This window comes from Triticum aestivum, chromosome 6B (genome assembly GCF_018294505.1).
Source record: "Triticum aestivum cultivar Chinese Spring chromosome 6B, IWGSC CS RefSeq v2.1, whole genome shotgun sequence".
NCBI lineage: Eukaryota > Viridiplantae > Streptophyta > Magnoliopsida > Poales > Poaceae > Triticum > Triticum aestivum.
The window spans coordinates 5,307,010-5,379,098 of NC_057810.1; the positions used below are offsets into that span (position 1 = coordinate 5,307,010).

General features: G+C 46.3%; 1 long non-coding RNA gene and 2 pseudogenes across 1 annotated transcript in view; 2 read left to right on the forward strand and 1 right to left on the reverse strand.

Annotated features, from left to right (window-relative positions):
- Positions 1–13,088: 13,088 nt before the first annotated feature.
- Positions 13,089–15,522, reverse strand: LOC123138557 (uncharacterized; annotated as a pseudogene).
- Positions 15,523–25,437: 9,915 nt separating this feature from the next.
- LOC123138558 (cysteine-rich receptor-like protein kinase 6) lies at positions 25,438–28,137 on the forward strand (annotated as a pseudogene).
- A 43,937-nt stretch (positions 28,138–72,074) lies between these two features.
- Positions 72,075–72,089, forward strand: part of LOC123133054 (uncharacterized) — a 15,727-nt gene continuing 15,712 nt past the window's right edge. The window contains exon 1 of the long non-coding RNA XR_006465144.1: positions 72,075–72,089. This exon is cut by the window's right edge and continues 177 nt beyond it. This is a non-coding gene — a long non-coding RNA (uncharacterized lncRNA).

Genomic DNA, 72,089 nt, shown 5'->3' on the forward strand with positions numbered 1-72,089 from the left:
GAACTTCCATCGTACTACATTATGAAAAGATGGAAGAAATGGTGCAAAAGGTATACAAAATTTATGCAATTGATATTCTAATTGAAAACCAAATGGCTGACATTATATAATTTTATTTACAGGGAGAATGTGTATGATGAGCATGGGAATTTAATAGAAGAGAAGGCAACCGATTCGTTGAATGAAGCTACGAGGAAGAAGATTTCAGTTGTACGCAACAAGTTGGAAGATCTAATTCAGAAGGCCAAGCACTCGGATGAAGGCATGGATTTTCTAACGTCAAGTGTATTAAATATTGAAGCACCTTTGGATGAAATGGTTCCTACATCAGGTGTGAAGCACACTAGACAAGATGAGTATGAGGCTTTTATTGGTTGCAATATTCCTACTGAAATTGACATACACCCACCAACTGATGTTCGCACGGTGGGGAGATGCAAAAGAATAAAGAGAGGAAAGGAAATAAGTGAGGAGGAACAGAAAAAGAAGAAGAAGGAAGCCAAGGTAAAGGTTGCACGCTTGTGCAAGACTTGCAAACAAATAGTTTTTCATGATAGTCGCAATTGTCCTAGCAAAAAAGAAGGCAAAGGGGCGGAGATTGTGCAGCAGATGAAGCCAAGTGGTGTTCCGTGATGGGCTGATGGCCCTCAGTCTGTTGAAAAACATGAATTTATATTACTGTTACTAATGTATTGAATTCTTGTGATGGATGGAAATTTGAGTTTCTTGAACTATCTTCCTCTTATTTTCTCTGAATTGGTGCATATCGAATATAGTATATGAAGCAGCAGGGCCACCATGTCACATTATGTTCACATAAACATTAAGCATGCTCTGTTTGTTTTGTACAAAGATACATCTACCATATAGGAGAATACATTTTACAAGAATCTTTGTCAGCCTGTGAGCCATCATTCCTTTATTTACTTCGATAACAGTATGACCACTGTGCTTTGTTTACTTCGGGTGTAATATTTTGCCAGTAGTATCCAGGGAACAACTCAGCTTGCAAACCCACATCAGCCTCAACAATATTATTCACGAACAGAAATTAAACAGTGCTTTGTTTGTAAGCTTGCAGTAGCAACATCTTATTTATGAATATCTGAATATGTCAAAGAGACGGAATGCAGAATCACCAGGAATTCCCAAGCACCAAGCATCAGCTGTATTACATCATGTATTGCAGAATACCTCAAATCACCGGGGCCAAGCTAAATTCACTTGTCTCTGAAAAACAATACTCAACTATAATGTACAATTCACATTATGATGTCTGGAGCTACATGCACATTTAACAAAGAATAATTTGATGGATGAGCTCGGAATTTACAATCTGCACATAGCCAAGTACTAGATACATTCAACATGAACAAGAAAAATCTAGGAACTTGGTCCTTGTTCCGGCCACTCGATCGAGTCTCTTGTTGCAGGTGGAAAACATCATCAGGCAGAGGAGCAACGCTGCATGCGGTCGCAGTGTACTGGATGGTGCGCAGGTTGCGGCCGTTGGCGAACTTGGCGTCGGGAACCCACAAGAAGGCGGGCGAGCGCGGAGGTAGTCCAGACATGGCGGATCTCACCGCGGCCGTCGTAAGGATCACCAGGGCCGTCGAGCGATTTGAGGCGAACGGACGCGGACGCAGGTGAAGCGCGAACAACATGGAAGCGATCAGCAGGGCCTTGGAGCCGTTCGAGGCGGACGGACCAAGTGCGGCTGCCGTGGAAGGATTCACCTGAGCCGCTGTAATCGAGTGATTGGAGGAGACGATCCAGATTGAGAGGGAGAAGAAACAGAAAATAGGGATTTAGGATGTGTGATTAGGGGAGGGGGTTATTAGCAAGTTAGTAGACTGAACTAGGAGCAGCGGCGGGCGTGTTTCTGCAAAATTATGTCGCTTTTGATTCCATGCGTTAGATGTGGATCGGCTGGCTGAGAACTCGAGGATACACGGATGCACGACCTATCCCGGATGCACTAGATATGACGCCTTACTTAAACCTCTCAGTTCTTCACAGAACTATTTATTAACATATTTGAACCGGTGCAGTAAATTTCCTACTATTTGTGCTTATTTATTTGCCTTAGTCTATGAGTAACTTTAAATGTAATAGCATCTTACGCTCAATTTCATTGCCGCCGACCTGGTGTGGCATTGAAGACGCGACGCTATCTTTTGGGAGCCTGCACTTCCAAGCAGACAACTTTGGCCCATAGTGCCTCCAGGATCTGGTTCCCTGCCAGTTGTGTTTCGGCCCATATGATGGCGAGGCTGCTTCCCAGCGTGTCAGCATGATAGTCTCTCATGTCCATTCCGGATGCCGAATCCGACGAGCACAAGAGTGCACACAATTGTGCCTCCGCTTACCCAACAGGAAGGATAATTTTCAACAGTTTACTATATGTAACATTAAACAAGTACGTATTTGGCGTTTCATGTCTCGCATCTCGTATTCCCACTCAAAACTGGACAAAGAGGTGGTGGATTAGTGGCAGGAGGTGCATGATAATTATTTCTTCCAAAAAATAACCTTGTTCAAAAAGACAGAGAGAAAGAGGAAGTCTCCAGTCATGCTTTTCAAAGTTTGCATAATATGCAGCGACATTTGGCTAATTGCTTGTTGCTAGTTGTGGACGAACACCACCAGTATACTGTATACATACAGATCACAACGATAATTTTTATTGTTGTTGTATTAGATGTGAATAGATGGAGCGATAGAAAAAAAGTACATGTCACGTACGTGTTTGTACCTAGCTCGTAGCGGTGTTCATGAGGCAAGTTTATAGTAGACTCTTGAACATGTATGTGCGCCAAACTCAATCATAGCGGGCTGCAGAGCCGAGTGCTACGCACGTCCGAGGCCGTCGATTCTTCCCGGGCTGCCATGCAGTGATGGAATGGCAGCTCCTCTTGTTTCCCATGTAAGTATGTAACGATGCAACTATAAAACTGGATGTCCTTGCACTATGGGCCTGTTTGGTTGCAGTAGTGAAGAGTACAGCCATGCATGTTTTGGGATGTTGCATGACCATTTCTTTTGAGAATACAGCCATGCATGTTTTTTTTTGCATGCATCCATATATCAAACAAAGAATGAATGCATGCATATAAAAAAGGCATCAGGCCACATCACGCTGGCTTTATTTGGAAGAGACCTAGCCTAGCAAAGAAAGAATGCATGCATATATAGTGACGCTAGCTTTCTTTGGATATAGAAGGAAACGTACACACCAACATGCCCACGTCCCGCTAGTTATTTTTTAGAGAAGTCCTACACTAGCTTTGTATATATCTATTAATTCGGTAATTTGAATGAAAGATTTCCCCTTATAATGGCACTGGTGGGTAATTTTCCACTTAAATCAAATCTAATGGCTGTAAAACTATTCGTATATTAAATAAATGGTAGGATATTTTTGTTTTTGTTGGATTTTCTAGCTTATTTAGGATACCTTCAATTTCGTGGAATTTTCTAGCTTATTAACCTTTTTTTCTAGTGAGCCCGTCAAGCACTTTTTATATATAATAGTAGATAGATGTTCTGTTCCGATTCTCTATTAAGAGGAACACCTTAATTACCCTTAGTTTTCAATAGGACCTCACTGCCACCGGAGGGTGGGGGGTTGGTGGTAGGACAAAAGATGTTATGCACGTTCTAGGTTGATGAGTTGGAACTATTGTGTATCGCTCTAGGTTGTGACTCTTACATATTGAATCTCATCTTAATATCCATCGCTACTCCATTCCTATGCTTTAATACCATTTCCTTTGCTAAAGTTACTATTAGTCTAAATTTTACAAATTTGCTACTACTTCTGCTATTGTTAATGTTGTTCTGCTATAACTACTATCATATTATTGTGCTACTAATAAATTGTTGCAAGAAAGTGTTTCTCAGGTGTCGTTGAATTCACAACTCAATTTCTAAGGCTTATAAATATTCTTTTGGCTCCCCTTGCGTCGAGTCGATAAATTTGGGTAAAATATTACCCTGAAGACAGTTGCGATCCCGTATACTTGTGGGTCATCGCGAAGCTAGAGAATGAGCTGCAACACATGCATGGAAGTTCCAGGAGAAGGAGCGGGAGGTGTCGTGGAGGTTCGACACCGCCAAACCTGTCTCCCACCATAAGGATGAGCCGTGGTTTCGTTACAACCAAACAACCGATGACGGATATACGTGTACGTGGTCCCTCGGTGGTTTCGCTCCATCCCAACCATTGTCATGTTATTGCTTTTCTCACAATAGCCATATAGAGTCACAAAACAAATATGAGAGAAGGAACGGTCGAAGGACCAAGAAATCTGGAGGGAGAAGAAGGATGTTCGTTGGATCTTAATCTAATGGCCCAAAAAAATTATTTACAAAAAGTAAATTGTGTGATTTATGTATAGCCGGTCCTAAATTTGTACACCCTTGCAGCGTACTTTGCACAAGAATGAATGAATCTCAGCAAAAGAAACACTGAAATCATCAGGCTCTTAGTGTGATTACATATTCTTGCTTCACTACTAGGAAAAAACCCTATAGATAGACACTTAACAGTGGCTCGGTGTATGTAGGTCGTGCTACTGTAGCGTGTGGCAAAGCTTAGCGCTGCAGGTGAATATTACTAGTAGTGTGGGTTTGCCACCCCCACGGTACTACTAAGTGGTCCCCACCATGCCCCAAGGGCTGGCCATAGTATTAGAGCCGGGTCACAAGCCCGCGCTAGTGCTACGCTTGTTAGCTGTAGCGCAACCTCCTATACCCGCATTGCTACTGTGGATACATGGGCCCAGCTACCCGGCCCCGCCTAGGAGCATCTTGTGTTATTTAGCCCGATCTACAACTAATGGGCACAAAAGTAGCGCGGGCCCTTTTCACGCCCTGCTGCTAAACCACCCTTATCCTCTCTCTATCGCGCGCGTCGGCCCTCACTCTCCCTCTCCACTATCTCTCCCCCACCACCGGCCCTCCCCACGCACGTTGGCCCGCCCTACCCTGCAGTGCTTCGACCTCGATGGCACTTTGCCCTGCTTGACAGCTAGGTATCCAAGCTGTCGTGGTGCGCCTTGTAGGTCGAGCCCTTCACCTCCCCTCTGCCAGTGCATCCTTGGAGCAGACACTCCACCCAGCAACACCACAGGCAATAGGTAGCTGCCACTCCTTCGCCCCCTCCCTCCTTCCTATTGCATCCTCTGTCTGCTAAAAAAAAAATCCCATGGTTTCTTCATTGGATGAGCACATACTGTAGATCAGATATCGTGATAATGCTTGCAAGGGAAAATGCGTACAAATTGCATTTTGAATTTGATTTCAGATGAGCAAGAATTGGTTTAAATACTCAGTAATGTACTCCACTGCATTGGTTGATGATGGATGATGGATAATGATGTGCTATTTCTCTAGGGTTTATAGAATGATTCTGCATCTCTCATGTCAAAGTCAAGGCTTCTTTAATCAAGTGCCTAGTATACTTTGTATCAATGAAGAAAATGAGAAATAAAGTAGGTCAGAGGAACATGATTGTTTCTTCTGATACATAGGACAACAAAAAGTTAGAAATTATAATTGATTTGATAATTTTAGAATATAAATTGGACTAGACTCACTTGTCTGTGAATCAATAAGTTTCGATGTTGGATTCTTGGAGTCAAATGATCATTAGAATCTAGTATAGCTTGATGTGAGAAGTAGGACAAAAAATACTAAGTCCTTTTCCCTTATTATGAACATGTTAACTGAATGTCATATTTGAATGTGTTAACTGAATTTACTATAGTTAATACTAGTAAGCCAGATTTGGACAAACCATAAACTGAACACATTGGTCTATGTTGTTTTGAACCAGAGAAACTAGGGTGAAGCAGGTAGATCACCGACGTGTTGGAAATATGCCCTAGAGGCAATAATAAAATGGTTATTATTGTATTTCCTTGTTCATGATAATTGTCTATTATTCATGCTATAATTGTATTGACCGGAAACCGCAATACATGTGTGAATACATAGACCACAACATGTCCCTAGTGATCCTCTAGTTGACTAGCTCGTTGATCAACAGATGGTCATGGTTTCCTGACCATGGACATTGGATGTCATTGATAACGGGATCACATCATTAGGAGAATGATGTGATGGACAAGACCCAATCCTAAGCCTAGCACAAGATCGTGTAGTTCCTATGCTAAAGCTTTTCTAAATGTCAAGTATCTTTTCCTTAGACCATGAGATTGTGTAACTCCGGATACCGTAGGAATGCTTTGGGTGTACCAAACGTCACAATTAACTGGGTGGCTATAGAGGTGCACTACAGGTATCTCCGAAAGTGTCTGTTGGGTTGGCACGAATCAAGACTGGGATTTGTCACTCCGTGTGACGGAGAGGTATCTCTGGGCCCACTCGGTAGGACATCATCATAATGTGCACAATGTGATCAAGGAGTTGATCACGGGATAATGTGTTATGGAACGAGTAAAGAGACTTGCCGGTAACGAGATTGAACAAGGTATCGGGATACCGACGATCGAATCTCGGGCAAGTACTATACCGCTAGACAAAGAGAATTATATACGAGATTGATTGAATCCTTGACATCGTGGTTCATCCGATGAGATCATCGTGGAACATGTGGGAGCCAACATGGGTATCCAAATCCCGCTGTTGGTTATTGTCTGGAGAGTTGTCTCGGTCATGTCTGCATGGTTCCCGAACCCGTAGGGTCTACACACTTAAGGTTTGATGATGCTAGGGTTATAGGGAATAGATATACATGGTTACCGAATGTTGTTCGGAGTCCTGGATGAGATCCCGGACGTCACAAGGAGTTCCGGAATGGTCCGGAGGTAAAGATTTATATATGGGAAGTCCTGTTTTGGTCACCGGAAAAGTTTCGGGTGCTATCGGTAACGTACCGGGACCACCGGGAGGGTCCCGGGAGTCCACCAGGTGGGGCCAACGGCCCCAGAGGGCTGCGTAGGCCAAGTGTGGGAGGGGACCAGCCCCAGGTGGGCTGGTGCGCCCCCCCATCAAGGCCCAAAGTGCAGGGAGAGTGGGAGGGGGCAAACCCTAGGTCCAGATGGGCCTTAAGGCCCACCCTAGGGCGCCCCCCTCTCTTCCCCACCTTGGACGCACCCTAGATGGGTTTTTGGGGGCTGTCGCCACCCCTAGGGAGGGAACCCTAGATGGGGGCGCAGCCCCTCCCCTTCCCCTATATATACTTGAGGTATTGGGGGCTGCAAAACACACGAGATGAACTCTCCCAAGGCGCAGCCCTACCTCTCTCCCTCCTCGTCTCTTGCGGTGCTTGGCGATGCCCTGCTGGAATGCCACGCTCCTCCATCACCACCATGCCATTGTGCTGCTGCTGGATGGAGTCTTCCCCGACCTCTCCCTCTCTCAACGTGAGACATCATCGGGCTGCACGTGTGTTGAACGCGGAGGTGCCGTCCGTTCGGCACTAGGATCTTCGGTGATTTGGATCACAACGAATATGACTCCCTCAACCCCGTTCTCTTGAACTCTTCCGCTTAGCGATCTACAAGGGTATGTAGATGCACTCCCCTCTCTCTCGTTGCTAGTCTCTCCATAGATAGATCTTGGTGACTCGTAGGAAAATTTTGAATTTCTGCTACGATCCCCAACAGTGGCATCATGAGCTAGGTCTATGCGTAGATTCTTTGCACGAGTAGAACACAAAGTAGTTGTGGGCGATGATTTGTTCAATTTGCTTACCGTTACTAGTCTTATCTTGATTCGGCGGCATTATGGGATGAAGCGGCCCGGACCGACCTTACACGTACTCTTACGTGAGACAGGTTCCACCGACTGACATGCACTTGTTGCATAAGGTGGCTAGCGGGTGCCAGTCTCTCCCACTTTAGTCGGATCGGATTCGATGAAAAGGGTCCTTATGAAGGGTAAACAGAAATTGGCATATCACGTTGTGGCTTTTGCGTAGGTAAGAAACGTTCTTGCTTGGAACCCATAGCAGCCACGTAAAACATGCAAACAACAATTAGAGGACGTCTAACTTGTTTTTGCAGGGTATGCTATGTGATGTGATATGGCCAAAAGAATGTGATGAATGATATGTGATGTATGAGATTGATCATGTTCTTGTAATAGGAATCACGACTTGCATGTCGATGAGTATGACAACTGGTAGGAGCCATAGGAGTTGTCTTTATTTATTGTATGACCTGCGTGTCACTGAATAATGCCATGTAATTACTTTACTTCATTGGTAAACCGTTAGCCATAGTAGTAGAAGTAATAGTTGGCGAGACAACTTCATGGAGACACGATGATGGAGATCATGATGATGGAGATCATGGTGTCATGCCAGTGACGATGATGATCATGGAGCCCTGAAGATGGAGATCAAAAGGAGCAAAATGATATTGGCCATATCATGTCACTATTTGATTGCATGTGATGTTTATCATGTTTATACATCTTATTTGCTTAGAACGACGGTAGTAAATAAGATGATCCCTCATAATAATTTCAAGAAAGTGTTCCCCCTAACTGTGCACCATTGCGGAAGTTCGTTGTTTCGAAGCACCACATGATGATCGGGTGTGATAGATTCTAATGTTCACATACAACGGGTGTAAGCCAGATTTACACACGCGAAACACTTAGGTTAAATTGACGAGCCTAGCATGTACAGACATGGCCTCGGAACACAAGAGACCGAAAGGTCGAACATGAGTCGTATAGTGGATACGATCAACATGAAGATGTTCACCGATGATGACTAGTCCGTCTCACGTGATGATCGAACACGGCCTAGTTGACTCGGATCATTTATCACTTATATGACTAGAGGGATGTATATCTGAGTGGGAGTTCATTAGATGAACTTAATAATCCTGAACATAGTCAAAAGGTTTTTTGCAAATTATGTCGTAGCTCGCGCTTTAGTTTTACTGTTTTAGATATGTTCCTAGAGAAAATTTAGTTGAAAGTTAATAGTAGCGATTATGCGGACTGGGTCCGTAAACTGTGGATTGTCCTCATTGCTGCATAGAAGGCTTATGTCCTTAATGCACCGCTCGGTGTGCTGAACCTCGAACGTCGTCTGTGGATGTTGCGAACATCTGACATACACGTTTTGATAACTACGTGATAGTTCAGTAATGTTAAACTGTTTAGAATTGAGGCACCGAAGACGATTTCGAAATGTTGCGGAACATATGAGATGTTTCGAGGGCTGAAATTGGGATTTCAGGCTCGTGCCCACGTCAAGAGGTATAAGACCTCCGACGAGTTTCTTAGCCTGCAAACTGAGGGAGAAAAGATCAATCGTTGAGCTTGTGCTCAGATTGTCTGAGTACCAATCACTTGAATCAAGTGGGAGTTAATCTTCCAGATGAGATAGTGATGTTTCCCCAAAGTCATTGCCACCAAGCTGCTAGAGCTTCGTGATGAACTATAACATATCAGGGATAGATATGATGATCCTTGAAATATTTGCGATGTCTGACGCCGCGAAAGTAGAAATCAAGAAGGAGCATCAATTGTTGATGGTTAGTGAAACCACTAGTTTCAAGAAGGGCAAGGGCAAGAAGGAATACTTCATGAAACGGCCTTAAGGCCCACCCAAGGCCCAAAGCGCAGGGAGAGTGGGAGGGAGCAAACCCTAGGTCCAGATGGGCCTTAAGGCCCACCCTAGGGCGCCCCCTCTCTTCCCCACCTTGGCCGCACCCTAGATGGGTTTTTGGGGGCTGCCACCACCCCTAGGGAGGGAACCCTAGATGGGGGCGCAACCCCTCCCCTTCCCCTATATATACTTGAGGTATTGGGGGCTGCAAAACACACGAGATGAACTCTCCCAAGGCGCAGCCCTACCTCTCTCCCTCCTCGTATCTTGCGGTGCTTGGCGAAGCCCTGCTGGAATGCCACGCTCCTCCATCACCACCACGCCGTTGTGCTGTGCTGGACGGAGTCTTCCCCAACCTCTCCCTCTCTCCTTGCTGGATCAAGGCACGGGAGACGTCACCGGGTTGCACGTGTGTTGAACGCGGAGGTGCCGTCCGTTCGGCACTAGGATCTTCGGTGATTGGGATCACGACGAGTATGACTCCCTCAACCCCGTTCTCTTGAACGCTTCCGCTTAGCGATCGACAAGGGTATGTAGATGCACTCCCCTCTCTCTCTCGTTGCTAGTCTCTCCATAGATAGATCTTGGTGACTCGTAGGAAAATTTTGAATTTCTGCTACGATCCCCAACACGACGTGCCGCTCCACATCGCCCAGAATATCACCAACGACACCCGCATCCTTGACAGCCATCTAGTGAGCATTTTGTGTAATAGTACATTTCTGTGTAGGTGTAATAGTTCAACAGAACTAGAACTGCAAGTATTGGATCAAGATGAAGTGATTTTTGTTGTGTATTTAGGTGATGTTTGATTTGAGGGATCTATGATATGCTATGTTGATGTTCAAAGAAAGACAAATGCACATGATACATGATTTTGCAGGGAACACCCCTGAGTGGCCTATGTTTTGCTGAAATGTTGATTCATATACATTTCGGCAAATTTCAGGCGCTCAATATGCCTATTTTTTAGCAAAGGTTAATCCAAAATTTGCGTGAATTTCGGCATGAATTCTGCTAGAAAGTAATATATATCGAGTGCCCAGGATTTGCCGGAGTAGGAATTAGAGGACATTCAGGCAAAACATAGGTCATTTTGTTTATGTCATTACTCAATATATGTTATGTTAACTGACGATGCTTACGATTGACTTTTAGTCTGTTGGGGCTACTTGTGTGACTTTCAGTTTGTTCTTGAAGGAATGATCCCAACTGTTGTCGTGGGGGCCGTTTGCTCCTCTTCTTCTCATGATATATCTTTGTAAGGCACGAGAGAAGGGGGGAGCGACTATCACTGACGGTCGAAATCAAAGTGAGGGAGTGTCCACCATATACACCACCGTATACAATCTAAATATCAGAGAGAAAGAATTCCGACTGTTTTCACGGGGGTCGCTTCCTCCTCTTCTCCTCATGATAGACCTTGGTAATGCACGAGGGAAGGGGGATGCGACCATCACCAACGGTCAAAATATTAGTGAGGGAGTATCCACCATATACAGTCGAAATATCAGAGAGGAAGAATCCCGGCTGTTGTCGTGGGGGTCGCTTCTCCTTCTTTCCCATCTACTAGACATTTTGGTAATGCACTTGGGAACGATTGGAGGAGCGACTATCATCTATGGTTGATATATCAGAGAGGGTGTGCCCACAATATACACCATTAGAGATGAGTGTTTTTCAAGGGAGACTCGATAGACCAATAGTCAACTCATATTGAATAGTGATCGGAGTGTTGAATTCCTGGTATTTGCCATCGTCATTTAATCTTTCAATTATTAACACGGCAAATGGATGTCGATGGGATCCTCGAGTGTAATGACTGTACTAACGACATGGTATGTGCGACAGGGATCACTTGGAAAATAGTAGATGCTTCTCCCTCGTGCTTAAGGAGGGCTTCAATTATTTTTACGGTATGTAACTTCAGCAGCAAGTATTTCTTCTTAATTAATCATGACTTAAGATTTTTTTCACTTCACGTATACTTTCCTTTTCTTACAATTCGACAAGTGCATCCCTTGCTATGCAAGACCTTATGTCTTAGAGAAGCTCTCTTTCGAGAGAGGGAGAAGGTGGACACAAAGAAAGGTCACCTTAAAATAAAACATGGATTCGTTTTTGAGGTTAAGATCATAAATGAAGTTGGTCACACACATTTTGGTTGTTCAAATTGAAAAGGATCATGCAAGGCCTACGGATTTCAGGAGGATATGAAAATAACCTTTGATATTGGCATTCCTCAAGGTGATTCTGAACATGATAAAGACACTTGGGTGGATCTGGACATGATTCCTATTGTACCTCCATATGAGGTTGTTATGCTAATTTGTTAAATAATCTATATTGCTTACTTAAAATAGTTTTTATTAAACCCTTACTAAAATTGTTTATTTATAGTTGATAGCTTATTTCCTTTCTCCAAGAGACACACAGAAGATTGTACACAATACCTACTACAATCATGGCTTAGATCTAACTTGGGAGGATAAGATTTCTCTTGTCACCTTTGTTAATGAAGTTATGACGTTTAAGATCATCTTTGGAGCTGGCAAAAATTATAGTTGATATGTACCACTAGTCCATGAGTTGAGCGGTGGTAACATACATACAAATATCATGGTAAGATTTTTTACTATTATGTCACTAGTCCATCTTTTTCATACATTTTTCTTAAGTAAACTACATTGCTAAATATGTTACTATTATGTTCTTCAACAGAAGCTCCTGAATTGTGTTGTGCATCCACTGATGTATGTCGAAGGTGAGATGACAATTGTGTGCATACGACCATGGTGGGAGGGTCTGCAAATATCCATGTGCTTCACTACTCAAACCGACGGAGGCCTCAAAATCAAAGGATGGCAAAAAATAGTGACTGGGCGAAGGCCACAAGTTGGAGACCGGTGGATCTCTATGCTCCGTATTGGACTGGACATGTTTTTCTATTTTATGATATTTTACCAGAGAGAGAGAGAGAGAGTAGGTCCTAGTACTTGTCATGTGTTAAGAAATTATTTATCTAAATGCTAACAATTAGCTAGTACTGGTGAACTTATGATGATCCTTATGGTGAGACATTGTTATATCTCTACGATGATGATGGTGATGATAATGATGAGTTGTTAGATCGCTACGATGATGATGAGTTGTTATATCATTGCTACGGTATAACAATTGTATAAGGGTGTATAAATGCAGTATAAATATGCTGAAATGAAATACGCATGCATAGTAGTGGTGCAAGGCACTAGCCAACACTGATGCTATTTAGTAGTAGTGTGGGTCCTACCTCATGCCTAATAGATGTAGTGGTAACATGAGGCGAGGCCCACACTATTGCTAAATGTTAGGTTCAATGTGCTAGCAGTAGCGCGGGCCCCAACACTACTGCTAGGCCCCAGCTTCTATCATGAACGGAAATCGACAATACATAATTCACCATCACTTATTTGATCATAATGATTGTTTTAATATATTTGTTGAGTTCATGTCAGTAGGCCTTATAAGACCCTAATCCACCATAAAAGATACGCATACCTACATATTTACTATATTCAAATCTTTCCACGGTATATTTGGATTTATCGCTTGATTCAGGCCGCACTTGAGACTTATTTGGAGTGTCAAAATAGCCCTTCTCATTATTCGCAAGCTGGATATTTTTTTACGAAAGCTAATCCTCCGTATCCCTCCGAAGCAAAATGTCCACTGCCCATTTGCGGAGAGTTTGACGAGGCAGTCGGCCCCTCAACAATCCCACCCCAGAATGCTGCGTCACCTTTGTTCCTAAGGAATTCGAATAATGCACTTGGCCAATATCCAATTGCTACATGCTCATAAGTCAACCACCAGTTCTTAGACACAGGGTCCTAAAATAAATCAATATTTATTGTAGGTTAGATGCTGTCCTTAAATCAATATTGCGTGAGATACATAGGCTATTAAATAACTATGATTATTTACAATCGTGATCTTATTCTTTCTAGTATTTTTTAGCGTCCAATTATTTTATAATCCTTTTGACGAGATATAGTAGGCATGCATGTCTTCACCTAATCCTTTTTGCATAGCAAGGAATATGAATCAGAATGATATATGAGTATTTCCTTCATGTTCAGAATATTGTCATGATTAATTGAACTTGCCTTTTGAATCTATATTATTAGAATAGTGTCATATATGTGCAAGAAGATAGTATGTGGGTGTAAGATCGTAAACAAACATATCAAGTTGTGGTCACGTTCAGTAAGGTATATATAATGGTTATGCACGCGAAATACAATCAAATAATACTAATTTATGTACATATAATTTGTACATGACACTTGAGAAATCTTATACTTTAAGAATATGATAATACCTTGAAAATTTGAATGTGTATTACTGTCTGCTTTCCACGATAAATAGAGGGTGGTCGTATTCTTGCTCCAAGACCAACTCTGTGGCTAACTTGCACAAAACCAGGACAACTGAAGTCAATGCATGACTTTTTGTATAGGCCATCATACTGTGAGGTTTGTTCCAAGGTAAAAGGAAAATATGAACTTATATTATTAATTTATTATCATAAAAATATATAACACATAATAGCATGTATCTGAATAAATTAAGCATTACCCAAGAAATATGAAATCTAACAAAAGTATTGCCACTCAATGTTGGAAAGACCCGAACACCAGCACCAATCCTGTCAGTGTGTTGTTCTCCACCACTTTTCATTTCTACACACATTGCACTAGAATCCTTACTATATTTATTCACCTTTGGATCCCAAACATTTAATACACCACGCACCCCATATACATCACCCTGGTATATGAGTCCCGCTGACTGCAAGAATTAAAAGTAACACCTTTAAGTGAGAAAAATGAATAGTATGTGTAGATAAGCCTGATAGGATATCACATGTAATTCATGTTCTCCAAAATGTAAGGCGCCAACCCCAATTTTTTTTAATTTGACCATTAATTAGGCTATTAAGTTATGGGTTATGTGGCACATAAAATTATATGATTCATATTCGAAAGCATTTCAAATGTATCACTTTTGGTTCATATTGTAACTTATACAAAAACTAACCTCCAATTGCCCATCGTGACTATGTGCTGCTATGGTGTCACTTCCATTAGTATGCAGTATTGGGATTGTTCCCATTGGGCACTCAATGGTAGATGGTTCATCTGAAGGCAATGTTTGGATATCCATCCAAACAGGGAAAGAATTTGGTTGCATCTGTTTGAAAATAGAATGAACCACCTTATAAACAAAATATTACAAATGTACTCCCTCCGTTCCAAAATAGATGACCCAACTTTATACTAAAGGTAGTACAAAGTTGAGTCATCTATTTTGGAACGGAGGGAGTACAAGACAATACACAAAAAAACATGTTCTAATTTCATTCATCATTTATAAAGCTTATATTATGTAAAAAGGTTCTTAGTTCAGTACGCTTTCAATAGCCCTAACTTTCTAGCATAAAAAACATATCCAAAAAGATTAATGAAACAAGAAGGGAGTAGAACACGCTGAATCAACATTTATGCAATTAATCATGAACTAACAATATACTAGACAATTCATGGAGGTACATCATATTGTTATGAAATTAATTTACCTGGACTTTGTGGTCTTTCAATAGTGGGTGCCTGAAAGACGGTTGCGCATTCACATCAATGCAATCATAGACATCTCCATCTTTCATCTGTTTTGATGTTTCCTCTACTTTTTAGCCCCCAAAACATATGCTAGATATACATAAGAAGGTTAATTATTCATACCACAATGGTTTTATTAACTCGGTGATAACTGAGAATCTGGGTATTGTCTTCCTCTTGCCTTTTGTATTGAACATCTTTTCCTCTGGTCACCAGAACTAGAAATGACATGAAAAGAGTTGCACTAATGGCTTGCTTTCCTTTCATTGTGAATATAGGGAATTGTTAGCTTTGGAGTTCTTAGACCACCATATTTATATGCATCTGAGTGCACCTCACATTTAATGTTGCTTATAATTATAATGTATAAGCTAAGGATTATTGTATGCGTACAAAAGATAGCATATATTAATTGCACTAAGATATATGACCACCAGAAAATATAGCATTAATTGCACTATATATATGATAAGATGTGTTGGGAAATATGGCATCAAATGCCATAAGATATGATCATCCTTATCTTTTGTACAAAATCTATTGTGTTAATGCGATATAAAGGATGTGATGTGTTTAATGCATAGAAAAATCTTCACAAGTGCCAAGTTTGATAGGGAAAGTATTAATATAATTGATTTGTTGCCTTAAATTGTAATCTCCAATCTATTCTAAGGCAATCTTTCCGGGTTCACTCCTCTTTACAACCTTGCCTATCTACCCATATATATGTACGTATATATATATAGTAAAATTGCGTCTATCATAGCTTGCCATAGAACCAGTTAACACTCGCTAAGCTTCTTACGGTGTAAATGTTATAATATTTTTTGAAATAAATAGTGGAGCACCGCTACAAGATGATCCAATGGTGTGATTGTGAAAATATGCATTTCTGTGTCCTCGGCAAAAAAACTATCATTTCAGCTCAATGCGACATAATTAAATAGTACTCCCTCCATCCGGGAAAACATGTCACCAGCTTAGTTCAATTGTAATTTTGCAAAAAAAAAAACATATAATTTTAAATGTTGTGCTAATCAGCCCTTCTTCCTCCCCTAACGCCTGCGGGCACCGCGCGCCCCAGCCTCCGTCTCCCCCCGTCGCCGGCTGGCACCACATGCCCCAGCCGCCGTAGGGATCAGTCGGCGACAAATTCCCACCTGCGCGGCCGTCCACCTGCCCCGCGGCTTCCATTTTGCGCCCGCCCTGCTTACCTGCGTTGCGGAGGCGAGCTTCGCCACAGCCCACCTGCTCCTCCGTGGCGACACCTCGATAGGTGGCGGCTGCACGGCTCACGGACGGCTCCTCCTCGTCCTGTTCGCATCCTCGGCCGCAACCTCGGCCCACCAAGGCCAGCCACTCCGCTGCGGGAGTTGGGCAAGACCACGGCCGCCACTGCTCCACCGCCTCGTCCACCAAGGTGACCAGTGCATCCACCGTCGGGCCCAGCACCGCCGCCCACCTGCTACAGAGGCGATCACTGCCGCCCACTTATGCCTCCTCACCGATTTCTTCTTCTTCCTCTTCTTCGTCCAAGAGACCCAGCTACTCCTCGCCGCCTCTGCTGCTACTGAAAGGTAGCCAACGCCCTAAAACCAGTGTTAAATTGATGCTAATTTGTTGTATAGATCAAATTGAGGTGAATTAGAGCAGCACCAGATCATCCAGTCTGTAATTTGATGATCATGTACACACACACACACACACACGATATTCAGTCTGTAAGAGTAAACTGTAGATGCACAAAATTATGAGAAGATAAGAGATCACTGGCCCGCATTTGTGTCCTACAAGCAATCGGAGAAGGGTAAGAAAAGGTCACTGAGAAACAAGAAAAATGATGCAAAGAAGTATCACCATCACACGGGGGTCAGGTGGCTACTACAAAGCCCAACCGTTGTGGGACAGAGCTGAGCAAGACCTGCTTTTGCTAAAGGGGTCCAACCAGCAACATTGCACTGGCCAGATCGTTCAAGGACTTGGTTCTTCAGGGTTGGGGGGACTTTGGACCTAGAAACAGGGGAGTCTGTTTGGACGGACGAGTTACAATACCCATCCGGAAGTTTCATGCAGCAATGGTAGCACAGGAAGGGACGTTCATTCTCGACAGAGAGAATGACGAGCTAATAGAGGCCCTCAGGAATCCTGAGCACCCTGGACGAACATGAGGCACACCAGGCTCCGTTCCGTGGGTGCATGGGTTTCCCGACATCGGTAGTTACAGAAGCCGAGAGAGAAAGAGGACAGCGGAAGCAACCGAAATGGAGAGGCTCAGCAATATTAGCAAAGCTAGAGGAACTTGAGAGCCAGCCAGCTACCGGCCAACCATCTTAGCAGCACGAAGATCCTTGCTTCGACGCTGCCCCAGAAGCTACCCCACCATATCAGCGGAGAAGCATCGTGGCTTCCACGGAGCTCGTTCAGCCTAATTTCACGGCTCCTCGCTACCCCGTGGATAGTATCACGGAGGCTGAACATTGTGAGCTAATGACGAAATGCCAGAACATGACCTTGAAGGCCGCGGTCGGCTCTGTTATACCTCCTTGAGTTGAGGAAACTTTTCATTGCCGTCCGATTCCACATGGCTATGTTGTTGTGATGGTGGATGAAATAATGGAGGGATTTGAGGAGCTGGAGCTTGACTTCCCTACAGGTGAAGGGGACATTCATCTGGAAAATGCTTTAAGGAATACCTGTCTATGGAGAAAGGAGCACATCAAGCTTCCAAACTGGACGCCTCCTCCTCCTCCTCCGGCGCGTGAGGGCACTCCGCCTCCTCCTCCGGCGAGTCAAGGCACTCCGTCTCCTCCTCCGCCTCCTCCGGCGCGTGAGGGCACTCAGTCTCCTCCTCCGCCTCCTCCGGCACGTGAGGGCACTCCGCCTCCTCTGGCGTGTCAGCGGACTCCACCGTGTCAACAACGGCAGAAGAGAGACGTCGCCGCTTGCTAGCAGTACAAGAGGCGGGAAGAAATACAGATTTGGTCCAAGCCTGAAGCCTGTTCCAAAGTTACCATATGAGAGGACTGACAAGGAAACAGATGGCATCGTGGCAGCCGAAGTGGAGGCCCATTTTGAACGGAAACCTCCACCTCCAAAGGAAACGGTAGATCCCATGAAAGCGAGGCGCACTCTGGATGCCATGAAGCGACCACCACCGCCTCCACCAGATTCCAACTATGTCCTCTGTATTAAAAGGACATATCAAGATGTGCGGCGGTCAGGAAGTACTTCCAGTGATGCAAGATTAGCACAACGAAGAAGTGGGAAAACAATTCCCCGGCTCGGCGAACAGGCAAAGCAATCGTGCCCCCAGCTCAAGGTGTCTAGCGATATCGTCGCTAATCATTCGGAGCTATTGCCCGGTATCAATCTTGGTGATTACCTAAACGATGATGTAGAGTTTGAAACATTAGAGGCAGTAGAGATCTTCAGATACAAGTACATGAAGCCTCTTGTCAAACCTGATAATCCTCCTCTAACAACGATGATGCGAAGATTGCATGAATGATGCATGGATACTTGCAGGAAGTCTGGGAAGGATAGTATGATGGTGAGAATTAAAGATGAGCATGACCTCATTGGAGTCATCGGGGAAGCAATAGGGAGTCCAATGAAATAAGTTGCAAGATTCTATTGGTTGATTGAAATGGTTGAGGTATCTTAATGCTCCAGGAATACAAGATGCAATGATTCCCAATAGTATCATTGGTCTATCACAATTAAATTACCTCAGTCTCGGCGATTCTTCTAACATCTTGACACTGCCACAGTCAATTGGAGAAGCTGAAGGTCTGATTTATCTTGATTTATCTGGTTGTTTGAGAATTGAAGAACTCTTAGAGTCCTTTGGATAGCTAAAAAAATTGGTGCATCTTGATTTTTCAATTTGCTCTCGTGTTTGCAATGTATCAGATTTCTTGAGGAGCCTCACAGAACTGCAATATTTGAACTTGTCAGAATGTAAATCTGTTGGAAAGCTACCAGCATCCTTGGGTCTCCTATCTGAGCTGCAATATTTGAACTTATCATTCAGCTCTTATGTCAGTTGCAGCAAAGCAGAATTATTGGGTGCTCTCACCAAACTGGAGTATCTGAGGCAGGTTTGAGGAGCCTGTCTAAATCGTTTTTGTTTTGACCGTTCAATAATCGGGTCGTCCGCCCGGGCGTTTGAGGGGTGTTTGAGGCGCAGATGCTCTTAAGAAACACACAAAGATCCGACAAATTAAATACGGTTTCTATTGTATATGTGGCAACGGACGCGGATTTTTGGGACATGGTTCCGTGCGAGGATCATATCTAGACCATTAGTTTTGCCTTTGAGATCTATGGTTAATATAGCATTTAATAAATACGAGATATATACATCATGATAAACAATAGATACCAAAACGAATACATTGTATTGTGGGCCAGGACACTTTAGTGCTAACAAATGCGTCCCAGGCAACTCGGTCATAATTTCACCTACCACTCTCAGTCTCATGCGTCTCTCTCACGTAGTCATCACATGTAAACTGTACTAATGTGTTCATGAGCATGTGGCTGATTCATTATGAGACGTTTAAGGAAACAAAACAGTAACGGAAGCAGCTAACCATCATACATTATGTACGAACTATTACATTTGGCAACACTTAAGATAAACCGGAGTTGCGCTGTTCGATAGCTGGTGGCTGAGTCATGGTGCAAGATCTTTGTATAGCTCCACTCGGCCTCTACAGTGTGGGTTGCATCGACGATTATGAAGATTTCTTGCTTGGTTATTCTTTTATAATGAACTGGGCAATATGTTTTCGTTCGTTTTCCTTCAACTCTTATAAATTAGGGAGAATCCTACAACATCTATAAGAGCAAACTGTGTTGACTTTTCCCCGTTGTGAGAGCTAAATCCCGGTGCTGGCCCCAGTCATCCCCGTCCGATCCGATGGTCGCCGCCGTTACCCCCAAGGCTCCAACCCAACCCCGCATGGCGGCGGCAGCATCCACACCGCCTCCGGCCGGGACCCCCGCCGTCGGGGACAGAGGAGGAGCACCGCAGCGGAGGCCACGGCGACGGCAGCAGGCGGCGGGGCAGGGCGACGGCGAGGAGCGTGGCTCCTCGGAGGAGGGTGGAGGAGGGCCTCCATGGACCCGACGGCGTGGAGGGGGAGGGCCGAGACGCGACGGAAGAGCGGATCCGGATGCGAGGAAGGCGGCCACCGTGCCGTCGATGGGAGGCGTCTCCGACCAAATTTCTTGGGCTGCGAGGTTCACCACGGCCAGGCGGAGCTAGTCGGCCCATCAGCCTGGCTCGGTGGGGCGGTTGGCCACGGCCAGGTTTTGTGTCCTCTCCTCTATATATTTATTTCTAACAAAAACAAGACCGAAAGAAGAAATATGTTCTTAGCAAAGAAAATGGAAAATAGGACGCTTTTCAGTACTTGGAATAATACAAACAACAAAGTAAGAAAATGGATTATGGCAAGCCACTACAAAGAAGAAGAACAAGTCCTTGTTTGACTTGTTGACCACCGTTTGAGATTCATCCTTGTATGTCTTTTTCATTTGTTCGTTCTTACATTTTTATTCATTTTCTTTTTTTGACTTGTTGACCATGTTCACTACAAGTTGTCTCTTTTTTTGAGAGTCAATTGGTTGCTGGGAGGACCTGGAATCCGCTTTCCTTGACAACTTTCAGGGCATTTATGTGCGACCACCAGACACTGATGACCTAAGCCACATAATTCAGCAGCCAGAGGAATCGGCCAGACAATTCTGGACATGGTTCCTAACCAAGAAAAATCAAATAGTTGACTGTCCGGACGCAGAGGCCCTCGCAGCCTTCAAACATAACATCCGTGACGAATGGCTTGCCTGGCACCTTGGACAGGAAAGGCCGAAATCCATGGCAGCTCTCACAACACTCATGACCCGCTTTTGCGTGGGAGAAGACAACTGGCTAGCTCGTAGTAATAACATGACCAAGAGCCCTGGTAATTCAGATACCAAGGACAACAATGGCAGGTCGCGTCGCAACAAGCACAAGCGCCGCATTAACGGCGACAATACTGAGGATACGACAGTTAATGCCGGATTCAGAGGCTCTAAACCCGGTCAGCGGAAGAAGCCATTCAAAATAAATCCTCCGGGCCCGTCCAGTTTAGACCGGATACTCGATCGCTCGTGCCAGATACACGACACCCCCGAACAACCAGCCAATCACACCAACAGGGATTGTTGGGTGTTCAAACAGGCAGATAAGTTAAGTGCCGAAAACAGAGACAAGGGGCTGCATAGCGATGACGAGGAGGAGCCCCGGCCGCCGAAGAACAGAGGACAGAAGGGCTTCCCCCCACAAGTGCGGTCGGTGAACATGATATAAGCAACCCACATCCCCAAAAGGGAACGGAAGCGTGCGCTCAGGGACGTATATGCGTTGGAGCCAGTCGCCCCAAAGTTCAACCCATGGTCCTCCTGCCCGATCACTTTTGATCGAAGGGACGACCCCACTAGCATTCGTCACGGTGAATTCGCCCCATTGGTTCTAGACCCAATCATTGACGGATTTCACCTCACTAGAGTCCTGATGGACGGTGGCAGCAGCCTGAACCTGCTTTACCATGATACAGTGCAGAAAATGGGCATAGATCCGTCAAGGATTAAACCCACAAAGACGACCTTTAAAGGCGTCATACCAGGTGTAGAGGCCAGCTGTTCAGGCTCAGTTACACTCAAAGTGGTCTTCGGATCCCCGGATAATTTCTGAAGCGAGGAGTTAATCTTCGACATAGTCCCGTTCCGCAGTGGCTATCACGCCCTGCTCGAACGAACTGCATTTGCAAAGTTCAATGCGGTGCCGCACTAAGCATATCTCAAGCTCAAGATGCCAGGCCCTCGCGGAGTCATTACGGTCAATGGAAACACCGAACACTCTCTCCGAACAGAGGAGCACACGGCGGCCCTCGCGGCGGAAGTACAAAGTAGCCTCTCAAGGCAATTCTCAAGTCCGGCTGTTAAGCGTCCGGAGTAACCTACAACAAGACCGTCTGGCACGTTCCGAGCAAGCATAGCAGTGCGGCCCCAACCCCAGCCCTCGCGAGATTGGGAGGGCCACCGTGCCGTCGATGGGAGGCGTCCACCGTGCCGTCGATGGGAGGCGTCTCCGACCAAATTTCTTGGGCTGCGAGGTTCACCACGGCCAGGCGGAGCTAGTCGGCCCATCAGCCTGGCTCGGTGGGGCGGTTGGCCACGGCCAGGTTTTGTGTCCTCTCCTCTATATATTTATTTCTAACAAAAACAAGACCGAAAGAAGAAATATGTTCTTAGCAAAGAAAATGGAAAATAGGACGCTTTTCAGTACTTGGAATAATACAAACAACAAAGTAAGAAAATGGATTATGGCAAGCCACTACAAAGAAGAAGAACAAGTCCTTGTTTGACTTGTTGACCACCGTTTGAGATTCATCCTTGTATGTCTTTTTCATTTGTTCGTTCTTACATTTTTATTCATTTTCTTTTTTTGACTTGTTGACCATGTTCACTACAAGTTGTCTCTTTTTTTGAGAGTCAATTGGTTGCTGGGAGGACCTGGAATCCGCTTTCCTTGACAACTTTCAGGGCATTTATGTGCGACCACCAGACGCTGATGACCTAAGCCACATAATTCAGCAGCCAGAGGAATCGGCCAGACAATTCTGGACATGGTTCCTAACCAAGAAAAATCAAATAGTTGACTGTCCGGACGCAGAGGCCCTCGCAGCCTTCAAACATAACATCCGTGACGAATGGCTTGCCTGGCACCTTGGACAGGAAAGGCCGAAATCCATGGCAGCTCTCACAACACTCATGACCCGCTTTTGCGTGGGAGAAGACAACTGGCTAGCTCGTAGTAATAACATGACCAAGAGCCCTGGTAATTCAGATACCAAGGACAACAATGGCAGGTCGCGTCGCAACAAGCACAAGCGCCGCATTAACGGCGACAATACTGAGGATACGACAGTTAATGCCGGATTCAGAGGCTCTAAACCCGGTCAGCGGAAGAAGCCATTCAAAATAAATCCTCCGGGCCCGTCCAGTTTAGACCGGATACTCGATCGCTCGTGCCAGATACACGACACCCCCGAACAACCAGCCAATCACACCAACAGGGATTGTTGGGTGTTCAAACAGGCAGATAAGTTAAGTGCCGAAAACAGAGACAAGGGGCTGCATAGCGATGACGAGGAGGAGCCCCGGCCGCCGAAGAACAGAGGACAGAAGGGCTTCCCCCCACAAGTGCGGTCGGTGAACATGATATAAGCAACCCACATCCCCAAAAGGGAACGGAAGCGTGCGCTCAGGGACGTATATGCGTTGGAGCCAGTCGCCCCAAAGTTCAACCCATGGTCCTCCTGCCCGATCACTTTTGATCGAAGGGACGACCCCACTAGCATTCGTCACGGTGAATTCGCCCCATTGGTTCTAGACCCAATCATTGACGGATTTCACCTCACTAGAGTCCTGATGGACGGTGGCAGCAGCCTGAACCTGCTTTACCATGATACAGTGCAGAAAATGGGCATAGATCCGTCAAGGATTAAACCCACAAAGACGACCTTTAAAGGCGTCATACCAGGTGTAGAGGCCAGCTGTTCAGGCTCAGTTACACTCAAAGTGGTCTTCGGATCCCCGGATAATTTCTGAAGCGAGGAGTTAATCTTCGACATAGTCCCGTTCCGCAGTGGCTATCACGCCCTGCTCGAACGAACTGCATTTGCAAAGTTCAATGCGGTGCCGCACTAAGCATATCTCAAGCTCAAGATGCCAGGCCCTCGCGGAGTCATTACGGTCAATGGAAACACCGAACACTCTCTCCGAACAGAGGAGCACACGGCGGCCCTCGCGGCGGAAGTACAAAGTAGCCTCTCAAGGCAATTCTCAAGTCCGGCTGTTAAGCGTCCGGAGTAACCTACAACAAGACCGTCTGGCACGTTCCGAGCAAGCATAGCAGTGCGGCCCCAACCCCAGCCCTCGCGAGATTGCGAAACCAGTACCACGCGTACATAATTACGCTCTGGAAATACCATGGGCATAAGGGGAGGGGCACAACCACGACATGCCCAGAATGCGGCTCAACCGCACTAGGGGCTCCCGATTTTGTCATTTCTCTTTTCTTACTTTCAGGACTCCACTCTTCGGAAGGCCTGTCTGGCAGTACGCTCGCCGAACACACGATGCAACAGCCAGGGAGATAGCAAGCTACGTCGAAAGTCCAGGTGGTCTCTATAACGAGCTCAATACCTATCTTACTTAAAGTTCCGCAGCTTGCCCCTGGAGGGGGACAGGTCAAATAATCCCATCTCTTGCTTATCGCACTATTTGTATCGTTCTGCTTTCATAGCAGCCCTTTAATAAACAATACATAGCTCTTGTCTATTATTGCATTCCCTTTTCATGTAAATATGTTCAGTCATGACATTATGCAACCGTACACTTTGGTACGGCCAATACACTAGGGGCTTAAGTTCCCCAAAATACGGTGTGAGAAGACCGAACACTCTCATGAGTGCGGCACCCCGAACTTAAAGCACTATATGCATCGACTCCGAATCATGTCTTGGGTCAATAGTTGTGTTTGCTCGGCTTCCATATTTTGGTATCTTACGTTCCGTTATATCGGCTAAGGTAGCTTTACCGTAGAGCTTTCGTTGCCATGGAAGTTTTTTTTGGTTTCCAGCTAAAGTCATCGCCAGAGCAAAAGTTGCCTTCTTTGTGTCCACAAATAAAAAGGAGTGACAACAGTAGCAATTGATGATAATGAAAGAAGCAGACTTTGCTGAGTTCTGCCAATTGGTGGTAAGCTTCCTGGAAATTGAGCGTGGTTGTCGACTGAGAACGACGCTCTGGGTCAAGTTTCTCAGTCCAAAGAATTGCTTAAGTTGAGCTGGAATAAGTTGAATAGGCAGGACTATTTATGAAGGGAAAAACCCAACAGTTAATCCTGTCTTAATTTTCAACACAGTCGTGACTAGTTTGCATTCTGTTAAATGATCAATTATTCAGAACCATAATGGTGTTGGTGTGTACACCTTTCAAGCAGCCTAGGTAGCTATTTGAGGTGGAGTCTTGTTGCCTGCCAGCCTAAAAATCTCTATGTCCAAGCACCACCACGAGTTACTCAGAAAGTTCAAACTCCCACAATCCTTCCAGCTCCGTGTGGCTGAGTATTCTTCCAAGCTCCCATCCATGGCTCCTCTCGTCTTCCTCCTCCTATTCGGCTAGATCCTACTCTGCACAGGCGTCGACACCATCAACTCCACCACACCCTTGTCCGGGTCACAGAAGATTGTTTCCCGGGGCAGCAAGTTCACCTTGGGCTTCTACTCCCCACCCAAAATGCAAAGTAAGACCATCTCTTCCACCTCTGGCGATTACTACTACATAGGCATATGGTACAGCACTGTACCACTGTTGACCCCCGTGTGGACGGCAATTACCAACGTGCTGGTGTCTGACCCGACCACCGCGTCCTTGGAAATCGCCAAGGACGGCAACCTGGTCCTCCATATGATCAGGCCAAAAACCGGCAGCTATGGTCGACCAACGTGAGTGTATCCTCCAACTCCACCATGGCCATCATGAGGGAACTCACCGATGCCTCCAATCCATCCATGGTTTATTGGCAAAGCATAGACCACCCCACAGACACCTGGCTTCCGGGGGCCAAGCTTGGACTGAACAAGATCACTGGTGTGAGCAAGAGGCTTGTTTCTTGGAAGAACAGCTCAGACCCATCTCCTGGGCTGTTCTCTGTGGGGTTAGACCCAAAAGGCACAAACCAGTTTTTAATCCAGTGGAACGAATCCGTAAACTACTGGACCAGTGGCGTCTGGAACGGCAAGTACTTCAGCGCTATGCTAGAGGCTACCAAGAACATATACGACTTCCAATTCATCAACAACGCCATAGAAACCTACCTCTTGTACTCGATGAAGAATGATTCAGTAGTCTCGCGGTTCATCATTGACGTGACCGGACAGATCAAGCAGCTAAAATGGGAGGATTCCAGACAACAGTGGGTCATATTCGGGATCCTACCACGGTCAGCGTGCGACGTGTATGCGCTTTGTGGGGCATACGGCAGCTGCACCAACCCCCTCAATGCCAGTGACAGATATTACAACTCCTCCTCAGGCTTGCAGCATCCGAGCTGCCAGATCAACAAAGCAGGAAAACAAGGATCAATGGTTCAGTTGTTGGTGGAGTTGCTGCAGTTTTGATAATTCTTGCGATTATATCGTTCTTCCTATTTCACAAGTGTTGTCGAGACAAAACTCTTCGGATATCCGAAAATGCTGGGGCTGCGTTGACTGACTTCAGGTACAATGATCTGTTGGATGGTATTCGAAGCATCGATTCACTTCTTCTCGATCTATCAACACTAAGAGCGGCGACAAATGACTTCGGCGAAGGAAATATGCTTGGTAAAGGAGGTTTTGGGATGGTTCATAAGGTACAAACCATGCCATATGTGCTATTTTTATCAGCTTCATATATTTACCAGTGAGTATGCATCTTCTCTTGCACAGGGAGTCCTACCTGACGGTAAACAAATAGCAGTAAAAAGACTATGTCAGAGTTCCAGACAAGGAATAGGGGAACTGAAAAGCGAACTTGTCCTGGTCGCTAAGCTTCGCCACAGGAATCTTGTGAGCCTCATTGGCGTTTGTTTGGAAGAACAAGAGAAAATACTTGTGTATGAATTTATGCCCAACAGAAGCCTTGACACCATTCTTTTCGGTACAGACTCTTCACTATTAATTGATTAATTTCTCAAAAGGAAATTTTTCACTATAGCCGAGCTTAGAGTAGTGCAAGTGCCGCCAAACTTTCACTGCAATGCTGATACTTATTGTTTGGATGGCAGATTCCGAGAAACACAAGGACCTAGATTGGGGAAGGAGATTCAAGATTATCAGTGGGGTTGCTAGGGGACTGCAGTATCTCCATGAAGAATCTCAATTGAAGATAGTTCACCGTGACCTGAAAGCGAGCAATATTCTGTTGGACTTCGATTACAACCCTAAGATTTCTGACTTTGGCTTAGCGAAGATTTTTGGAGGGGATCAGTCAGAAGATGTCACTAGGCGCATCGCTGGGACATAGTAAGCAGAGTCAGCATTAGTTAGGCATCAAAGTAGAAGTTATAATAACAGCTATCTTCTTCTTGCAGCGGATACAAGCCGCCTGAATATGCCAATATGCCATGCATGGTCAATACTCAGCAAAGTCGGATGCATTCAGCTTCGGTGTTTTGGTTTTGGAGATAGTCACGGGAAGAAGAAACAATATGTCTATCTCGTAAATCTTGTAAGCACTTCAGAACCAATGCTAGTAAACTCTGTGTGCGGCTGAATCCCTGAAATAATAACTGAAGAATTTACCAATCTGGTGCAGGTATGGGAGCACTGGACCAGGGGAAAGGTCATCGAGTTGATCGATCCATCCCTTAGCGACCATTCTTCTCACGATGACCAGGTGCTGAAGTGCATCCAGATCGGGCTGCTGTGTGTGCAGAACAGGCCTGAAGATAGGCCGACGATGTCGTCGGTGAATGTCATGCTTAGCAGCCAGAGTGCTCGCCTCCCTTCTGTTTCCATGCCAGCCTTCTCTGACGGATTGAGTGGACGCAGTGACAATAATTCAAAAGCGGCGTCCTCAAATGGCATGACCATCACAAAGCTTGAGCCAAGATGAAACCAGTTTTCACTGATGCCACATTACTGTCTTTTTAGAGATCAGCTTGATGAAATGTCTTCGGTGTCACTTTTTAGAGATCTTAGTGCCTCCAAGGTTATCTTCGGTGTCACTTTTGCTGTGCCTCCAAGGTATTGCTGCTGGAGAAAATGTTAGCGGTATTATTAGCTGGGGCATGTGACTCATACAAATACATGTATCAGTAGTGAATTTTCAGCAGCCTTTTCATATTGGCAATCTTTGAAAATTAGCTTTCGTTCTGTAAAATTTCACTTGCAATACCGAAAAAGGGTTTCCCCACACTTTGTATTCCAAAGCAACCAACACCGACACAAGATCGTTGAGGCCAACAGCACAACAAGCCCAAAAGAAAAAAGAAGAAGAAACAAATGCCAACAACGGCAGCTCGACAAAGCGCGGATGACCCGCCACTGCTGCGCCCACCAGAGACAAACCACTAGAACCCGAGGCTCCGAACCACCGCGTACAAAACATCACCTCCAAGAAGGAAAGCGACGCCGACGACGCTGCTGCCCGGACATGTCCTAGGGTTTCCCCGGCACGCGGAGGGGGGTGGGGGATGGATATCACCGACACCCTTCATGAAGGAATGGTGGCACCCGCAGGTGTCGCCGCGTCGGAGCCGAAGACCGGCAATGATTTCTCCCATACTCCAATACCCACCGCCCAATGAACCGGAGACGACCAGCCAGACCGCCTCCCACCACCATGTGCCATCTCGGTTGCGCCGCCACCCACACCGCCTCACCGCGAACACCAACACGAGGCCAAGAGGACCGGAGAAAAGCACCCCGCGGAGGGAGAAGCAGCACGGAAGCCGAACGGGAGGGAACCACCTCCACCGCTGTCGTGCGGGAGGCCAGAGCCTCCGGCACCGTCGCGGTAGCCGTCCGGACGCGGCAGCAGGGCAAGCCAGGCCACCCCTGGCCCGGCCAGGCCCGAAACGGGCCCGCTAAGCCCCGCCGCCATGCTGCAGCAAGCCGGCGATGGCGCCGCCAGCACCCTGCCGCTCATCGCCTCTCCCCCACCTCCCGGAAGCCACGAAGCAGACCCACCCCGCCGCCAGCCTGCTCATGCCCAGATGGGGCCCAAAGGGCACAGATTTGGGCCGAGCGGGCGCCACCAGACCGCGCCACCGCGTCGCCCCGCCGCCAACGGCGACGCCGCTGTCCAGAAGTTCGTCCCCGCTCGCGCCAGGACCCCCTGCCGCCGCGCTGGACCGCCGCCGCCCAGAAGCACCGCCAGGGGTCGCCCCGTCCCACGCCGGCGGACACCCGAGAGGGGAAAGGCCAGGGGGCCGCAGTCACCAGCATCGCCCGGGCCAGGCCCGCAGCGGGCGCCGGCGCCGGCGGCAGGGAGGAAGGGGGGGAGAGGCGCGCGGGGGAGGAGGTTGGTCGCGAGAGGGGGAAGGGGAAGGGCTTATACAGATACTATAATTGCCACTTTTGCGGGGTTCTTCACTTGCAATAAAGACAAGGTTTTCTATGACGCAGGCAGCGTAGACCAAGGTTTTGGTTACCGGTCGAAATTTCGAGATTTTCCATGGTTACTGCATAGTTCCGCGCCCCTCGGTAAATCCCCGTACCGAGCAAAAAATACCTTCTTTTTGAATTTTTTGAATTCAAACGCTCGACTTGTACTAAAGTACGTAAGATCTAATTAATGCCATGAGAGTTGGTTCTGACGTATTGGTAGCAACCTAGTTCCTGTTTTGAGAGGTCTCTGGTTGGAATGTTTGTTCATTCACTCATTTGAATTCAAAATTCAACTCTAAAATTCGTTCGAAATATTCTCAGTATTTTTCGGTAACCATGGTAACCACGTTTACCAGCCCCTCTTGGTAAAATTGCCTCATTCGGTAACCAAAACCTTGGCGTAGACCCAGTTTTCCACGGGTGGCGAGACAGATTTAATGCTGTTGTTGATAGCTTGGTTTTTGTTCTAATTAATTAGAAGATCGAATGTATTGAAATTGAAACAACATTGAGATGCTTGACAGAGTGCTCAAGAGCAAAGACTGAGAAAAAAGATCCCTAAAACCTAGCTAGATACATCCCACCGGGCGCCTTCTTGGCCTCCTCCTTGAGGAACTGCTTGTGCTCCTCCTCACCGGCAAAACCCGTACAGATTTGTTATTGCCAGACCTATTCTCACACTGGACTGTATGCCTATTTTTTTTGAGAGAGAGTTGGGGAGCTTACCTGAAGAGTGTTGTGGACCAGCCGAAATATAGCTCAATATATGTCTACCTGAAGCTTATTTTCTATGTGCTTTTCATAATTTCAGCAGTTTCAGTACAAAGGGGATAACACTACCAGAATAACTAGCGATGCCGACGGCCCCCGTCGGCATAGATAGGCCTATCCCGAAGGCCCAGCCCAGGCCGTCGGCATATAAAAGCCGTCGGCGTATATCAATCTATGCCGACGGCCCCCGTCGGCAAAGCTTAGCCGTCGGCGTCGAAAGAAATATGCCTACGGTGGCTGTAGGCATAGAGGAGGCCGTCGGCATAGCACGTGGGCCCGGCTACCCGGACGGAGATGGCCTTTTGACGGCGTCAATCTACGCCGACGGGCTAACAGCGGCCGTCGGCATAGACGCTACGTCATCGATCCGCGTCGCCCGCCACGTCATCGATCTGCGTCGCTCGCCTGTCCGTGGGGTGGCAAATCTATGCCGACGGCCTGGCCGTCGGCATAGGTCTGGCCCATGGATGTTGCCCCGTCATCGATCCGCGCCCTTGGGCATGTCATCGATCCGTGAGCGTGTGCGCAGGTATGCCGACGGCCTTGCCGTCGGCATATCTCTATTTTTTTTCTTTTTTTTATTTTTTTATTTACTTTTCCTTGTTTCTTTCACAACATAAATGTGCCTTATCTAACAAAAAAACATACCCAGATGGTATATCGATTGCCCCCCTCACGGACGTTGCTGCCGCCGCTCCGTGCCCCACAGCGACGCCGGAGATGGGGGGCACACCCCGGAGCTGCGTGTCGGGTGCCTGCGGTAGCCACCACGCTTCCACAACCGTAGGAGGACCCAAAGCAACACCTAGCGGCATTGCTACCCCCCAGCTACACCCTCCCGTCTAACCGGGCCCTCATACATGCGGGGCGGTGTGGTGCCATGTCTGAAGAGGCGGGACGGGGGCCGTGGGGGATAGCAATACCAGCGGAGCATCGCACCGGCCCCTCATACATGCGGGGTGGTGTGGTGCCATGTCCAAATTAGAGGCGGCACGCGTCTCCGAGGTGTGCCCCCTCACACGAACGGCGCCGCCGCCGGCACCTGAAGGGGGGAAACGGACGCGTCGGGTCTACACGGAGGGGATCTTACTATGGGTTTGGCCCGGATGTTGCTCTAAAGTGTTCGTATGGGCTGACCTAACACGACCGGGTGGATAGTTCCACTGGTCAAAACCCGTCCGTGCAAAGTCAAAGGGTTAGATCCCGTGGTCAAATGCTACAGGGTTAGGCGGGACGGGGGCCGTGGGGGGGGGGGGGTAGCAATGCCACCCGAGCGTCGCACCGGGTCCTCATACATGCGGGGTGGTGTGCTGGCATGTCCGAAGAGGCGGCACGCGTCTCCCGGGTGTGCTCCCTCACACGGATGGCGCTGCCGCCGGCACCTGGACGGGGGGGGGGGGAACGGACGCGTCGGGTCTACACGGAGGGGATCTTACTGTGGGTTTGGCCCGGATGTTGCTCTAAAGTGTTCGTATGGGCTGACCTAACACGACCGGGTTGATAGTTCCACTGGTCAAAACCCGTCCGTGCAAAGTCAAAGGGCGAGATCCCGTGGTCAAACGCTACAGGGTTAGGCGGGACGGGGGCCGTGGGGGTAGCAATGCCACCCGAGCATCGCACCGGGCCCTCATACATGCGGGGTGGTGTGCTGGCATGTCCGAAGAGGCGGCACGCGTCTCCGGGGGTGTGCCCCCTCACACGGACGGTGCGGCCGCCGGCACCTGGAGGGGGGAAACGGAAGCGTCGGGCCTACACGGAGGGGATCTTACTATGGGTTTGGCCCGGATGTTGCTCTAAAGTGTTCGTATGGGCTGACCTAACACGACCGGGTGGATAGTTCCACTGGTTAAAACCCGTCCGTGCAAAGTCAAAGGGCTAGATCCCGTGGTCAAATGCTACAGGGTTAGGCGGGACGGGGGCCGTGGGGGGGGGGGGGGGGGTAGCAATGCCACCCGAGCGTTGCACCGGGTCCTCATACATGCGGGGTGGTGTGCTGGCATGTCCGAAGAAGTGGCACGCATCTCCTGGGTGTGCTCCCTCACACGGACGGCGCCGCCGCCGGCACCTGGAGGGGGGAAACGGACGCGTCGGGTCTACACGGAGGGGATCTTACTGTGGGTTTAGCCTGGATGTTGCTCTAACGTGTTCGTATGCCCTGACCTAACACGACCGGGTGGATAGTTCCACTGGTTAAAACCCGTCCGTGCAAAGTCAAAGGGCTAGATCCTGTGGTCAAATGCTACAGGGTTAGGCGGGATGGGGGCCGTGGGGAGTAGCAATTCCACCTGAGCGTCGCACCGGGTCATCATACATGCGGGGTGGTGTGCTGGCATGTCCGAAGAGGCGGCACGCGTCTCCGGGGTGTGCTCCCTCACACGGACGGCGCCGCCGCCGGCACCTGGAGGGGGAAACGGACGCGTCGGGTCTACACGGAGGTGATCTTACTGTGGGTTTGGCCTGGATGTTGCTCTAAAGTGTTCGTATGGGCTGACCTAACACGACCGGGTGGATAGTTCCACTGGTCAAAACCCGTCCGTGCAAAGTCAAAGGGCTAGATCTCGTGGTCAAACGCTACAGGGTTAGGCGGGACGGGGGCCGTGGGGGTAGCAATGCCACCCGAGCGTCGCACCGGGCCCTCATACATGCGGGGTGGTGTGCTGGTATGTCCGAAGAGGCGGCACGCGTCTCCGGGGTGTGCCCCCTCACACGGACGGTGCCGCCGCCGGCACCTGGAGGGGGGAAACGGACGCATCGGGCCTACACGGAGGGGATCTTACTGTGGGTTTGGCCCGGATGTTGCTCTAAAGTGTTCGTATGTGCTGACCTAACACGACCGGGTGGATAGTTCCACTAGTCAAAACCCGCCGACACCTGGAGGGGGGAAATAGTCCGAAGAGGTGGGACTATTTTAAAAAAATTGTGGTTTGCATATATGCCAACGGCCTAGCCGTCGGCATAGGCCTCCCTTCTATGCCGACGGCCGGGCCGTCGGCATATGTGCACGTTATCCACTCCACCGGGCTGCTGACATGTGGTCTCAGGCCTATGCCGACGGCCATGCCGTCGGCATAGGACCAACCTTATCCCCTCGGCCACCCTCCTCCTCCACTCATTTCTCTCCCTCCGCACCCGACCCCGACCCCTACCGCTGCCGCCCACCTCCTCCGCCGCCCGCCCTGAGCACGCCGGCGCCCGCGCCTCCCCGCCCCGACCCCGAGCCACCCCGCCCCGACCCCGGGCCGGCCGCCCCGCCTCGACTCCACGGCGCCCCACGCCGGCCCCACGCCCCGCGCCGGCCCCGCGCCGTCCGCCACGACCCGACCCGCCTCCGACCTTCCCGCCCCGACCCCGCACTGCCCCGCCCCGACCCCGACCCCGCCCCGCCCCGACCCCCCTCAGGCCGCCCCGCCCCGACCCGACGTCGGCCGCCCCGCCCCGACCCCCCGCCGGCCTCCCCGCCCCGACTCCGCGCCTCCCCGCCCCAACTCCGGCCGGCCGTCTCGAAGGTGAAAATTTTATGTATTTTTAGTGTTTTTTAGTTATTTTGTAGCTAGTTAGATAGGTATTTAGATAGTTAGATACATAGTTAGATAGATAGTTATATAGATAGTTAGATAGGTAGATAGTTAGATAGTTAGATAGATAGTGAGATAGTTAGTTAGATAGTTAGATAGATAGTGAGATAGGTAGTAAAAAAATTTGGTTAGATGAGATGCTATATGTTGCATATCTTGCAAAAAAAAATTGGTTCGATGAGATGAATCAATGATTATGACGAATAGGTGATAATGATGATGATGAATATGTGATGACGATGATGAATATATTGTTAATGTTTTTAGTTTTTTTGCCTACATGATGCAAAAATAAATGAATGCATGTTTAAATGTTTTAAATATGCTCTAAATTTTTTGTCGCGATGGATTTTGCAGGCTTTGTGGTGTTGCATTTCATCAAAGTGACCGTCGTCCGACGCGTTGTTCCCTAAGCATCCCTCTGTTGTTCGACTCCTTCCCCAACAGCTGAGGGTGAGCTACAAGTTCATCTCCTCCATTTTTTGATGTCACTAGATTTCGTTCTCAAGTCAACTGACGTAACCTAGGCGTCTCCCGTCCGAAAGGGTTGCATCGATAAATATGCATTCAATTGCATATTTATCACCGCAGCTCTTTTGGATTGTCCAGCGTTTTCCATGGACAGCCCGAGGATGTGTAGATTGGGTATGTTCTCCATGTTCTACCCCGTTCCGAGACAGGATTTCGGCGGCGCCTCCCCATTGTTCTCCAGAGCACATTCTCTCGGCAATTTGCCGAGACGTGTATCTGGAGAACATCGGGGAGGTGCTGCCGAAATTTTGTCTCGGAACGGGGTAGAATGGAGAACGTACTCAATCTACACATCCTCGGGTGGGATTAGGACCCATCTTTACCTATTAGAGATGTTGGTGGATTAAACGCGGTAGAAACTGAAAATTTGATGTGATTAATTTAAGTGAATCCTTAATTATGTTGTGTGGGTTGCAAAAAAGCACAGGATGGCAGATAATCAGTGGATGTACAGTGGTTTTATCCGTCGAAATCGAGTAACATCAGAGTGGATCGCGAAAACTGATGTGTATTTGAAGGAGATATTCCGTCGTCCAATGAGAATTATCCCACCATGCCCCTGTGCGAGATGTGCCAGACGTCACCGTAGAAATCAGACGGACATGAGTGAGCACCTTCGCACGCACGGATATATGCCAAACTTTGACATGCCGCCGATAAACATAGCCGAGCAGGACCGTGGTAGAGAGGAGGTGATGCGACAACACATCAATGGATATGAGGACGACGGGGTCAGGGACATGCTAGATGATGTCGTTGTTGCAGAAACGGCAAATGCGACACCTTTAGAGAATGAACCGGAGGAGCCGGAGGCAACCACAAAGGCCTTCTTGGAGGTCTTCGCCTCGTCGAAGAAACCTCTTTATGCGGGTGCGAAAATATCTCAGCTGGATGCCATCTCGCAACTGATTGCAGTCAAGGCTGAGTACGGCTGTAGCCAGAAATGCTTCGAAGCATTCCTGGGAGTACGGGCTAACAGCCTCCCTAAGGGTCATGAACTGCCGAAAAGCATGTACGATACAAAGAAAATCATGAAGGCACTCTCTATGGATTATGAGAAAATAGATGTTTGCCCAAAGAATTGCCTTTTGTTTAGGCACGAGTATGCGGATGACAAGTACTGTAGGAAGTGCGGTTCGTCTCGGTACATTGAGGTGGTCGGTGAGGATGGTGAGAAAAAGCAGCTAACCATCCCCGTTAAGGTTCTTCGGTATCTTGATTTTATAAAAAGACTGCAGCGCCTTTTCATCACGAAGGAGTCTGCCAAAATGTTGAAGTGGCACCAGGAAGGTATAAGGTACAATCCAAAAAAAAATCGTACATCCATCGGGAGGGGAAGCATGGAAGTCATTCGATGAAGAATACCCCGAGGAAGCAGCCGAGGCTGGGAATGTCAGAATAGCCATATCAGGTGATGGGTTGAATCCATATGGTATGTCGTCCAATCCATACAGCTGCTGGCCTGTGTTTGTAATTCCGCTCAATCTTCCTCCCGGTGCCCTAATGCAACGGAAGACCATGTTCTTGTCGCTCATCATTATGCTTTCATATATTATGCTTTCATTATGCTTTCATTACCATGTGGTACATTTCACCGTTTCATGTTGACATGCCATTATGCTTTTATTATGTAGGTGTGTCCAAATTGGTGTTATGGAAAAGACGAGTCCTGGGTAGCATTGGTGGATCTTTGGTGTGATGAGGCTGGAGCCTGGGCGGCTATGAGAATCAAAAATAAGGCTAACCGAGGGAAGGGGGGAGTACATGCTCAGGGAAACCGAAACCACTATCTCCACAAGGCAGTTAATGTATGACTAACCCCATTAAACATTCTTCTTCTTCTATTTACCATCACTTTCTTATGTATGACTAACATCTGTTTGGTGGTGCAGGAGGAGAAACTGAAGCGGCCGCTCTCACACATGCAGGGGTGGGAGATCGCCCATACGCGGAAGGACCCCAAGCCTGGCGAGCCCAAGTACTATGGCAAGAAGACCGCGTGGAGGAAGGATGCCTACTCCGCAGCGTATCAGAAGTTACATCCTGACCCCATTGCGGCGGATCTGGACGACAGGGCGGTGGTGAGCATGGGGCCAAAGGAGCACGGTCGGGAGGCGGTTCTCGATGCTGTGGTCACTCCGACTATCTCCTACACACAGCTCCGTCGGATCGACCCGAGCATGAGCCAGCGAACGAGCCAGCCAGTGTCCAGTTCACAATCCCTCTTTCAGGAGCAACAATCTGTAAGTATTTTCCCTCTTATCTTCATTGCTCACTTTATTTTCCGCATCTAGTAGTTTTATGAGTTCCATCATGTCATACCTTAGGCCTACCTGGAGTACACACGCCAGGAGACCATGGCGTGGCATCAGAGGCTTCATGAACACCAAGTGCAGAGGGATCGCCAGCTGGAGCAGGCTTTTCAGGAAATGGCGGCCGGCAGGTGTCCTCAGTTGCAGCCAGCACAATGCCCTCCAGCACAACCAGTGCTGCTGACCTTTTAGGAGTTTGTGGCACAGAACGCTGGCCCCTCGCCGGTTAGTTCATCCCCAATCTATTCACCCAAAGCATGTCATGCCTTTCAACACAGTCATATATCCCATTAATATGTCTTTTCAACACCCAGGGAATAGGTGGATCTACCGTTGGCGGTGGTCTTCGCAGCACTCCGGAGAGACGGAGTCCGACCACTCTGATCCACGGAGGCGGAGGCGGAGGTGGAGGCGGAGGTGGAGGCGGTCCTGGCGGTAGCGCTGGTGGAAGCATTGACGACCTGGGCTTCGGCGCTCTTGGCGGTGACGACCTCCGCGGTGCTCAACGTCCTGGCGCTTAAGCCTTTGGGTCACATTGTGGCGGTTCTCGATGTTGTGATACTTATATGCTTGTGATGTTTCTTATCTTATTGTTGTTTGTGAGATTCTTATATGCTTGGTGGTGATGATACTTATATGTTTATTCTTTGTGATGTTTCTTATGATGTGTGATGCTGCTCCTTACTGTTACGTGATGTTGCTTCTTATATATGCTACTTCTTATATATGCTGTGTATATTCAAATGAATTGAGCTGAAAAGAAACAGAAAGAGGGGAAAAAAAACTATGCCGACGGCCTAGCCGTCGGCATAGGCCTGGCGTGAGCTTCCAGTGGCTGACACGTGGCCGTCTATGCTGACGGCCTGGCCGTCGGCTTAGTTCTGCCCCAGGAGTGCCCAGTTGCCGACACGTGGCACGTCTATGCCGACGGCCTAGCCGTCGGCATAGTTCTAAACTAAGCCGACGGCCCGACCGTCGGCATAGGCAAGCCCCAGGAGCGACGGCGACTCGCCACGTGGCACCTCTATGCCGACGCACAGGCCGTCGGCGTAGTTTATAACGATGCCGACGGCCAGGCCGTCGGCATAGAGGTTCCACGTGGCTAGTCGCCGTTGGTCAGCAGTTGACGGCAGCCGCCGTTAGGCGATGGCGTTGCCGACGGCCAGGGCCGTCGGCATAGATGTATGTCCACCGTCGGGATAGGGTCTATGCCGACGGCCTTTCTATGCCGACGGTCATCCTGGCTACGCCGACGGATATGTTGTCGACGGGGGCCGTCGGCATAGGCCTGTCCCGAGGGCTAGTCAGGGCTATGCCAACGGCCCTGGCCGTTGGCATAGGGTGCGATTCCGGTAGTGTAATGTTTTACATTAAGTGATGTCATCATTATTGAAGCAATTTTAATAATAATGTGGTCTTATTTTTCTTTTCTTTTTCCGTGAGCTCGAAAGAAGGACTCCATGTTCTTGTTTTGTCATTTTTGATCAATCTATGCATAACCTGTATGTCTCCAGTTTATGTTAAGTTATACCCACCACATGTCTGTGTAGTTGGATGTGCTATGATCATCATCAAGTAGATTTTGTCACTTGAACAGATTTATAGTTGAATGCTTAGTGCATCACTGAATCTTAATGCAGGGATTTAGTAGAAACCGAACAAGGCCATACTGAGTAGAAGCAGCTAAGCATGAGTAATAATTAAGGAGCTCTCCAGCCTCCAAAAGGACAGGTCCAAGGGCTCCTCTGTTGACTGAAACCAAGGTTGACCGATGCCGCCGACTAGATGGAGCCAGGCCATGGTTGGGTTTGGATGGAGCAATACTAGGTCCGTAGGTCGTGATACTAGTAAATATTTAGTTTTTTGAAAAAAAGTTATGGAATTATGTTGGCTTATATTTTTAGGTATATTCATTCATTTGCTCTGTCTTCTCATGTTACAGGTGGGGCCAGGGCGTCATCAAGAGAGAGAGAGAGAGAGAGGCGAGGGGGACTGAGATCCAGTGCCTTTATCAAGTGAAGTCACGCTGCAACTTTAGCCTTTCAATCTCCATCCAAAACATATCCAACGGTGTACGTTAGACATAGGCAAAAACTTCAGCAGTTATCAGTTTGGGTGAGGGCGGGTAGGAAATTGGGGGTTCGTGGGCTATAGCGTCACGTCTAGAACACTCCCACGCCGCCGGAGGAGGAGAGGAGGGGCAGGTCGTGCCGCCGCTGGAGGAGGAGAGGAGGGGCTTAAATAGCGCGCTACAAAATATAGCAAGGCCCTTCTCTAAATGTTACACAAGTTATAGCACGCTAATAGCGTGCTATATTTCAAAATAGCGTTTGCAAAAAAATCAAATATATCTAGAAATAAAGTATTTAAGCAACTAAATTTTTCATAGGAGCAAGCAATATATGCATAAGGGCCAAATCCAGCACATAAAAAGGAGTGAGAAAGGGATGAGAAGTGAGAACTAAGGTTAGCCGGTTATGTCTCGTGAGAGAATCTGATAAAAGGAGTGAGAAAGCTAGTGGTCGTGGGTTGGTTTTGGCCTGCTGGGCCTGCTGGGCTGTGCTTATTTCAGTTTTGCATGGTCTGCACGTTGTAACGGTACAACGTTACAACGTTATACGTGTGTAGCGCGCTAATTATGTGATTAGCGCCATAGCGTCCGATTTTGCCAAAACGTAACGCCTCACTTCCAAATATGCTATAACCGCGTTATAACGGCGAAATAGCGTGCTATTTAAAATCAGGTCGCGCCACAGTCGCTCGGGGAGAGGAGGGGCAGCCGCCGCCGGAGGAGAGGAGCGGCAGGTCGCGCCGCCGCTGGAGGAGGAGAGGAGGGGCAGGTCGCGCCACAGTCGCTCGGGGAGAGGAGGGGCAGCCGCCGCCGGAGAAGAGGAGGGGCGGGCGCGCCGTCGCTGGGGAGAGGAGGGGCAGGCGCGATGTCGCTGGGGAGAGGAGGGGCGGCCGCCGCCGGAGGAGAGGAGGGGCGGGCCGCGCCGTCACTGCGGGAGATGAGGGCCGGACGTCGCCGGAGGAGAGGAGGGGCGGGTCGTGCCATCGTTGTGGGAGAGGAGGGCCGGCCGAGGCGGGGGGACAAGGTCCATCGCTGCAGAAGAGGTAATTTACAGGTCCATCACTGCAGAAATCGCTGCAGAAATTGGAGATGTGATTCGTCTTTGCCCAAGTACATATTTGTTGCATATACTACTAATTTCCATCGGTTGTGTGTTAGCATGTGCAATTGACTGTGTGTCATTGAGACCGAAACAGCAGGTCTAATGCATGGAGTTAAGCTCTAATGCATTTTGTTTTTTTGGTTCAGATTTATTTTACTTATTTGAGTAATTTTTAACTGAACTTTTTAGCATACAAATATTGTCACTAACTGAACTTTTTCCAGGCGTGAGTAACTGAAATCAGCATGAGTGCTCTGCTCTGAAAACTGAGAACTCTGTTGTGCCTCACAATTTTCAGTGTTGTGGGATGGCAGAAATTTATAAGGGAATACCTCAAGTTGGTATGAGGTTTAGAAGTGTAGATGAGGCTTGGGAATTTTGGAATGCATATGGGGGTCACACCGGCTTTGATGTGAGAAGGAGATACACAAACAAAAGCAGACTTGATGGTCGGGTTGCTTCATGCAGATTTGTTTGTTCCAACGAGGGTCATCGAAGAAAAGGGTTAACTGAGACAGTGCCAAAGCGTTTTAGAGCTGAAACAAGAACCAATTGCCAAGCTCATATGTATTTCCAATTGGATTGAGAGGCCAGAAATTATGAAGTAACTGAGGTTGTGCTTGAACACAACTACTTGCTTCAATTCCCACAAACCCGCCACTTGATGATATCCCAAAGAAAGATTTCAGAACGACAAGCTTTTGAAATTGAAACCACTGATGATTCCGGCATAATGCCACAAGCTGCACATGAGTTTGCTTCTCGTCAAGTAGGTGGACCGATTAACCTTGGATATACTTGCCGTGACCAAAAAAATCATTTGCGAACCAATCGACAGAGGGAGTTGGCTTTTGGACAAGCTGGAAGTATGTTGAAATATTTTCATGAAAAAATTGCTGACAATCTATCATTCCAATATGCACTACAGTTCGATTGTGAAGAGGATATAACCAACATATTCTGGGCTGATGCTAAAATGATCCTTGACTATGCACATTTTGGTGATGTTGTCACTTTTGACACTACTTTTGGCACAAATAAAGAGTATAGGCCATTTGGTGTTTTTCTTGGGCTCAATCAGTTCAGAGAAACTACTATTTTTGGTGCTGCCTTGCTGTTTGATGAAACGAAGGACTCATTTATATGGCTATTTGAGACTTTTCTAGCTGCTCATAATGAACGACAACCTAGAACTATTTATACAGATCAAGATGTAGCAATGGGAAAATCTATAGAGAAAGTATTCACCGAATCATATCACGGGCTGTGCACCTTTCACATTATGATGAATGCTGTCAAACATTTATCTCCAGTCAAGGATGATGAGAAAGATAAAGGGGAGGTGGAAGAGGAAGATGAAGGGGAGGAGGAATCTCATATTCTCTCCGATTTTAGTGCTTGTATATGTATGGCTATGAGGACAAGGAAGCATTTCAAGAAGCATTTGACAACATGAGACATAAAGTGCATAAGCAAACTTGGTTAGATAGCATCTACAAGGTGAAAGAAAAATGGGCTGAATGTTATATGAGAGATGTCTTCAGTTTGGGAGTGAGAAGTACACAACTAAGTGAGAGTTTCAACAATGCATTGAAGAACCATTTGAAATATGATTTCCATATTGTCCGATTCTTGAAGCATTTTGAGAGAATGGTTCAAGTAAAAAGGAGAAAGGAATTGCAATCTCAATATGATGCAAGAAAAAAATTGCCAAGAATCAAGATGTGCACACCCATGTTGGTGCAAGCAAGCAAAGTGTACACTCCAACTATTTTTGAAGCTTTCCAAAGTGAATATGAAAGATCCAGGGTTGCTTGCACTAGAGTGTTGGAGGAAAATAACCAATTTGTTGTTGCTATTGGGAGGTTGCATGGTGATTTGACTTATGAGGAGGAGGAGGAGTGCATAGTGATTGGTGATCCGTTGGACCAAACCGCTTCATGTAGTTGTCAAATGTTCAATAGGGCTAGAATATTGTGTGGGCATAGTTTGAAAGTTCTTGATTTGATGAATGTAAAGACATTGCCAACACATTATCTCCTAAAGAGATGGACTAGAGAAGAACGCAATGGAAGTATACATGACAGGCAAGGAAGGAAAGTGGTAGAAAATCCAAAATTGGAAGCTCAACTTTGGTACAAAGAAATGTCTCATAAATTTCATGATATGACATATAAAATAGCCAACTCTCTCGAATGTCGTTTGATGCTAGAAGACGCACTTGCTTGTCTTTGGCCACAACTAGAGGATAAACTCAATGCATCAGCCACCGGCGCTACTAGTGCATGTTCCAATGACCAAGAAAATGTTGATCCAAATGTACAACAAGCCAATGACTTGCTTAGTTCTGCACGACTGAAGAAAAAGGAGGTTTCATCTAAAAATTTGAGGAGAAAGCCAACTTGGTTTGATAAGTTACGCTAGGGACGAAAGCCATCTAAATCAGCGGCAACAACAAAAAAGGAGCAAAGGTAAGGTGTAGTATGTATGTAATATGAGTTGTTATTCATTCCTGTACTAACAAAATAAGTTTTCATTTTTATTGGCAGCAACAACAACAAAAGAAAAAAAATAGTGCGCAGCCTCAAGTGCAAGTGGAGAACAATATCAATATTATGCAACCAGAAGTGCAAGTGCAGGTGAAAGAAAATAGTGAGAAGCGTCAAGAATATGATGCAATTGACAGCTTTACCGAGCTCTTGACAACTTCACGAGTTGATGATCGTATCTTTATGATGATATGATCTAGTATCTTCAAAGTTGATAGGTAGTATTTTGGACAGTGCTAACAACATTATTTTGGGGGGTTACCATAGTCTCTTTTGGCCTAAATGTATAAGTGAAATGGCCTGCTTTTGTGTAGATGATTACTCAACATTGACACTTATTGTTTTAGCATTCGGACATTATGCGTTGCAGCTTTTTAATATCAAGTTCTACTGGATTTAGTGCCAACTGCAATTGATTTATTCCACTTTGATTGCATAATGCACTACTGTATAACCAGACCAAATTTTGTTTTATAGTCTGATCATGAGTATCTACAGTTCTTTATTTTTTGGGTTTCAATCTGTTCAAATAAAACTGAGTTCAAGTGCCACTGCATCGTTGTTTGCAGCTAGTCTGTATTGATGTTTGCTGCTATGCTGAAAACTGCTAAGTGTTGAGAGTCATTCCCCTTGTGTGATCTGGACCGTAGGATGTTGATTGGATGAAGTTTAGAAGGGTAAAGTTGCAGCACAACTTCACTTGATAAAGGCACTGGATCTCAGTCCAGGCGAGGGAGGGATCCGGGGAAGCTAATGGCCATTGGATCGAGGGATCCGACAGTTGCCGTACAATGCAGCATGTACCACTTTGGGTTGTTGGTGGGCTGTGGGCTGCCTCGGCTAGAGTTTGCTGGGATGTGACAGCATTGGAATTGGGCATAATTGATTAAATTGATGTATACATAAGTAGAATCAATGATATTTTTTCCGACTTACCGGTGATTACAAAAGCATGACATATTGTCAACGTATGAGTGAATCAAACTCGCAGGACTAACAATTCAGTTTTGGAGTGGAAGATTCTACAAATATGCTACCTAATAAAACACTGGAAACCATATTTGAAATATTAATTAGATTGTCTGCTTAGAGTTCTGCCGATCATGATAATTAATGATATTAAAACATATATGAACACAAACAAACATACAAATATATGTCATTTATAAAATTGTCAAAGTTAGTCAAAATGGAACTTTTAATTTACATAATCAACTCTTTCAACGATATACATTACAATTGTATAATAATGAAAATATTATAAATAATATTTGGTAGCATTAGTATATGGTTAGCTGTTAAAACAGAATAAAAATATTCTTATTATGAGTGTATTATAATAATAGAATTTTATAGTAAATATAAAAGTTTTGGTATAAAATTGCTAATTTAATTCAGTCTAGATTTGAAAATTTAATTCGATTAACGCTGCTAAACAAATATTTTAAGTAGAAAACGATAACAATACTTAATGCAATAATTTTCTTAACTGAATTTTTTTTCAATAACAACGTACATTGTTGGTCTTATTATTTTTCCACCGGTGAGTTGGGACTAATTAAGAAACAAGAGTGATTAAGGACGCAATATGTGTAAAATTTAATCACGGAACAAGAATGGAAAAACTTATTATTATATGAAGATGCCCATTGGATTCTTAAAAGTTTCGAAGAGAATTAAGTAAGCTACCTATTAATGCGATATTTTGAATAAAAAATGGGCCGACTATGATTTAAAATTTTGAAGTCAATTGTGTGCCCAATACTATTATAAGACATTTCCCTACGAAGATAAACTCAAATACTTACAAATAGAAAAATTAGGTTTATTTTACATTTTATGCATAAATGTATTTTTCATTTTTTAGAATTGTTTATTTTCGTTTTACATCTTGTTTAGAAACTTTTTAGGGGCAAAATATTTTAGTGTACATTTGATTTTTTTTAGTGATACTTTTTCATTAGAAGACGAAGTGTGATTCTAAGAGGGTTATCAAAGTGAGGAACGACATGTGATATTTTTAGGGGAAAAATAATGGCACACTGCATCTTCTTCTTCTTCTTCTTCTTCTTCTTCTTCTTCTTCTTCTTCTTCTTCTTCTTCTTCTTCTCGCGGAACATAGAATACATTGTCAAGCATGACCACAAGTGCTCCTCCACATGTAAGAAAATAATGTAGCAGAACGATGATAAACCTAATGAGAGTATGAAAAAGCATCTCGGACCACCCACCACGACGGTCCGACCACCACTTTCACGGGTGACAGGACTGTCCCTCTAGTGATCTCTATCTAGCCTACCAACTTAGAGCATCTCTAGCCGTTCGCCCCCAGGGGCCAAGAAAAAGCACAGCTTGGGGACGAACTGGCGATATTTTCGGTGTGGGGGTGATCAGCTTCCCAGTCGCCGCCCCAGGTCGGTCCCAGACGCTCTTTTTTAACTTTAAAAAAACATAACTGAGAAAATTTCGGCAAACACGACATACATTCGGCGATATTTAGGTGGTTCACAGTTTTTTTACATATAGAAACATAATAATAAGTCTACTAAAAAGAAAAGGAAAAAATGACCACGCCTACAGGCCGAAGAACTCGCTGAACATGTCGAAGTCGCCGGCGTCATCGTCCTCCTTCTCCTCCTTCATGCGGTCGTCCCTGCTGGATCCCTGCCCAGAGTCGCCCTGGCAGACTGGGTTTGCGGCGGCGGTGCCTCTCTATCGTCGAGAACGACGACACCTTCCCCAGCAGTGATATCCTCCAGGGAGCGGCGCTGGCGCTCCATCTCCAACCGCGCCCAGTCCTCCCGCGCCCACTTCATGGCGGCCTCATCATCGAAGTCGGCCTCGTCGTCCTGCTCGCGCTTCATGGGGCCGAGCCCCGGCTCCATCTCCAGCCTGACGAGGCGGGAGGCAGGACCCGAGGAAGCGTCGCCGCCGTCGTTGATGACAACGCCATAGTTGCGTTCGCCGAGTGGTGTTTGCACGGGCTTGGCCTTGACGCTGAAGAGCACCGGCGACCCGGAGAAGTGGGAGGAGGATCGGGAGGAGGAGGACCCGCCCAGCATCCTCCTCGGTAGCCATGAGCCGCAACTCCGGCGGGGGACCGGGACGGCCAGGTACGTCAACGGGTGATCGTTGCCACCCTCGAGGTACTCAAGGACGGCGTGGAGCATGCGGCCGGGGGCACTCCACCACAACCGGCGACCGTCACTGTTGTTGCGCCCGCTCAACACTGGCGTGTTGTTGATGGAGGCCAGTTGCTCCGCCTGCTGGCGTTTGAAGTACGCTGCCCACGCCTCATGGTTGCCGGCATTGTACTTCGGGAGGGCTCACTCCTCCTCCGACAAATACGCCCGCACACGGTCGATCTCGGCCTGGAAGTAGTCGGGGTGCTCGACATCGGGTAGCGGGGGGGGGGGGGGGGCAGGGACGCCCCCGACACTGAGCCTCCACCACCCCGACGCTAGCATGTCGGGAGGCGATGGGCAGCTCGCTTCTTGGAGGAGATAACTATCCCTCAACATGCAACGAATAATCACTCCAAAGTTTCTATCGCGGAGAACATAAGATGAAATTGTTTGTAGGGTATGAAACCACCTCAAAGTTATTCTTTCTGTTTGATATATTGGGCTATTCCTATAAATGTCACAAATAGCCCTAGAGTTCGTACTAAAATAACACCATATGACACACATCAATCAACCCTAATGTCACCTAGATACTCCAATGTCCCCACAAGTATCCGTGGGCTAATTATATGATATGCATCACACAATTTCAGATTCATAATATTCAATCCAACATAAAGAACTTCAAAGAGTACCCTAAGATTTCTATCGAAAAAAGGAATATGAAAATGTGTATCAACCCCTATGCATAGATTACCCACAATGTCACCGTGGGGATCCGCAAGTTGATAACCAAAACATACACCAAGTGAATCAATAGAACATCCCGTCGTCACCACGGATATCCCATCGCAAGACATACATCATGTTCTCTCACATCCATAGATTCAATCCGACATAACAAAACCTCAAAGGAAAAGATTCAGTTAATCACAAGATAGAGAGGGAAGAACACCATAAGATCCAACTATAATAACAAGGCTCGCGGTACATCAAGATTGTGCCAAATCAAGAACACGAGGGAGAGAGATCAAACACACAACTACTAGTACATACCCTCAGCCCCGAGGGTAGACTACTCCCTCCTCATCATGGAGACCGACGGGATGATGAAGATAGCCTCCGGTGATGATTTCCCCCTCTGGTAGGGTGCTGGAACAGGCTCCCGATTGGTTTTTCGTGGCTACAGAGGCTTGTGGCAGCGGAACTTCCGATCTAGGGTTCTTTTCGAGGATTTTTTGGCGTCAGTCTCACGTCGGGGGGGGGGGGCTCGAGGGGCCCACAAGCCGTAGGGGGCGCCCTTGTGGCCTCCTCATCCACTTCCTGGCCCATCTCCGATGCTTCGGGTTTTTTTTGTCCATAAAAAATCACCGTAAATTTTCAGTCCATTCTGAGAACTTTTATTTCTGCACCAAAAACGCCACCACGGTAGTCCTGCTGAAAACATCGTCAGTCCGGGTTAGTTCTAATAAAATCACACCAAAATCATATAAAATTGTTGCAAACATGGCATGAATACTTCATAAATTATACATACGTCAGAGACGTATCACAACCCCCCCCCCCACACACACACACAACAAACAAACTTCTTACATTGTAAGAAATGACATAATGGTCACCAACAATGACAAACACAATTGGATTGTCATTGATACTCATTTTGTGCATGTAGGGTCATCTTTGGCAGTGCTACCCCGAGAAATCCCACTAGAGGTGAAACTAAATCCCACAGAGACCAGGAAAAGGGGAAAATATACTCATTAGAAGCATGGGAGATGGACCGAAAGCAAAACAACTAACGTCTTAGGAGAAACTCTAACAGATGACGTATAACCTCACCAACCCGCACAATGCAGGCGGGTATATACCGTTTTTCCTTATTTTTCGGGCCGAACAGATTCACTATATTTGGCCCAACCTGTAAAAATTATATGATGGGCCGCAAAACCGCAGCCGGCCTCTATATCTACCGGACGAGGCGCAATTTAGGGTTCCCCGCTTCATTTCCTCTGCCGTCTCCCTTCTCCTCCACCACTTTTCTTTCTAACTCCGACGAGCGATTCCTCCCAGCGCAGAGATTTGATTCGGCGAGCGATGGCAGGATCTGCACGCGGGCATGGAGGCCGTGGCCGTGGCCAGTCGCCGCCGCACAAAATCTTGCGCAATGATGCGGAGGCTAGCAGCTCCCCCCACCCCTCCGTCGAAGCTTGCGGAAGAGCAAGTGTGGCAGCGTGGCCGTCTCTCCTGCAACAACGGGTTTTCATCTGGACCCACTTTCACCGCCTCCATGAGGAGATATTCCTGCGCACCGTGGCTTGCCTAAAGGCGAATGCGGTGCTCCTCTCCGCGGACCGTGCCTTCGAGGCCGAAGAAGAAGGGGCCGTTGAGAGGCTCACCGCGGCGAAGGAGGGGCACACCTTTGCCCATGCTTGCCACAAGTCGGCGGAGGAGGTCTTCCTCGGCGTCAAGCACTGAGCCCTCGCCACTCCTGCAACTAGATATGTATCTTATCTATGTATGATGTGTTGTGTAATGAAATTTGTAGCGGGAAGTACGTTTTATCTATGTTTCTTAAATTTCCAGTAAGCTTTTGCATGATCTGTTCTGCCGGGTGCATCACTTCCCGCAAAATCGTTTCAAGGGGAACTATAAAACGATTTTTTTGGAGGGAATATAGTTCATCTGTTAGAGTTGTTGGTGCCGGAATGTATGGCAGCTTCTGCTAAAAAAGATTGTATGGTAGCTAGCACCTACTCCTTGGCGCGTGCGAGTTTTGTTTGGTAATTGATTTCCCCGTGAAAATGTAAAACAAAGGCATCTTTTAAAGCAAACACGTAATTCATTTTCACTGGTAGAAAATTAAGTTACATAACCAAACACACATAAAAGACTGACCAGGAAAACACGACTGTCCTGAAAACTTTGCAGATATACCCCTCTAGGGTTTTTTGCACTTTCCGAAGCGAGCGACCGCCACCCAAATCAAACGCCGCCAAAGCACGCGCCAGAAGAGACGTCGAGCCTCCACCATTGCCAGATCCAAAGAAGCACCATCGCTAACGAGGATTTGTAAGTCGGTGAACAGGCCCACCACAAGCAGCGAGGTACATGTCGATGTGGCACGTCAACCCGGGGACGTGCCCCTGCTACCTTGGACCAAGATCTGCCGCATCCCATCGATGAGGTTGAGGAAGAACAATAGATCCACCACCATGCATGGGACCAAACACCTCGCAACATCCGTCTCGCCCTGGCCGCCAACATGTCCATGGACCGACGAATGCCTCTGACACACCAAGACCCGAACACCAGCACAAATCCTGTCAGTGTGTTGTTCTCCTCCACTTTTCATTTCTACACACATTGCACTAGAATCCTTACTATATTTATTCACCTTTGGCTCCCAAACATTTAATACACCACGCACCCCATATACATCACCCTGGTATATGAGTCCCGCTAACTGCAAGAATTAAAAGTAACACCTTTAAGTGAGAAAAATGAATAGTATGTGTAGATAAGCCTAATAGGATATCACATGTAATTCATGTTCTCCAAAATAAAGGCGCCAACCCCAATAAATTTTTTAATTTTACCATTAATTAAGATATCAAGTTATGGGTTATGTGACATATAAAATTATATGATTCATATTCGAAAGCATTTCAAATGTATCACTTTTGGTTCATGTTACTTATGTTGTTTTGCCATGTTGTCAGTATAACTTATATGTTAAGATGTGTGTTCATTCACATTTCAGGATGGAAAGAGTAACAATTAATGAAAAACATTAGTGCTGACAACTAAGAATTTGTGACTAGTATATAGTATCAAACTGTCCAAGAGAGTGTTGCTAAAACTTGGTAATGAAATTGGAATTCCTTCATGTACAACTGACATAATGTTCATACATAACTATTTTAGTACACATAAAGATTTGAGGGTACAAAAATCATTATTAACTACTCAAATATTGTAGAGTATGAGGCCCTTCATTCACTATAAAATTGCATTCTTTTTTACAAATCATTTTCCATCATACTTTATGAACTTTGACCATTAATTATTACGACCCTCGATGAAAAATTAACCATTACCATCAGAAGGTGATTTTTTTTCTTAAAATACCTTCTTGTAATTTAATTAGATTATTATAGTGTCTATGCTGCTTCTTTAACTCAACATTGTAAATTTGACATGCATAGCAAATGCAACAATTATACGCTAATTTCCATAATCAATCCTACAGAAAAATCCCATCAAATTGTGACAACAAATTCATTTTGTAACTTATACAAAAAGTAACCTCCAATTGCCCATCGTAACTATGTGCTGCTATGGTGTCACTTCCATTAGTATGCAGTATTGGAATTGTTCCCGTTGGGCACTCAATGATAGATGGTTCATCTGAAGGCAATGTTTGGATATCCATCCAAACAGGGAAAGAATTTGGTTGCATCTGTTTGAAAATAGAATGAACCACCTTATAAACAAAATATTACAAATGTACAAGACAATACACAAAAAATTATGTTCTAATTTCATTCATCATTTATAAAGCTTATATTATGTAAAAAGGTTCTTAGTTCAGTACTCTTTCAATAGCCCTAATTTTCTTGCATAAAAAACATATCCAAAAAGATTAATGAAACAAGAAGGGAGTAGAACACGCCGAATCAACATTTATGCAATTAATCATGAACTAACAATATACTATACAATTCATGGAGGTACATCATATTGTTATGAAATTAATGTACCTGGACTTTGTGGTCTTTCAATTGGGTGCCTGAATGTCGGTTGCTCATTCACATCAATGCAGTCATAGACATCTCCATCTTTCATCTATTTTGATGTTTCCTCTACTTTTTAGCCCCCAAAACATATGCTAGATATACATAAGAAGGTTAATTATTCATACCACAATGGTTTTATTAACTCGGTGATAAGTGAGAATCTGGGTATTGTCTTCCTCTTGCCTTTTGTATTGCACATCTTTTCCTCCGGTCACCAGAACTAGAAATGACATGAAAAGAGTCGCACTAATGGCTTGCATTCCTTTCACTGTGAATATAGGGAATTGTTAGTTTTGGAGTTCTTAGACCACCATATTTATATGCATCTGAGTGCACCTCACATTTAATGTTGCTTATAATTATAATGTATGAGATAAGGATTATTGCATGCGGACAAAAGATAGCATATATTAATTGCAATAAGATATATGACCACTAGAAAATATAGCATTAAGTGCACTATATATATGATAAGATGTGTTGGAAAATATGGCATCAAATGCCATAAGATATGATCATCCTTATGTTTTGTACAAAATCTATTGTGTTAATGCGATGTAAAGGATGTGATGTGTTTAATGCATAGAAAAATCTTCACAAGTGCCAAGTTTGATAGGGAAAGTATTAATATAATTGATTTGTTGCCTTAAATTGTAATCTCCAATCTATTCTAAGGCAATCTTTCCGGGTCCGCTCCTCTTTACAACCTTGCCTATCTACCTATATATATGTATGTATATATATAGTAAAACTGCATCTATCATAGCTTGCCACAGAACTAGTTAACACTCGCTAAGCTTCTTCCGGTGTAAATGCTATAATATTTTTTGAAATAAATAGTGGAGCACCACTACAATGTAACAAGATGATCCAACGGTGTCATTGTGAAAATATGCATTTATGTGTCCCAGGCAAAAAAAACTATCATTTCAGCTCACTGCGACATAACTAAATAGTACTCCCTCCATCCGGGAAAACATATCACTAGCTTAGTTCAATTGTAATTTTGCAAAAAAATAATATCATTTTAAATCTCGTGCTAATCAGCCCTTCTTAGCCGCCGTAGGGATCAGTCTGTGACAAATTCCCACTTGCGCGGCCGTCCACCTGCCCCGCGGTTTCCATCTTGCACCGCCTCTGCTTACCTGCGTTGCGGAGCCGAGCTTCGCCACAGCCCACCTGCTCCTCTGTGGCGACACCTCGACGGGTGGCGACTGCGCGGCTCACGGATGGCTCCTCCTCGTCATCCCGTTCACATCCTCTGCCGCAACCCCGACCCACCAAGGCCAGCCACTCCGCTGCGGGAGTTGGGCAAGACCCTGCTTGCAACTTCTCCACCGCCTCATCCACCGAGGTGACTAGTGCATCTATCGTCGGGCCCAGCACCACCGCCCACCTGCTACAGAGGAGATCACCGCTGGACACCTGTGCCTCCTCGCCGATTTCTTCTTCGTCGTCTTCTTCGTCCAAGCGACCCAGCTCCTCCTCACCGCCTCTACTGCTACTGAAATGTAGCCAGCGCCCTGGATCAGTGTTAAATTGATGCTAATTTGTTGTATAGATCAAATTGAGGTGAATTAGAGCAGCACCAGATCATCCAGTCTGTAATTTGATGATCATGTACACACACACACACATGATATTCCGTCCGTAAGAGTAAACTATAGATGCATAAAATTATGAGAAGATAAGAGATCACTGGCCCGCTTTTGTGGCCTACAAGCAATCGGAGAAGGGTAAGAAAAGGTCACTGACAAACAAGCAAAATGCTGCAAAGAAGTATCACCATCACACGGGGGTTAGATGGCTACTACAAAGCCTGACCGTTGTGGGACAAAGCTGAGCAAGACCTGCTTTTGCTAAAGGGGTCCAACCTGCGACATTGCACTGGCCAGATCGTTCAAGGACTTGGTTCTTCGGGGTTGGGTGAACTTTGGACATAGAAACAAGGGAGACTCTTTGGACGGACAAGCAACTTACAATACCCATCCTGATGTTTTAGGCAACAATCAAGGTAGCACAGGAAGGGACATTCATTCCCGACAGAGAGAAGGACGAGCTGACAGAGGCCCTCGGGAATCCTGAGCACCCTGGACGAACACGAGGCACACCAAGGTCCGTTCCATGGGTGCATGGGTTTCCCGACAGCGGTGGTTACAGAAGCCGAGAGAGAAAGAGGAAAGCGGAAGCAACCGAAAAGGAGAGGCTCAGTGCAAGATTAGCAAAGCTGGAGGAACTTGAGAGCCAGCGAGTTAGCGGCCAACCATCTTAGCGGCACGAAGATCCTTGCTCCGACGCTGCCCCAGAAGCTATCCCACCATCTCAGCGGAGAAGTAGCATGGCTTCCACGGAGCTCGTTCAGCCTGATTTCAGGCTCCTCGCTACCCCGTGGATAGTATCACGGAGGCCGAACATTGTGAGCTAATGACGAAATGTCAGAACATGACCTTGAAGGCGGTGGTCGGCTCTGTTATACCTCCTCGAGCTGAGGAAACTTTTCATTGCCGTCCGATTCCACATGGCTATGTTGTTGTGACGGTGGATGAAATAATGGAGGGATTTGATGAGCTGGAGCTTGACTTCCCTACAGGTGAAGGGGACATTCACCTGGAAACTGCTTTAATGAATACTTGTCTATGGAGAAAGGAGCACATCAAGCTTCCAAACTGGATGCCTCCTCCTCCGGCGAGTCAAGGCACTCCGCCTCCTCCTCCGCCTCCTCCGGCACGTGAGGGCACTCAGTCTCCTCCTCCGACGCATGAAGGCACTCCACCTCCTCCTCCGCCTCCTCCGGCGTGTCAGCGGACTCCACCGTGTCAGCAACGGCAGAAGAGAGACGTCGTCGCTCGCTAGTGGTACAAGAGGTGGGAAGAAATACAGATTTGGTCCAAGCATGAAGCCTCTTCCAAAGTTACCATATGAGAGGACTGACTAGGAAACTGATGGCATTGTGGCAGCCAAAGTGGAGGCCCATTTTGAACGGAAACCTCCACCTTTGAAGGAAGCGGTAGATCCGGCGAAAGTGAAGCGCACTCTGGATTCCCTGAAGTGACCACCACCGCCTCCGCCGGATTCCAACTATGTCCGCTGTATTAGAAAGACATGTCAAGATGAACGGCGGTCAGGAAGTACTTCTAGTAATGCAAGATTAGCACAATGAAGAAGTGGGAAAACAATTACCCAGCTCGGCGAACAGGCAAAGCAATCGTGCCCCCCGCTCAAGGTGTTTTGCGATATCGTCGCTAATCATCCGGGGCTATTGCCTGGTATCAATCTTGGTGATTACCTGAACGATGATGTAGAGTTTGAAACATTAGAGGCAGTAGAGATCTTCAGATACTGGTACAGGAAGCCTCTTGTCAAAACTGATAATCCTCCTCTAACAACGATGATGCAAACATTGCATGAATGGTACATGGATACATGCAGGAAGTCTGGAAAGGATAGTATGATGGTGAGAATTAAAGATGAGCACGACCTCATTAGATTTGAGTTGTTGCCTGTTGAATTTGTGGAGTTATTTTAGTTATTCAGTCAAATATGCCCTCGACAAACAACTCATGACTTGCTACTATCTGTGAGTACTACTTATGTAATGAAGTCTCTATAGCTCAGCTCTTTCATTGCATGTATATATATTTATCCTCACTAAATTATGCAGATTGAAGACCATCGAATGCAAAAAAGGATAAATCTATGACATTGTGTTCATTAACCCAAATACCGTAAATGAATGGTCGGTTAAAAGGAGAGTTAAAGATACTGAGGACAACTTGCTACAATCGTTACTTCGACATCAAAACAAAGGGAAAATACTCTTTCCTTACACTTTACTGTCTTGTGCATATTCGGTTTCGCTTACTCGAGGTTATAATAATGTAATTGATGAGTTATGCGTGTGCAGGTTCCACTTTATTCTGCTAGAGATTAAGCTTGACCGGGGAGTAGTAACTGTCTTAGACTCGAGACATAAAGATCCCCATGAGTATGCGGACATGACTGCAATGCTCCAGAAGTAAGTTCAATCAATCATTATCGCACCATATCGACAACTTTTGTTCAATTTCTGATATCAAGTAATCATTTCCTTCGCCTGGCAGGATTTGGAAACATTTCTCCGGAATGGTTCCGGGTCTGCAGAGGGAGCTGCGATTTACACACCCCAAAGTAAGTAGTACTAGCTAGTTCCGCGCATTTTTCATTGATTCTAGTTTCATCAATACCAATTATCATGCTTGATTATTAGTTTGATTGAACTCTATTTCTCATAAAGTGCTTGTGGCAAGTAGGCGGGAATAATTTATGTGGATACTACGTTTGCGAGTTCATCTACAACTCGACCTCTCAGTGTGGCTACTCTGACGAACAATATGAAGTACGCAAACAATATTCATAATTTTATTTTATTACCATCAATTGTGTTGAATTTCTTTCATATATATGTATTGACCCCCTTCTTTAAATTAGACGTGGCAGATGCGGGATGAACTCCTACCACATGATCGCATACGAGCAATTCAAGAGGAATTGGCGTGATTCTTTCTTGACCACGTCATACATAAAGACGGAGAATGCCATGTGGACATTGAAATGGATTTTAGATATTAGGGATTGTAAGAGATGTTATATTGTATATATGTAGTAGCATCGGATATATATATACGAAAACTTGTTGTTCGACCAATCTTGGAGAAAGAGATGTCACTTCTCTGTGTATATGTTCATGACGATCTTGTGTAATTAATGGTTCCTTCATTTTCTTATTAACTAGCATGTCGAGTTCTCTCTATACGTATAGTAGCTACTGTCGACAAAGCACGGAGAAAGATAGGCCACTTCTCTCTATTAGCTAGCTAACACAATATGAAACCCCTAAATTAACCCTCCAAAACCCCTAACCCCCCCCCCCCCTTTCAACAAAAAAAAACAAAAACCCAAGCGCCAACGAGCTGCTGACGCGTGGCTGCCTTTTGGTCCCGGTTGGTGTTACCAACCGGGACTAAAGGTCCTCCTGCCAGGGCGCCCTGCAACGGCCACGTGGAGCCCCTTCCGGTTCGTAAGCAAACCGGAACTAAAGGTTTTGGGCTTTAGTCCCATTTGATTTGTCCAAGTTCCAAAACCGGGACTAAAGACCCTCTGGAACCGGGACTAGTACCATGTTTTCTACTTGTGCAAGCTTTCCTAGAATAACTATGTTGAAAAGTGAGATGTCTCTTAAAGACTATTCTACCTTCAGACTTTGCACTTATCAATTTTTTTCGTTATTTTCATCATTGGACTTCAACTGTTCTTCGACATGAATACTAAAAATAATTATATATTGAAAACTTCAGACATTTTCAAGAAAGATTTTTTTTCTAATGTGCTGGAATAACATATGCCGTTTTAGACAATTGATATTTAGGTGAACTGGTGTGGGAATGGTTTTTACCATGAACATATCATCTAATGCCAAATTGTACACCAAGACCCATGTTGAGTTGTTTGATTCTTGCCTTTTTTTGTCGTCGACAAGAATCTGCATACGACACATCTTACTGAGTAATTGCTTTCTTGCGGTTGGTCAAAACAAAAATCTGGTCCTAAGGCGAGTTTAAACAAATTATATATTTATACTAAAATTTCATACTTTATTATAACTGATTATTATCATATTTGGTGTAGTTAATTAATATACATTTTTATAATTTATATATGGTAACTAACCATATGGCAATGAAGCTAAATAACCATAGTGGTCTCTTTTATGCCACAGTTGTAGTTTCCATCATTGTAAAATTTGTATGACTTTTGCTAAATCTGAATGTCAATGAAAATTAAACTATTATTATTTTCTTTCAACATAAACCTTCAAAGATATTTAAACCCGATAACCATAAATGTTAGAAAATAAGAAAACACAAAATTGCACGTTTTCATGGATTAATTAGTGATGTCGGCATGAACATGGTATATATACATATGTATCTATGCATGTATCCTTAAATATCTAGAGATCCCTAAAGCACATGGTATTAGAAATAACATGGTAGGGGTTCTTGTTTATGAACACTATACTATAATATAAAAAGATATGGTATCATATAATATATCATATATATATATACCTAATAGAGTAATCCCCACTAACCTATTTACCTCAACATGCAAGCATGCCACCTCACCATACGTCTGTGAATGGATAAGGCCCACTTATATTCAGTAAAAGACTCATCTCAACATTCAACCATGCATGAGAAAATGTGTTCCTTCCAATTATTCTACTTATATTCAGTAATATTTTTACAACTACATAATCAAATATTATATGTCATGTGTATTTTAAATTTTGGTTTTCATGTTACCAACCCAAATTTGCATCAATCAATTCACGCAACAACCGCCGGGGGGGGGGGGGATCCTCTAGTAGACCATGTTTACGAGGAGCTAGTTACCAAATCATTAGCATCCTGTATTATTCTGTAGTATCCCCTAGTGGACTGCTAGAGTGCATTTTGACGAATTTACATTAGTCACCATGCATATTCTTGTGCACGATCTAGCGAGATCGGCAATGGACGATGAAATTCTTGTCGCTAGGCAAGATGACATCCTTGGGGGAAGCAACTACCACTATGCATTGCTTGATGATTCTAGCAAGTCATTGGAGTCAACCAGGATAAGAGCACTCTGTTTTGTGCACGCTGCTGAAATTGGACTCCATGATGCTACATTTGCATCTGCTCTATATATCTTAATGCTCCAGGAATACAAGATGCAACGAGTCCCAGTAGTATCACTGGACTATCAAAATTAAATTACCTCAGTCTCCGTGATTCTTCTAACATCTTGACACTGCCACAGTCAATTGGAGAAACTGAAGGTCAGATTTATCTTGATTTATCTGGTTGTTCGAGAATTGAAGAACTCTCAGAGTCCTTTGGAGAGCTAAAAAAAATGTTGCATCTTGATCTTTCAATTTGCTCTTGTGTTTGCAATGCATCAGATTTCTTGAGGAGCCTCACGAAACTGCAATATTTGAACTTGTTAGAATGTAAATCTGTTGGAAAGCTACCAGCATCCTTGGGTCTTGTAACGCCCCGAGAATCTTGCTACAGTAATCTCCCCCTAATGGTGGCCATGTCATCGTGATTACTATGCAAGTTTCCGCTTGTTTGAAAATCAAATTCAAATTCAAATTTAATTTGCAAGTGAAATTTTAAGTTTCACTGATATGGTTGCTACTAATCCATAACAAATAATTTTTAAGGAAAACTACATCATCACAATGCTAAATGGGCTATAGCAATTAAAACAATACCAATTCAGCCAATTTAATCTCTTTTCCTATTATAAAAAATTCAAATGAACTCCTATGTCTCCCAAACTTTTTGTGTCAGTACAAAATACTGCAATATAATTAAATGCCGAAGCTCCATAATTTTGCAAAGTCATTTGATGGCTTATTTAATTGCAAATAGTGGTTGTTTTAAATGTCAGTAAAAGAAAAGAAAAGGCAAGGAGAGAAAAGAAGACCCCCAGCTCCCCATGGGCCTCGGCCCATCCCAACCCAACCGGCCAGCCCACCCCGCAGCCATCTTCAATCTCCTGTTCACAGAAGCCTCGGTGGTCGCTGTTCGCTCGTACACGCCGCGGATCCTCCACACGTCGTGCATCCGCCGCCTCCTCACGTGGATAAGAGCCCCCTCACTCCCTGGCAAACCCTAATCCCCTCTCTCCTCTCCATCTCAGCCGCTCTCTCTCGCTCGTCCCCTCCGTTTCTTCACGCCCGACGCAGTCGCCGAAGCGCCGTCGCCATTGACGCGGCCACCGGTCACCTCGAGCTGCGCTTGGAAGTCCAGCAGCTTCGCCGGGCTCGTCCTCATCTTCTCCGCCCACAGATCGACACCAGGAACTGCCGCATCGTCGCCATCGTCCTCTTCTTCCCGTCTGCACCGCCACGGTCGCCGCCTCGATTCGCCGCCTCCCGACTACCTCCGGCCTCCCCGACCACGCCCTCGAGTGCGCTGTGAGCACCTCCTTCGATTCCCGGCCTTTACCCTGTCGATCCATGCCCGTAGTGTCCGCGCCGTGAGGTCCGTTTGCCATGGCTGCCCCGAAGCTCTGCCTCCGCGTACGTGTATTTGCTGCTGCTACTGCCTCCTACCACTGCTTGTGGCCGTGCCCTGGGCTGCTCCTTGTTGCTGCCGCTAAGGCTTTGCTCGGCTGCTGCTCTCTACCGCTACTGCCTGCTGCTGCTCTGTATTGCTGCGGCTGCTACTAATCCTGCCGCCACCGCTGGCCGTCGTCGCGCCCGGGGCACACCCCGCTTCAGCCCGGCGCTGCAGCCCTCCAGCCCCGCTGCGCCCCACGTGGCCTCCACCGCACCGCGCCCTGCCGGCCCTCTCGCCGCTCCGGCCGGCGCCCTGCAGCCACGGCTACCCTGCCAGCGCCCCGCGGCCTGGCGCTCTCCCCTGGGCGCGTGCCCAAGCGAGCTGGCGCCCCAGCGCCCGCGCCCGCTCCATTAACCGCCCGCTCCAGTGGCCAGATGGGCCACTGCCAGCAGGGCCCCACCGGTCCCTTTTTTCTCAAAAAAAAAATTAATTAGTTAAATAATTAATTAAAAAGCTAATCAACTTAATTAACTAGGGATTAATTAGCCTAATAACTGGATTTGTTAAAACTGAGAATTAATTAACTAGACCTAGCCTATGACAGGGGGCCCATCCCTTGTTGACCAGTTAAACGTTGACTGGTCAACTGGGACCCCCTGGCCCACCTGTCGGCCACTGGTACACTTTTTTGTACACTGTGCTGGGTGCGCCTAGCATTTTTAACATTTATTTTCGAATTAAATTAATTTCAGAATATGTTATAATCTTTAGAAATTCGTAGAAAATAAACCGTAACTCGGATGAAAAGGTTTTCTACATGAAAGTTGCTTAGAACGACGAGGCGAATCCGAATACGCGATCCGTTCGTCTGCCACATGCCCCTAACTACCTGAACATGCAACTTTTCCCCTCCGTTTCATCTGTCCGAAAATGCTAAACCCGGGGAAACATTCCCGGATGTTATCCCCCTTCGCCGTTAATGTGTAGCACCGCGTTAGAACACGTCTAGCTCTGCCTGTTGTCCTGTTATGCTCTTGTTTGCTTTATATTTACTGTTTCTTCCCCCTCTTCTCTCCGATAGACCACGAGACCGATGCTGCCCCTGTGATCGACTACGTCGTCGACAACGACCCCTCCTTGCCAGAGCAACCAGGCAAGCCCCCCCCTTTGATCATCCCGATATCGCCCATTCCATTCTCTCATGCTTGCATTAGATTTTACTACTGTTATTGTTTGCTCCTATTCTGATGCATAGCCTGCTTTTGTATCTACTGTTGTACCTTACCTGCTTATCCTAAACTGCTTAGTGTAGGTTGGATAGTGATCCATCAGTGACCCCCACCTTGTCCTTGTTGCCCCTGCTTCATCATTGAAGACCCGATCAACGGGATTGAAGACCAGGCCCCGGCACCGCACATCACTTTCCCCTTAGTTGCTCGACACTGCTGGGTTACTATCGAGTGCCGAGGGTGAGACCTCTACAACACTTCTGATGTTAACCCTGTAGTGTAGCTATTCGGTCGTGGTCATCGAGGGTGATTTCGCCTTAACCACTTCCGATATGACTCTGTCGTGCAACCCCTCAAGTGTGAACCTCGGGGGTGATTCCTCTTACGTTCACCTTGATGATTACATTGAGTGGAATTCACCGGGGTGATTCCTCGGGTTTTCCCCTTAATTTTTGGACACACGGATACTTGGACTTTACCACTGTTACTTGGAAAGACGGGTCGACCCTGAGGGGTACCCGCGTGAGCTTAATTGCGAGTGATGTGGAGTCGGGTTGACCTGGAGGGTGCCCGCGAGATAATTACGAGGCGTGGCCGGGCATTCCTAGCCCTTGCCGCAAGTCCTCGAGACGGGGCAACGGGGTCACATCTTTCGTGAGTCTCTGCTTGTTACCGCGCGTTCCTAATCCACTACGATTTGGATATTTGATCCGAGGGGCCTCTGGCCTGATAGCACTAACCATCACGTGGGCATAGTATGGGTGTTCTGCGTCGTATACATCAGCCGAAGCTTAATAGACGTCAGCGACTGAGTGGCGCGCGCCGGGTTGGACTGCGTAAGCGCCTGCCTTGTTGAAGGAGGTAGCTAGGTCTGCTCACCGGCCGCGTACGCAACGTGCAGGAGTTCCCGGGGAGATGGCCCATGACCCCTGGGGGCATAGGTTTAGTCCGGCGTGCTGGCCTCTCTATTAAGCCTAGGTCGGGTTGCGGCGTATTGTTTGGCCGAGGCCGGGCATGACCTAGGAAAGTGTGTCCGGCCGGAGTTAATCGAGCATGGTGGGTAAGTTGGTGCACCCCTGCAGGGAAGAAAACATCTATCGATAGCCTGTCCTACGGTAACGGACACTTGGAGTTGTATCCCGATCGATACAACTAGAACTGGATACTTGTGATGAGAACTGGTTGGTGATGAGAATTGGATTGTGATGACAACTGGATAGTATGGCTCTAGGATTTCTTTCTCGCGGGGAGTCGAGAAAGGATCTCCGGCCGAGGTTGATAACACCACTGCTACTTTATTTTATGCTACTCTACTCCCTCCTGTTGCTGCAAGATGGTGGTTTCCAGAAGATACTAGTCTTCGATAGGCTAGGCTTTCCCCCTTCTCTTCTGGCATTCTGCAGCCCAGTCCACATATACAGCCTTCCTTTGATAATGTTGCATATGTAGTGTAGATCCTTGCTTGCGAGCACTTTGGATGAGTACTAACGGTTGCTTTGCTTCCCCTTTTCCCCCTTCTTTCTTCTTTCTGGTTGTCACAACCAGATGGTGGAGCCCAGGATCCAGACGACACCAACGACGACTACTACTACCCCGAGGATGCCTACTACTACGTGAAGACCGCCGACGACCAGGAGTAGTTAGGAGGCTCCCAGGCAGGAGGCCTTGCCTTTTCGATCGTTGTTGCTTTTGTGCTAGCCTTCTTAAGGCAAACTTGTCTAACTCATGTCTGTACTCAGATATTGTTGCTTCCACTGACGTTTGTGTTTTCGAGCTTATGTATTCGAGCCCTCGAGGCCCCTGGCTTGTAATATAAAGCTTGTATTATTTTAATTTGTGTCTAGAGTTGTGTTGTGATATCTTCCCGTGAGTACTTGATCTTGATCGTACACATTTGCATGTATGATTAGTGTACGATTGAATCGAGGGCGTCACAGGTCTCCTATCTGAGCTGCAATATTTGAACTTATCATTCAGCTCTTATGTCAGTTGCAGCAAAGCAGAATTATTGGGTGCTCTCACCAAACTGGAGTATCTGAGGCAGGTTTGACGAGCCCGTCTAAATCGTTTTTGTTTTGACCGTTCAGTGATCGGGTCGTCCGCCCAGGCGTTTGAGGGGTGTTTGAGGCGCCCGACTGTAAATGCTCTTAAGAAACACATAAAGATCCGACAAATTAAATACGGTTTCTATTGTATATGTGGCAAAATGTTAACATATGTATTTGAATTTGCGATGTTTCTTCATCACATTTAAACTTCATGGTCTGTGTGGGGTTCTCCTGAGTATCGTAGGCTGCGGGCAACCGGGTCGTGCGGCGTTGCAGCTCAAGTGCGGGCGGTGGCATGTCAGGGCGGCGACCCCGAAGGATGGTATTGGTGGGCTGCATAGAGCATAGCGTGATGGAAGCAGATCGGGGCGGCGGCCCCGAGATTTTGTCGGCTTCGAGCGCATTTGACCTCGTGTCGTGGGGGCGGCGAGGTTGCTCTCAACCTCGGTGTTGGTGTCAAGACTTTTGTGGCAACGATGATGGGGGAGCAATATCAGAGAGGGACAATGGCTGCGGTAGTCGGCTCTTGTCCGACTTGTCTGCGGGATTTCCTCAACTGGTTTGTTGCTGCGAAGTCGAAGCTACAGTGGCGGGGCATGGTGGTGTACGATGACAAGTAGCGAGTGGTTAGTTCGGCGATCTTCTGCGGCGCCAGTCGTGCCTAGTTCTTCTTCATACTTCTTCGTCAGAGTAGGAGTTGTGTTGTCTGGTCGCTGGTGGCCGAGTCGTGGTGCAAGATCTTTATATAGCTCCGCTCGGCCTCTACAGTGTGGGTTGCGTTAATAATTATGATGATTTTTCACCCGGTTATATTTATAATGAACTGGGCAACATGTTTTCGTCCGGTTTCCCTAATTAACCGATCAACTCTTTTAAATTGGGGAGAATCCTACCACATCTATAAGAAAAAAAAACAGTGTTGACGTTTCCCTCGGTGTGAGAGCTAAAGCCCGGTGCTGGCCCCAGTAAGAGCATCTCCAGCTGTTGGAGCTCCCCGGGACAATCGCCGGGCCAAAACTAGCACGTCCTGGGGGTAAAACACCTTCGCCGGATGAAACGCGAGGATGGTTTCCCAGCCATTGGTGCCCCCCAGGACAGTCACCAGGCAAAAAGTGAATGAGTGGGCCAGAAAAAATGATACATGGAGGAATATGATTGGTTGTTGCTTTCGCCGGCGCCCCCAGCAGCCTCCCAGCGCGTTGGGTGTGGCCTGGGTTCGCCGACACCTTTTTGAGGTCTTGGGGGGGCTTGGGGGGCATGGCTGGGTCTTTTTTTTTTGCCATTTTTAGCTCGCCGGCAGAAGAAAAGGCACCTGGGGGTGGCACTCGGGGGGGGGGGGGGGCTGGAGATGCTCTAATCCCCGTCCGATCCGATGGTCGCCGCTGCCGTTCCCCCCAACCCAACCCCGCACGGCAGCAGCAGCAGCAACATCCACACCGCCGCGCGCTGCCTTCGGCTGGGATCCCCGCCGTCGGGGACAGAGGAGGAGCACCGCAGCGGAGGCCACGGCCACGGCAGCGGGCGGTAGGGAAGGGCGATGTCGAGGAGAGGCTCTATCCTGGTATCGTGGCTCCTCAGCGATGGGGGAGGAGGCTGCAAGTGGACCTGAGAGCACAAATGAGGAAAGGCCGAGATGCGGCGGAAGAGAAGATCCAGATGCGAGGATGTCGGCGGCCGTGCCGTCGATTGGAGGCGTCTCCGACCAATTTTCTTGGGCTGGGAGGTTCACCACGGCCAGGCGGAGCTAGCCGGCACATCGGCCTAGCTCGGCGAGGCGGTTGGCCGCGCAGGCGAGGAATCACACCGGTTGTTCATGCTCTGGCCGCGCGCACCAAGAGGTGAGGTTGTAGGGTCTCTGCTTATCTGTGGTCTCAGTCTGCATGATCTAGGAGTATTTGTTAGCTGCCTGTAGATTGGTGTGGGTCTTTTTTCGCCTGATTAAGATTCATTCAAGCAAACTGTCTGCACACAACACAACATTTTTCCTTTTTTGGGGGGGGGGGGGGGGGGGGGGGGTTGACGACATTAGGAATCCATCCTAATAGCACTTCCTCCGTTCCTAAATATATGACTGGTAGTTCAAATAACGGAGGGAGTATAATACATACTGCCTCTCCTCTATAAATTTATTTCTAACAAAAACAAAACCGAAAGAAGAAGTATGTTCTTAACAAAGAAAATAGAAAATAGGACGATTTTCTGTACTTGGAATAATAGAAACAACAAAGTAAGAAAATGGATTATAGCAAGCCACAACAAAGAAGAAGAACATGTCCTTGTTTGACTTGTTGACCACCGTTTGAGATTCATACTTGTATGTCTTTTTCATTTGTTCTTTCTTACATTTTTATTCATTTTCTTTTTTTGACTTGTTGACCATGTTCGCTACAGTTGTCTCTTTTTTTGGTTGGAATATACTTCTCATGAGTGTAACCCAACAAATGTTCGATTACAAGGTGATTACATAAGCACGTGTAGTCGTGATAGGAGATAGGAATGCCATGAGGAGGCGTCCTATTTCTGCTCTGTTTTGTTGATCCTGTGCGTCTAGAGCATGAGGTCATCAATGATTCGCTTGAGGGTGAAAATGCTATGGTGATTTTGTTGCCTAAAGGCATAGCATTCCTGGAGTCCCATATTTTCCAGAGAACAATGAGGAGGACGGAGTGCCATATGATCATGTCGACCTGTGGTGGAAAACGACAGCCCCAAAGATCAGTGATGCTCTCAAAGGGGAAAATTCCAATCCTTTGCCAAATGCGCTGAGCAAGCGGACATTGGATGAAGATGTGAGAGCTGTCCCCGCCATCGAACCCGCATCTTGGACATAGTTTATCGGTGACGATATGTTTGTGAAGTAGATTCCTCTTGGAGTTGAGCCGATCCCGAAAGAGGAGCCATGCAAAGATCTTCACGTGGTTAGGAACGCATGAAGACCATATGGAAACGGCATGCATGTCCTCATTGTGGTTACCGATGGATAGCTGGTAGGCAGCCTTAGTTGAGAAGCATAGGCTGCCATTGAGGTAGCGCCCATCCGGTCCTGGTGATAGATGAAAGTCCCGTAGGAGAGACAACAAAGAGCACAACTCGGAAGCGGCATTAGATGTTAAGTGATTCCAAAGGATTGATTGTAAACCGTGATTTATAACAGAAGCCACACGAGCGAGAGGTGAAGTCGTGTGCGAGTAGAGGTGTGGGAAAAGTGCGGCGAGGGAAATTTGGTGTAGCCAGCAATCTAACCAAAAGTAAGTACTTGCACCTGAATTTGTTATCACAAAAGAAATGCCGTGCAAAGCTGGTAGCTGTTGGTTGATGGTGCGGCAAAGGAAGGACCAGTTGTTTTGTGGAGCGAGAAATGCATTTGGGTGTTGTAGGGCGATCCATTCTAGCCACGGTGTTTTTTCTGGGTGGAGGGTGACAGCGAATTTCATAAGCAAACAATTATTTTTTTGGTGAAGATTTTTCGACCCCAAACCACCCAGATTTTTTGGTTTACAAACATTTTTCTAGGCAACTAAGAATTGCGCAGCAGTGCAAGTTTCCTCCGCAGCCTAGAAGAAGGCTCTACAGATGGAGTCTATTGATTTTAGGACACTTTTTAGGATGAGGAAGACAGACATGAGGTATACCAATATGGAGTCAAGTACTGCCGAGAGCAGGATGAGCCTGTCTCCCTTGGATAGAATTTGGGCTTTCCATCCTGCTAAGAATTTTCGGCATCACTCTATAATAGGCAGGAAAGCATTTGGGGGGAGTCTTGTGGGTGCTAAGGGTAGCCCTAGGTAGATCTGCGGGAAGGATGAGGTGGAACATTGCAAAGTGGAGGCAATGGAGTCAGCCATTGCATTTGGGAGGTGCATAGGTACAAACGTTGTTTTTGTGAAGTTAATGGTGAGACCGGTTGCCATAGCAAAGTTGTGGAGGATGTTTTTAAGTTTTAGGGCATCATCATTTGATGCTTTTGCTATGATTAGGGTGTCGTCAGCATATTGTAGGACAGTCGGAGGAAGGTCTGAGAACAGCGGGTGGCAAAGGTGTAGTAAGTTACAGTCCTGTCAGATCATTTGTTGTAGGAGATCGGCAACGATGATGAACAGATACAGAGATATGGGGTCGCCCTGTCTAAGGCCGTTCTTGCAACTTATCCAGTTTCCCGGAATCCCGTTAATCATGATAGCAGTTTTTCCAGTTGATAGGAGATCATGAACCCATGCTGAAAATTTTGGCGGACAACCGCATCATTGAAGAATAGTAGAGAGGTAGTCCCAAGAGAGGAAGTCGAAGGCTTTGCTGAAGTCTAATTTGATGACCATGGTTGGGGCCTTTCTAGAGTGGCAGGCCCCAACAATGTCTGCGGTATATACGAAATTTTCAGCGATGCAATGACCTGAAATAAAACCAGTCTGGTTTCCGTGGACAAGCACTGGGATTATAGGTTTTAGTCTGTTGGACAAACACAAACGGACACACACACACAAACATAAAAAGAGAGGGAGAAAAAAAGTAATTTATAAATCTATCAAAATTCGGTTCAAAGGTAACTTTTTTAAAGAACCAAATTTTGTAGCGATATGCATTACAACTCAATAACAAATAATATACTCTTTGGAGGCATTGGTATATGATTAAATAGTCAAATGAAATAATAAAAACATTTCTTCTTAAGATTTTATAGTACTTATAAGTTTAAATAATTATAAGTGTTTAGTATAAAAAAATGTTAACTCTATTTCACTCTAGATTTATAATTTGATTGAAAAGACCCTACACAACAAATATATATCATGCAAGATAGGACTTACACTGGGAGCATTGGGATGTACATCTGTAGTGGCGAAAATGTTAAGCGTTAGAACAAGCATGAAAATCCCATGTGTCTTAAGAAAAATATGAACAAATGTATTCGTCATTGTGCTTCGCTTGTGTGGAAAGTTTAAATAAACTAAAGAGTGAGTGTCTATATAGGGAAGAGTATATATCATGATAGACATGTTCTAGCCATCATGGAGTAGAAGCATGGAAATGAGTGAAATCGGGACATGAGCTCGTCAAGATGAGCGCAGACGTTACGACAATGGAAGAGTTTCTGACCCCTTACCCTCTCTTCAATAGAGAGAAAATATTTTTCAACAAAACTAAGAAAATTAATATCAGCAACGATGCGTGTCTGTATTTTCAGCTACCTATTGACATCGAACTCTTGTGAGGGGAGGGGGGGGGAGGTGTTAATAACTACACGTAGATTCATAAGATGTTTGTGAATGAAAACATTTATACTATGTGAGTGCCATTATATCATGTGAATTTGTAAAATTGCAAATGATTGGTGTGCCTTTCTAATTTTGTATTTTAGTGTTCCACGTGAAATAATAAGGAACAAGGTGAAATAGAAGGGAGGGGGGAAGAACCCAAAATTTATCTACGAGTTCTCGATATTTAAATGAAGTCCTAATGGTAATGGTAAGATCGTAAATACAATTAGTTGAAAGATGAATAATAAGGGACGAGGTGAAATCAAAGGAGGTACAACGTGTGCATGTTTAATCCTCAACCCATAGCTCCCCTCCTGACTTATATAGAGTGCGCTAGGAGGGGTACATTATGAGCTGGTATAATGCTATTAATGGCCTCAGGTTTGGCAGACTGCTTCAAGACATTTATCACTGGTAACTACCGTAACTCTACTCCTAATGGAGCAGTTGGTGAATAGTCTTCCGGTTTATTTTCGCTGGTTTTTTTCATCTCTCCTCCCACCTTCGTCTGGTTTTTTTTCGTCCGATTTTTTTTCGTCCCTCCTCACCCCCACGCACGCTCCTCCAGAAAAAACTCGACTGACCAGGCAAACTTGAATAGCATTACTCCTAACGTGTTGTATGTACATGTACGCTCCTGCTTATAGTCCCGCTTATACTGATAGTTTGTTAGTGAACGTCAAGGGTCAACAACTTGAATATACCAAAAATATCGCATACATGGTGAACATGGATTTTTCTTGCAATAGTTTGACAGGGCAAATTCCTCAAGAAATTGGCATGCTCGTTGCATTAAAGAACTTAAACTTCTCTTGGAATAGTCTGACGGGCATAATACCCCAATCTATTGGTGAGCTACGAGCACTGGAGTATTTTGACCTCTCACATAATGAGCTCTCTGGTGAAATTCCTACAAGTTTATCATCTCTAACATCCCTAAGCCACTTGAACATGTCATGCAACAATCTGACTGGAACAATACCATCTGGGAACCAATTAAGAGCACTAGAGGACCAAGCGTCCATCTACATTGGCAACCCAGGTCTATGTGGTCCACCTCTCCCAATGAATTGCTCCCGAACTGACATAGTTCCATATGCTCCTCAAGAGCATGAGGAAGAAATGAGCGATGTGGTTTCATTGTACCTCAGCATGTGCATAGGATTTGTACTAGGTCTGTGGGTTGTCTTTTGTGGCTTCTTGTTCAACAGGAAATGGAGGGTTTGCTGGTTCTCATTCACAGACCACATTTATGATCGAGCTTACGTGCATGTTGTTGTGGGTTGGGCTTCATTGGCAAGAAAAATCCGTCAAGGATGAGCTATCAAACGCTGAGGCTTCTATTGATACCAATGATATAAGTATGACTTTAATAGTTTTTGGAAATATTGTATGTGTATTCGGCATTGTATAAACGGAACATATACTCTAGAAGGAGCGTGCGTGAGTTGTTGCTGTAAATGGTTAGTTAGCTGACATATGATCCCTAGCTATCTCTGTATAGGTATAACATTTGGATCAAGCTCAAGCTAACTAGCCAAATGTTTGTAATCTGATTGCTCTATGTAACACGTACGCATCCCTGCTCAACGGCATATGTTTTCAGCCTCAGTGTTACATGGTACCTGGGGCGACATATTGCCGCCGTGCCGGTTTCTTCACCAGGACGAGATAGTTGCGCAGTTAGTGTGGAAGCCGGGGAGCCACTTCTCCTCCCCGTGCACTTGCGACCATGAAGTCTGACATGGTCGGCTCCAGGAAGCACTCCAGCACCACGTATGTATGATCGACGGTCAGCAGCAGCTCGACTGATCCGGCAAACAAGCATGCATCGACGACGGATGGGATGGATTCCTCACCATTGCGGAGCTCACGGTCTCCTGGTTGTACACCACGTCGGACCCCAGCAGGGCCGCCCGTTCGTCGAAGTCCATGCGTGCCCGCCCCGGAACGTGTTGGGCATGCCGCGGTCAGCCGCGTGGTCCCAGACCACCGTGCCCGTCACTGCATCCGATCGGGCCTCCGGTAGTGCTTCTGACGCTCTGTCACCATGCATATAGCTTGTCGCCGATAAGCACTGTCAACGGCAAGAAGGAAGTCCGACATTGCGTGGTAAATTAGACATCAGTTATCATTATCACGTCACAAGGTCAGTAATGACAATGGAGTATGGAGATAAGATCTCTGTTATGGGCAGTGGAGAACATACGGTATGCAGCGAGGACTACTCCAAGAGGATATTTACCACAACAGTCACAGTAGGCTGCAATGTACACGTTGTGATTTACAATGGCTGTTTGATCAATGAGTTTGTCTTAGACGTTCCACCATAATGGCGAAGCTTATTGCAGAAAAGTCGTCATTGTGATGGGTCGAGCGTCGCTTATTGCATGATCGTTGGCGGCTCTTCAGAGCATGCACCAAGGTGTGCTCCAAGTCTTCCTGTCCTCCATAATGGCGAAGCCGTGGCGGCCGCGGCGGCATGGCGGAGCCGAATGCAACTCGGGGTGAGAGCAAGCTAGGACGGTAGCCGCTATAGACGTTCCACCTGTTCAGGTAAGCTTCTCTTTCTTTCCAACCTACGTATGGCTGTGCGGGAGTCCAGTTGTGCCCTATCCCTAACCCGCTCTCGTCTCCCTCGGACGCAGCCGGCCGCGGAATCGATCTCCTCTCCGATCTCCCTGCCGCCGACTCTTCGTAGCCGCCACCGACGTACGAGTTCGTACGTTACCGCCGCCGCCGTCCTAAGGGAGACGCCGCCGCCGCGTCTCCAGGGCAGGGCGGCTTGAATCCCTGTCGCCGGGATCGCCCCCGCCGACATCCGAGGGGGAGACGACACCGCCGTGGTGATGGTACGTTTCGTACGTAGTTCGTTTCGTTCGTCTCCACTATCGTAATTCATCCCGAGGAACCCATCTCGCCACCGTCGCCTAGACCCGCCCAGCTGGCGCATCGCCGTTGTCCGTCGTCCTGCACTAAGCTTGACGTCGCCCGCCTCCGTCCTCCCCATTCCCAAATACTCCTTTCTCAGGCGACGGTATCTCTCTCTCTCTCTCTCTCTCTCTCTCTCCTCTCCCGTTTCTTCAGGATTTTTTTTATCAGCCGCGTATTTTGATGCAGTAATCAGCAATGTGATACGTTGTTTGTCCGTTCTTTGTGCAGTTGTTGCCGGGGTAGCGAGATTCCTTTGGTTTTGTTGTTCAGAGACTGCAAAATTTGGGGAGAATGAGTTTGTGTGTTCCGCAAGCATCAAGGTTCTTCAGTACAATGCTCAAGGTTCGGTGTATATTTGTAAAATTGAGGGTCACTGCATTCAGTTTATGCTACCTCATATGTATGGTCCTTTCACTATTGATTCTTGCTTGCATATTATGTGTATATTAGAAATTAAGTTCCCCTGGTTAGAAGTAACTATAGATTCATGTTTTCCAAAACTATTCAGGGAAGTTATTTTGTTTGTCTGTCGAAGTGTTGGGATTTGTAATTCCGTGGAAGAGGCAGAGGGCGCATGGGGTCTGGTTGGGTTGGAAGAAATGGCAGCGATTTACGATGGCCCGGTGATGACTGAGACCTACTTCGCTGCTCTGGTAAAAAACTTCTGCTTGAGCTCCAATCCCGGTCGGCTGGATACCCTTTAAGGACAAGCTGAAAAGTTTTTGCAAAACTCAAGTAAGAGCAATCAGCGGGGACTGCAACAAGCTGGCTCACGGCCTGATCTCACATGCAAGAGTATTTGGGAATTAGATTAGCATGGGAGATGTGCCCACCCAATTGCACGATATCCTTTGTAGCGAACGTGTGGAGCTGGGCTTGTAATGGGTGTATTAGCATTAAAAAAATTGTACGTTAGAGACTTAGAGTACGTAACGCAAAATTTGAAATTCAGGACAGAGAAGACTAACCACGACTTGGATTCACATCTCTCCACATTCTTCAACTTTTTGTCTAATTTCTGCATCACCACTAGAGTTAACGAATCAAACCTACTGATGGAATTTGTCCTATGGGTGTGTAACATGAACAGGTGTTACGAGAACAGCGATGTGATGCTCACGGAAGAGGAGGTCAAGGAGGTAGATGCGCTGATAATGCATTGATACATGTATGATATGTGCCCGCAAAAAGTTAGTGTAACAAAAATCTCACACCCAGTTTTAATTTTGGCAACTTATTTTATTGTCTGTACCAGCACACAGACATTTTATTTCAGAAATCAGTAGTAGTAAATTACTGAAAACCTTGTGTTTGATTTGATTTAAGTTCTCAGCTCACGCAGGGGTGCGTAACAAATCGTCTTTCACTTGCATCTCGTCAGTCGGTAAATCTGCAGTTTTTGAATGAGGTATATAGTTGAATTGTTTGGTACAGTGTGCAATATGTTTGACATGCCTAAATCTTAATCAATATGATGTATCTCAGAATACCCTAAATTTAGAGGACAATTCTGCAATGGCAATCCGTTGTGGGACCTTATTGAAGGACGGGAGGAAAATGAATTATTGCACTATACAAAATTGTTAACCGGTATTTGACCATTACGACTTCTTCCCATCCTTCATATATCAAAGAAAAAACAAGTCAATTTGTCTTCACTCTTCACTGGTATTTCATTGTGATGGCAGGCCCTTAATCATCATCTCCTTTTAATTCAAACATAATGCTTATGTGCAAAGAAGCATGTTGTTTGCTTATTTTTCTCGCATGTTTTGTGAAGTGACATGCTATTTATTGTATTCAGGTTACATCGGCTATGGTTCCTTCCTTTTTTAAATAGAATTGTCGACAGATGATCACTCAATCATGTTCTTATATATGGTAACCTTTTCTCACCATCCATTATCCGTGCGGTTATTCCTTTTGTACAAAAATCTTACCATTAGGGAATACTGTTCACAACTGCTCTGCTATTTGTGACTCGGTTCTAGGCGATGAAGGCAAACTATCTGTTTATTAGGATATAATATTTGTTTACCAAGAGAAAGTAATGAACCCATTTCAACTTACTAAGTGTATCTTTATGAGATCAAATGCTTGGAATTACGAGTATGGTTTTCAGCATGTTTACACAAAAATGCATTGTTTTACTCTACTCATCGATTATTGACGACTTCTATAAGGCCATGTATTTTGGTGATATTACTTCGAGGGGTACCCTATGGAT